Source organism: Procambarus clarkii, chromosome 77 (genome assembly GCF_040958095.1).
Source record: "Procambarus clarkii isolate CNS0578487 chromosome 77, FALCON_Pclarkii_2.0, whole genome shotgun sequence".
Taxonomy (NCBI): domain Eukaryota; kingdom Metazoa; phylum Arthropoda; class Malacostraca; order Decapoda; family Cambaridae; genus Procambarus; species Procambarus clarkii.
Window position 1 is genome coordinate 17476767 of NC_091226.1, and position 72089 is coordinate 17548855.

The 72089-nt window shown below is 42.9% G+C and overlaps 1 pseudogene; it reads right to left on the minus strand.

Moving 5' to 3' along the window:
- Positions 1–17595: 17595 nt before the first annotated feature.
- Positions 17596–58431, minus strand: LOC123747180 (zinc finger protein 271-like; annotated as a pseudogene).
- Positions 58432–72089: the final 13658 nt, after the last annotated feature.

The window sequence follows — 72089 nt, forward strand, 5'->3', positions numbered from 1 at the left end:
GCCGTTAGGAGAGCGATGGACATCCGCCTGCACCGACAGGCGGCGGGGAGAGTCAATAGATGGAAGAGAAGGATGGGAAGGAGGATCGGGGGAAGGAGGATCGGAGGAAGGCGAGGAAGAAGACACAGGAGACATGACAGACCGGGTAGAAAGAAGGGGAACCCCAGAAAGAGAACCAGGAGGGGGACCCTTCGGGACAGAACTCAAAGGAACAGAGGAGGGGGCAGTGGGCGTATCAGGGTCCAAGGCCCGGAAACGGTTGTGAGTCTGAGGAAGGTGGGAAGGACGAGGAGAGGAAGAGCGCAACATGCGAGCATAAGAGACGTTAGCATAAGGCGGGAGCCGGCAAACCTGGCGCCTCGCCTCGGGAAAAGATAAACGCTCCCGGTGCTTCAAGTTGAGGACGGCTGCCTCAAGCTTGTAATGGATACAGGCACGGGAGAAGGTAGGATGGGCCTCACTGCAGTTGAGGCAGCGAGCTTGGGAAGAAGTGCACTCCGACTTAGAGTGACCTTCACCCCCACACAAAAGACAGAGAGAGACAGTCCCAGAGCAGCGGAGGGCACCATGCCCAAACCTCCAGCACTTGTTACAAAGCCGAGGAGAAGGAATATATTCCTGGAAAGAGCACCTGGCACCAGCAAGAATGACAGAGGATGGAAGGGTCCTACCATCAAAGGTGACCTTCACAACTCGAAGGGGTTGACGGCGACGACCACAAGGAGGACGAGTAAACGAGTCTACCTGTAGGACAGAATGGCCTTGGGCATCAAGGATATGCCGAATGTCATCGTGGCAGTCCTGCAGATTCCGAACACCGGTTGCAACATGAGGCAGGAGGAGAATAGTGCCAACACTGGCATTGAACCGAGTGTTCTTTGAGACCCTAACAAGGATCTCGCCAATGCAGGATAAGGCAGCCAAGCGGTAAGCTGCATCCTGAGAAGGAGCAGCAACGACACGTGTACCAAGACGAGTGGGGTTGAAAGTAATAGACGCATCCACGGAATCAACGAGATGCCGATGGAGGGAGAAATCGTCAGGAGGCGCAGAATCAAGAGGGAGGAGATCAAAGTATTTGGCCCACGAAGCAGGACCAAATAAGGCCTGATACGCATCAGTACAGGAAGGAAATGAGCGAGTGCGGCCGTGGCGCTGACGGCATTGAGAACCCCCAGAGAGAGAGGGGTCAAAAGGCGCAGTAGTCACAATGAGAGACTTAGCCACACCAGGGGACGAAGTGTACCGAGACGAGTGGGGTTGAAAGTAATAGACGCATCCACGGAATCAACGAGATGCCGATGGAGGGAGAAATCGTCAGGAGGCGCAGAATCAAGAGGGAGGAGATCAAAGTATTTGGCCCACGAAGCAGGACCAAATAAGGCCTGATACGCATCAGTACAGGAAGGAAATGAGCGAGTGCGGCCGTGGCGCTGACGGCATTGAGAACCCCCAGAGAGAGAGGGGTCAAAAGGCGCAGTAGTCACAATGAGAGACTTAGCCACACCAGGGGACGAAGTGGTCACCACTGGGGGCTTGAGGCTCGACCCAACCACAGAGGAGGGAGGGGAGCTGGGGGAAGAATTCAGGATGGTCAAAGGAGGAGCAAGGTTGGGGCCCAATGCAGCGGGGGCTACAGAGCCCGGTCTTCCAATACAGGCCGACTCGGGGGCTTGGTCGCCCACCCCACGAGCCTGAGAGGGTACAGCAGAAACATTCAACGACATATAGACGAAGAGAAAGAAATTCATCCACGAATGTGCCCCCACACCAACCATGGAGCCACAATTAGAGGCAGGACACCCAACAGGAAGCTATTGCCGATCATGCCGGGGCCCCCCAGGGGTGCGTCGTGGGTATACGCCCCACAAACGCCACCTTAAGAACCATCAGTCTGTCGAGATCGGGTTCAGCGACGAAAGGAGGATTGACAATAAAAGGTTTCCCTCGCTCGAGTCGTCGGGTACTACAGTTCTACGGGTGCAAGAGTATGCCTCCTCAAGCACCCGGGCGTCAAAATAGAAGAAGTCCAAATGAATAACCAAAACAAGCAAACGGTTGGCAGGAAAAGACAAGCAGATAGGAGAAGAGGGGGGAGAAAAATGAAACAAAAGGAAAAGGAAAAGCGATCCAGCACAATAAGAGAAGACAGCAGCAGGAGTGAAAGGCCACAAAAGGACAGAGGACTGTCCCCCGGAGCATCACACTCCAGCAGCCGTCCACTAAGCCCCCTCAAGGCGCCAACGGGCCGGATGGGAAGGGGGGCGGGGGGTTTTAATAATAAGAGGATAGACTGGGAGAAAATAAACAGGGAACTTACAAACATTCAATGGGAAAATGTTCTAAGAAATAAAAATCCGACATAGGGAATAGAAAAACTGACTTCTGAAGCATATGAAGTCTGTCTGAAACATGTTCCTTTGAGATAAGCCAGAAAGAGGTCCAATGTAGAAAGAGAACGCAGATGACATTACAAAAGGAGGAAGAAATTAACGGAAATGCTTAAGCAGACACGACTCTCCATACAGAGTAGAAATAATTTAAACAGGGAGATTGAAGAAATCGAACAGAGACAGAAGCATTCCTATCAGACTGAAGAAAGGCAACTAGAACAGAAAGCAATTCAAGAAATAAAGAAAAACCCAAAATATTTCTTCACATATGCTAAATCAAAAGCGAAAACCACTGCCAGTATTGGACCTATTCGTATTAGTGAAGGTTCATACACTGAGGATGACAAAGAAATTAATGAAATCCTAAAAAAGCAGTATGAAGACATGTTTAGCCCTCCGATACTCAGCATGAAAGTGGAAGATTCGGACAATTTCTTTATGAATGATACTCAAACACCTGTAAATATAACTGATATCAACACGAGCGTGGCAGATTTTGAAAGAAATTGACAATATGCCCATGCACTCAGCCCCGGGTCCAGACTCATGGAATTCAATATTTATAAAGAAATGCAAAGTGCCAGTAGCACAGGCACTCAGTATAATGTGGAGGAAGAGCTTGGACACAGGGGAGATACCAGATGCGCTTAAAGCAGCAGACATTACCCCTCTACACAAGGGTGGTAGTAAAGCATTGGCAAAGAATTACAGACCAGTTGCACTAACGTCCCACATAATAAAAGTATTTGAGAGAGTGATCAGGAGTTAGGTCACTAGATTCATGGAAACCAATGACCTCCACAATCCAGGCCAACATGGATTTAGAGCAGGAAGATCATGCCTCTCTCAGCTACTTGACCACTATGACAAAATCACTGACGCATTAGAGGAAAAACATAATGCAGATGTCGTGTACACAGATTTTGCAAAGGCATTCGACAAATGTGACCATGGAGTGATTGCACACAAAATGAGGTTAATGGGTATAACTGGTAAAGTAGGACGCTGGATACTCAATTTCCTGTCGAACAGAACACAAAAAGTAACAGTCAATCGAGTAAAATCGAGTCCGAGCACAGTTAAAAGCTCTGTACCTCAAGGTACAGTCCTTGCACCACTGCTGTTCCTTATTCTCATATCAGATATAGACAAAAACACAAGTCACAGCTTCGTGTCATCCTTTGCAGATGATACAAAAATCAGCGTGAAAATTACCTCTGCTGAAGACATTGATAAACTACAAACAGATATTAACAAAGTTTTCGATTGGAGAGCAGAAAATAACATGACGTTTAACGGTGATAAATTCCAGGTACTCAGATACGGCAAAAATGAGGATCTTAAAACATAATACAGGGTACAAAACACAATCGAATCTGCCCATAGAAGGAAAACAGCATGTCAAGGATTTGGGAATAATGACGTCTGACGACCTAACGTTTAGGGAGCATAACCAAGCAAGTATTGCGTCAGCCAGAAAAATGATAGGATGGATTACAAGAACCTTCAAGTTCAGAGATCCCATCACAATGGTTGTACTCTTCAAGTCACTTGTGTTGTCCCATTTTGAGTACTGCTCAGTACTCACTTTCCCCTTCAGAGCAGGAGAGATTGCTGAAATTGAGGGAAAACAGAGAACATATACGGCACGCATAGACGAGATAAAGCACCTAAATTATTGGGATCGTCTCAAAGCTCTCCAAATGTACTCACTAGAAAGGAGACGAGAGAGATACCAAATAATATACACATGGAAAATACTGGAGGGACAGGTCCCAAATCTGCACAGTAAAATAACAACGTACTGGAGTGAACGACATGGAAGAAAATGCAGAATAGAACCAGTGAAGAGCAGAGGTGCCATGGGCACAATCAGAGAACACTGTATGAACATCAGAGGTCCACGGTTGTTCAACGTCCTACCAGAAAGCATCAGAAATATTACAGGAACAACTGAGGACATCTTCAAGAGGAAACTAGATTGTTTCCTTCAAGGAGTGCCGGACCAACCGGGCTGTGGTAGGGATGTGGGCCTGCGGCCCGCTCCAAGCAACAGCCTGGTGGACCAAACTCTCACAACTCAAGTCTGGCCCCAGGCCGGGCTTGGGGAGGTGAAGAACTCCCAGAACCCCCATCAACCAGGTATCAACCAGGTAACCCTCAGTACTCTTGCAAACGAGACTGACTACGATGTACAGTACTCAAGCAAGCAGTCCTTGACGCCTATCTACTTTCCACTGAGAGCTACCGACGACGCTTCAGGGATTATATAAAAACTCATGCTCAAACCTACGTGGAGTATGTGCAGACCAAAACCAGGTATTTTTTAAAATGGTTAGAATCAACTCAGGTGACCACATTTCAAGAACTTATTAATTTAATACTGATGGAAGAGTTTACCCGCAGAATACCAAACCCCATACGCCTATATCTTGCTGATAAGGAAGAGACGAACCTCAGTAAATGTGTACAGTTAGCTGATACTTACAGTTTCATTCATAAATCTTTTGACTCAGGTTACAGTAAACCATCTTGGTCCAGTCAAGCTTCACCTAAAGGTAGTAGTAAAGACACTAACTATGCACTTTACTGTCATTACTGCAAAACATATGGACACCTCATTGAACAGTGTCCAAATCCTAAGTGTAAAACCACCAGTACAGTTTCAACTAAGCCAAAGCATCCACCCACTAAGCCTACCAAGCCTGTACTTGGTAGGCTTAGTGGCTTTTATTTGACAGACATGTGTATCCAGGAACTGTGTCAGCCAATGGTGAAAATTTCGTGAGTAAGAGCCCAATACGCATCTTGAGGGACACAGCTTCGCTGCAGTCTATTCTACTAAAAGCTGCTGCACCTCAAGTCACCTACACTGGAGAAACTGTCCTGATCACTGACCTCACTGCAACTACACCATACCTGCTCGCCACAGTCTACCTGGAGTGTCCATTCATTCGTGGAAAGGTCCAAGTTGCTATTCGGGAAAAACCTTTCCCCATGCCAGGAATTTAACTTCTCCTGGGCAACGACTTAGCCAACCAGCAAGATTCCACCAATTTGATCATCTGCGACAAACCCCAGGTATGTGACTCAGCCACGGAAGAAGATCCCGCTATAACTTTTGCAGCAGAGGAAGAGGTAACCGCGACAGAAGAATCAACAGACATCTCCCAGCCTGTTCTAGTGACTACCCGTGCTCAAGCCGCTAAACCACAACAAGTAGCAGCAGCTGTCCCTCAAGACGTGCGAGGCCTCCCCCCTAATCTCAACCAGTTGGAGTTCCGTAAGTTACAACAAGCAGATTTGTCACAACTCCTCTTTTCTATCAAGCACAGATTAAGACCAATGCCATTCCAGGATTTTATATAGACACTAATCAATTATTGTATCGTAGATATAGACCCAGTAAGCTTAAGGCGGAGGATGATTGGGCCGACATGAATCAACTAGTGGTTCCAACATCATTAAGAAAAGATATCGTATCTTTAGCTCATGGCCCAATGTCTCATTATGGGATCCATGAAACTTATAATGCCCTTTTACAAGACTATTTTTGGCCAGGCATGGCACGAGATGTCAAGATCTATGTTACCAATTGTCATACCTGCCAAATGGCAGGAAAACCAAATGTAGGTACAGTATTCCTAAAGCACCACTTATCCCTATTTCTGTGCCTTTTTAACCTTTTACCAGGTTAGTAATCGACTGCATTGGGCCCTTACCAAAAACCCACACAGGCAACATGTACATCATCACTATAATGTGTCATACAACCAGGTTCCCAACAGCAGTTCCCGTTAAGAATATTATGGCTGCTACAGTTGTCAAGCATCTGTTGAAGATCTTCACCCAGTATGGTTTCCCAAAGGAGATACAAAGTGACTGTGGAACTAATTTCACCAGTGAGTTGTTTAAGAAAACCCTTCAGGAATTTAACATCAACCAAGTCTTGTCTAGTCCATATCATCCTGCTTCACAGGGATCTCTGGAACGTAGCCATCAAACCATTAAGTCTTTGTTAAAGAAATATTGTATTGATACTGAGAAGGATTGGGATAAGCAATTAGATCTCTTTATGTGTATTTTCAGAAGTCTTTCTAATGAGTCCCTTGGAGTATCTCCTTATGAGATGCTCTACGGTCGTAAATATCATGGTCCTCTTAAAGCTTTTAAAGCTTCCTTGACGTCAACCACATTCAGTGATTCCTTTAACCCTTTAACTGCGCAACGCACCTGCAGGCCCAGGCTTCGGGTGTGCAACGCGCCTCCAGGTGTTTTTATTTTTCAAGTTCCATTCAAAACTCCTGCGGGTACATGGGGTTCACATCAGCTTCCTCGGGGCTCTTGTAAACAGACGCCATCTTTAAAAAAAATCATGGTCCACATTGCCAGGTGTCAGAGCCTCAGTAGTGAGTGAGCAATCAAGGCTGGCGCTCGCAGCATGAGCGCACAGCTCTGCTGTTCAGCGTGTGACTACAGCATCGCCTAATAATGTCAATATATATATATATATATATATATATATATATATATATATAATATATATATATATATATATATATATATATATATATATATATATATATAACTGAAAACTCACACCCCAGAAGTGACTCGAACCCATACTCCCAGATGCCACGCAACTGGTATGTACAAGACGCCTTAATCCACTTGACCATCACGACCGGACATAATGAGGTGATAGCCGAGGCTATTTGAACCACCCCACCGCCGGCACTCGGATAGTAATCTTGGGCATAGCATTTTACCAAATCACCTCATTCTTTGGGGCACACGTGAGGAACACAAATGCGAACAAGCCTGAATGGTCCCCAGGACAATATGAGTTTTCAGTTGCATATTGTCCTGGGGACCATTCAGGCTTGTTCGCATTTGTGTTCCTCACGTGTGCCCCAAAGAATGAGGTGATTTGGTAAAATGCTATGCCCAAGATTACTATCCGAGTGCCGGCGGTGGGGTGGTTCAAATAGCCTCGGCTATCACCTCATTATGTCCGGTCGTGATGGTCAAGTGGATTAAGGCGTCTTGTACATACCAGTTGCGTGGCATCTGGGAGTATGGGTTCGAGTCACTTCTGGGGTGTGAGTTTTCAGTTGCATATTGTCCTGGGGACCATTCAGGCTTGTTCGCATTTGTGTTCCTCACGTGTGCCCCAAAGAATGAGGTGATTTGGTAAAATGCTATGCCCAAGATTACTATCCGAGTGCCGGCGGTGGGGTGGTTCAAATAGCCTCGGCTATCACCTCATTATGTCCGGTCGTGATGGTCAAGTGGATTAAGGCGTCTTGTACATACCAGTTGCGTGGCATCTGGGAGTATGGGTTCGAGTCACTTCTGGGGTGTGAGTTTTCAGTTGCATATTGTCCTGGGGACCATTCAGGCTTGTTCGCATATATATATATATATATATATATACAGTGCTTCCTCAGACTAACGAACCCCGCTCTATCGAATTCCCGGAAGAGCCGAACAAATTGAATTCGGTACCAAATGTTCAGTGGAACATACAAATGTTCGATTAAGTGAGGAATGTTCGTCCAAGCGGTCACCGAGGCCGAGCGTCAGAGCTGGCTGTCATCAACTATGATTCGCCAGAGTGTAAACAGTTATGTAGTGTTTTATTATCCCTACCCATTGTTTCTAGGGAGAAATGGTGATAAAATGGTGTCAGGGGGCATTGGTGAGAGAGTTGTTGTCAGGAGGAAACACGTGCTCCCCCGCCCCCACCCTCCTTCCTCCACCTGACCACAGAGACCACTCACTCTCCTCTCGTCGTCAGATGCCAAGAGTCAATTTAATGATAATTATCGCATTATCTACACTGAAAATAGCCTTTTTATTAGAAAAATGTCATATTGGAGCAATAATAATGGTGAAAATTGTAATATATACAGTACATATTTTAAACCGTTTGAACACATTTCCTTTTCACAGAATTTTTAATACAATTGGGGTGTAGATAACAGCCGGCATTGTGTGGCCGGCCGGTCGCTCCCTGAGCCATTGGGGGGATGGGGGGTGGAAGGGGGGGTTTGTTTCCTGGATCCCTCCCTCCCTCCCTCTAACAGCCTACGTACTCTACTAATACCTATTTAGAATAAATTTTGAGGAGGCCAATAAAACAAGCACAGGTCGTGTGAACGTTAGGCCTTGGTGAGGTGGCTGGCATCATTTGTGGTGGTGTCAGGGGAGGCAGGCGGTGTCAGGGGAGGCAGGCGGTGTCAGGGGAGGCAGGCAGTGTCAGGGGAGGCAGGCGGTGTCAGGGGAGGCAGGCAGTGTCAGGGGAGGCAGGCGGTGTCAGGGGAGGCAGGTGGTGTCAGGGGAGGCAGGCGGTGTCAGGGGAGGCAGGCAGTGTCAGGGGAGGCAGGCGGTGTCAGGGGAGGCAGGCAGTGTCAGGGGAGGCAGGCGGTGTCAGGGGAGGCAGGCGGTGTCAGGGGAGGCAGGCGGTGTCAGGGGAGGCAGGTGGTGTCAGGGGAGGCAGGTGGTGTCAGAGGAGGCAGGCGGTGTCATGGGAGGCAGGTGGTGTCAGGGGAGGCAGGCGGTGTCAGGGGAGGCAGGTGGGGTCAGGGGAGGCAAGTGGTGTCAGGGGAGGCAGGTGGGGTCAGGGGAGGCAGGTGGGGTCAGGGGAGGCAGGCGGTGTCAGGGGAGGCAGGCAGTGTCAGGGGAGGCAGGCGGTGTCAGGGGAGGCAGGCAGTGTCAGGGGAGGCAGGCGGTGTCATGGGAGGCAGGTGGGGTCAGGGGAGGCAGGCGGTGTCATGGGAGGCAGGTGGGGTCAAGGGAGGCAGGTGGGGTCAGGGGAGGCAGGCGGTGTCAGGGGAGGCAGGTGGGGTCAGGGGAGGCAGGCGGTGTCATGGGAGGCAGGTGGGGTCAAGGGAGGCAGGTGGGGTCAGGGGAGGCAGGCGGTGTCATGGGAGGCAGGTGGTGTCAGAGGAGGCAGGTGGGGTCATGGGAGGCAGGTGGTGTCATGGGAGGCAGGTGGGGTCAGGGGAGGCAGGTGGTGTCATGGGAGGCAGGTGGTGTCATGGGAGGCAGGTGGTGTCGCAGGTGGTGTCAGGGGAGGCAGGTGGGGTCAAGGGAGGCAGGTGGGGTCAGGGGAGGCAGGCAGTGTCATGGGAGGCAGGTGGGGTCAAGGGAGGCAGGTGGGGTCAGGGGAGGCAGGCGGTGTCATGGGAGGCAGGTGGTGTCAGAGGAGGCAGGCAGTGTCATGGGAGGCAGGTGGGGTCAGGGGAGGCAGGTGGTGTCAGGGGAGGCAGGTGGGGTCAAGGGAGGCAGGTGGGGTCAGGGGAGGCAGGCAGTGTCATGGGAGGCAGGTGGGGTCAGGGGAGGCAGGTGGGGTCAGGGGAGGCAGGCGGTGTCAGGGGAGGCAGGTGGGGTCAGGGGAGGCAGGTGGGGTCAGGGGAGGCAGGTGGTATCAGGGGAGGCAGGTGGGGTCAGGGGAGGCAGGCGGTGTCAGGGGAGGCAGGTGGGGTCAGGGGAGGCAGGTGGTATCAGGGGAGGCAGGTGGGGTCAGGGGAGGCAGGTGGGGTCAGGGGAGGCAGGTGGGGTCAGGGGAGGCAGGTGGTATCAGGGGAGGCAGGTGGGGTCAGAGGAGGCAGGCAGTGTCATGGGAGGCAGGTGGGGTCAGGGGAGGCAGGTGGTGTCAGGGGAGGCAGGTGGGGTCAAGGGAGGCAGGTGGGGTCAGGGGAGGCAGGTGGGGTCAGGGGAGGCAGGTGGTGTCAGGGGAGGCAGGTGGTATCAGGGGAGGCAGGTGGGGTCAGGGGAGGCAGGTGGGGTCAGGGGAGGCAGGTGGGGTCAGGGGAGGCAGGTGGTGTCAGGGGAGGCAGGTGGGGTCAGGGTAGGCAGGTGGGGTCAGGGGAGGCAGGTGGGGTCAGGGGAGGCAGGTGGGGTCAGGGGAGGCAGGTGGGGTCAGGGGAGGCAGGTGGGGTCAGGGGAGGCAGGTGGGGTCAGGGGAGGCAAGCGGTGTCAGGGGAGGCAGGTGGTGGAAAGAGGCAGGTGGGGTCAGTGGTGGAAGGTGTTGTCAGGGTAGGTGGAAGTGGAGAGAGAAGGGTGGTGACCACGCATGGCTGCCAAACCTCTCATTCATACTCTATTATAAATCTCAATCTTAGCTGTAAAATATTTATGCCAAAATATGTTAATTTTCGTGTATTAATATACATTATTAATCATTAACACGTTTTATTGTTTCCTGAAGAAATCAATAGCTGACTTGGCATTGTGGTGTGTATGGCCAGGTACCTGGGGGGTGGGGGTGGGGGGGTCCTGGAGGTGTGAGAGGAGACCTGTCAACCCATCATTTTTTTTTTGTCGGGCGAGTTGAGACGCTTCCAAGCCTGCTGCTTCAATACACGGTGTGGGTGGTGTGGTATGGTTTGGGTGGTGTGGTTTGGGTGTGGGTGGGTTGGTGTGGGTGGTGTGGTTGGGTGTGGGGGGATGATGTGGGTGGTGTGGGGTGTGTGGGGGATGATGTGGGTGGTGGTGTGGGGTGTGTGGGTGGTAGTGTGGGGTGTGTGGTTGGTGGTGTGGGGAGTGTGGGTGGTGGGGGCGAATGGTGTTAGTGGTGTTGGGGATGGTGTGGGGGTGTGGGGGATGGTGTGGGTGGTGTGGGGGAAGGTGTGGATGGTGTGGGGGATGATGTGGGTGGTGTGGGGTGTGTGGGTGGTGGTGTGGGGAGTGTGGGTGGTGGGGGCGAATGGTGTTAGTGGTGTGGGGGATGGTGTGGGTGGTGTGGGGGATGGTGTGGGTGGTGTGGAGGATGGTGTGGGTGGTGTAGAGGATGGTGTGGGTGGTGTAGAGGATGGTGTGGGTGGTGTGGGGGATGGTGTGGGTGGTGTGGGGGATGGTGTGGGTGGTGTGGGGGATGGTGTGGGTGGTGTGGGGGATGGTGTGGGTGGTGTGGGGGATGGTGTGGGTGGTGTGGGGGATGGTGTGGGTGGTGTGGGGGATGGTGTGGGTGGTGTGGGGGATGGTGTGGGTGGTGTGGGGGATGGTATGGGTGGTGTGGGGGATGGTGTGGGTGGTGTGGAGGATGGTGTGGGTGGGGTGGGGGATGGTGATTCTCGCATCTCAGATTATTATTGACACCAAAAGAGCATGAAAGATATTATAATGAAGCACCACACAACAAAGAAACAAACTAATGTGTCCTGGCATATGTTTAAAAAAAAAAAAAAAAAATAAGAAGGTTGTTGGGGCCGGACGGATGGAACGAATTCCGCACTGGAACGAATCGGCTTCGCCCCATATAGTTCGTTCAAGTGAGGACACACTGTATATATATATATATATATATATATATATATATATATATATATATATATATATATATATATATATATATATATATATATATATATATATATATATAACCTGTATTATTTAGCTATGATAGTATTATAGAAGAGCCAGAGTGGGATAATGAATGGGTACAATGTTCAAATATCAGTGATTAAATGCTGTTCACGATGTTCACAGCGCTAGCCACAGCACCACAGCATTATTTCGTCCATCGAGGAATCTTCAAACAAATTCTTAGGTTTCTTTTCAAAATAAACTTAAGAACATAAGAACAAAGGCAACTGCAGAAGGCCTATTGGCCCATACGAGGCAGCTCCTATCTGTAACCACCCAATCCCACTCATATACATGTCCAACCCGCGCTTGAAACAATCGAGGGATCCCACCTCCACCACATTACGCGGTAATTGGTTCCACAAATCAACAACCCTGTTACCGAACCAGTATTTACTCAAGTCTTTCCTAAATCTAAATTTATCCAATTTATACCCATTGTTTCGTGTTCTGTCTTGTGTAGATACTTTTAATACCCTATTAATATCCCCTTTGTTGTGTCCATTCATACACTTGTAAACCTCTATCATGTCACCCCTAACTCTTCTTTCCAGTGAATGCTACTGAAGCTTTGTTAATCTTTCTTCATATAAAAGATTTCTAATTTGGGGAATTAACTTAGTCATTCTACGCTGGACACGTTCAAGTGAATTTATATCCATTCTATAATACAGCGACCAAAACTGAACTGCATAATCTAAATGGGGCCTAACCAGAGCAAGATATAGCTTAAGAACCACACCAGGTGTCTTGTTACTAACGCTGCGATTAATAAATCCAAGTGTCCGATTTGCCTTATTACGAACATTTATGCATTGATCCTCTTTTTTAAATTCTTACTAATCATAACTCCCAGATCCCTTTCGCAATTCGACTTCGCAATCCCAACACCATCTAGCTCATATCTTGTAACTCTATCATCATTACCTAACCTCAGAACTTTACATTTATCAGCATTAAACTGCATCTGCCAATCCTTTGACCATTTCAAAACCTTATCTAGATCAACTTGAAGTGATAGCGAGTCCTCCTCCGAATTAATTTCCCTACCGATTTTCGTATCATCGAAAATTTGCAAATGTTGCTCCTCAAACCTGAATCTAAATCATTTATATATATTATAAACAACAGATGTCCCAGGACAGAGCCTTGAGGCACTCCACTTACAACATTTTCCCACTCTGACTTGACTCCATTTATACTAACTCTCTGTTTCCTTTGGTATAGCCATGCCCTAATCCAGCTTAATATAGCACCCCCAATACCATGAGACTATCTTTTTAATCAGTCTTTCATGTGGCACTGTATCAAAAGCTTTGCTAAAGTCAAGGTACACAACATCACAATCCTTACCACTATCAACTGCCTCAACTATGCTAGAATAAAAAGATAACAAATTTGTTAAACATGAACGGCCATTTATAAAACCATGTTGCGACTCAATTATTAATTTATGTTTTTCAAGATGAAGACGAATTTTATTTGCTATTATAGATTCGAGTAACTTTCCCACAATAGACGTTAGGCTAATTGGTCGATAGTTAGACGCAAGTGATCTATCTCCTTTCTTAAAAACTGGTATCACATTAGCAACTTTCCAAAACTCTGGCACTCTGCCTGACTCTATTGATTTATTAAATATGGTTGACAGTGGGTCACAAAGCTCCTCTTTGCATTCTTTAAGCACCCTGGCAAACACTTCATCCGGCCCTGGGGATTTGTTTGGTTTGAGTTTTACTATTTGTTTAAGAACATCCTCCCTGGTAACTGCTAAACTCGTCAACCTGTCCTCGTCCCCACCCACATAGACTTGTTCGGCTGAAGGCATATTGTTAAGTTCCTCTTTAGTAAATACAGATACAAAATATTTATTAAAAATACTACTCGTCTCTTCATACCCATACTCTTCATATAAAAATACTACTCATACCCATATACAGGGAGGGGTTTTTGACACTTTCAGAACTAAAAAGAATTTTTTCCCGTGAATTTATTTCTTTCGCACTGGGGGGGTGTCATATTTATAGGCCGTGCAGTTAAAGGGTTAATGTGCCTCAGTTTCTTAAAAACTTGAGACATAAACTTGAACAATTACATAAGTTTGCTAGTGCTAATTTACTGACCTCCCAACATAAGATGAAAGCACACTCTGACAAGAACACTAAGGTAAGAAAGTTTAATGTAGGAGACTTCGTTCTAGCCTATTTTCCTATCCCAACCTCTCCATTTAAAAGTAAATTTTCAGGACCTTATCGCATCAAAGAATGCAAGAACAACAACAACTACATTCTAGAGACTCTAGACCGGCGTCGCAAGACACAACTCTGCCACGTCAACCTGCTCAAGAGTTATCAAGGTAATTCGCCACCAGTGTTAGTATCTGTATTCGTTTTTACAGAGATATCTTAACAGTAATACATACTGCTATCCGATGGTAAAAATACCATCGAGACCATAAAGTCTAACAGTGAGATTTTAAAAGATCTTCCAAAATCCCTAGAAAACACTAATAATAGTGCTCCTTTAATTAAATTACTATCTATGCATAAACAACTGTTTCAAGACACTCCACAGGAATGTAATTTAGTGCAACATGATATCCAGCTGCTTCCTGATATGATGCCCATCCATCAACCTTACTACCGCATGTTCAAACCGCATACCCCTAAGAAAAAAGAGGAAGAGATGCAGATTGGAACGGGAACGTCGTTCCCTATATAGGTGAAGAAAACGAATTGCGGAACAACTTGAGAGTCGCACCCTATCTCAAGAACGGCGAAGAAGGTTAGGTAGAGAAATAGAAACAATTGAACGCAAGCTACAAGAATCATACAAAACCCAGGAGAGGCAAAGAGAGCAAAAGGCCATCAGTGAAATAGAGAGAAATCCGAAATATTTTTTCTCTTATGCAAAATCAAGATCAAAAACCACATCTAGTATCAGGCCCCTGCGAAAGGGAGATGGAACTTTCACCGATGACAACAAAGAAATGAGCGAGTTACTGAGGAAGCAGTACGACTCTGTTTTCAGCGAGTCATTAAACACACTAAAGATTGATAACCCATATGAATTTTTCATGGATATGATACCAACATCAAATCATATATCAGACATCACCCTATCACCCTTTTTGGTGTCCCCGCGGCCCGGTCCTCGACCGGGCCTCCACCCCCAGGAAGCAGCCCGTGACGGCTGACTAACGCCCGGGTGCCTGTTTTATTGCTAGGTGGCAGGGGCGTGGGGTGAAGGAAACTGCCCATTGTTTCTCGCCGGTGCCTGGGATCGAGCCCGGGACCGCGGGATCGCGGGTCCAGCGTGCTGTCTGTTCGGCCGACCGGCTCCCGTGTAGGGGTAGCCTCGGCATTTTACTCATTTCTTTACCATCTGTTAGTTACATTACCGTGACCCAATGCTACCTACCTACCTACCTTGTGTAGCTACCGGGGATCAACAGCCCCGCGACCCGGTCTCCGACTCGGCTTCCCAGTTGATCGTTAGGTCAACCAGGCTAGATGTAGTTTTTGTTCTAGATTTTGCATAAGAGGGAAAAGTATTCTGGATTCTTTTCCACTTCCATAATCTTTTGCTCGCATTGTCGCTCCTGGATTTTATTATTCTTACTGCAAGCAGCTGCATCGAAGTATCTGATTGACCCGTTCACCAACCAGGAAGCCTGGTCGGAGACTGGGCCGCGAGGACATTGATCCCCACCATCATCAGGTAGGTGGACCTATTACACCTGAGCTTTCAATGCGGCGACCTTGCTCTTCCTGCAGTGCCTCATGGCCTTATGAATTGCATTTTTGGTGCGCATTTTGCATGCAATAACTCCAGTCACATTTGTCGAAAGCTTTTCAACGTGTGTGTGTGTATTACGTCAGTGTTTTGCTTGTCTTCCATGGCACCTGTGGCCGTGTCATTGTGAGAGGCAGGTGTGCCCTGTTTTGAACCGCTGTTGTCCAGGGTTGACCAGTCCAGTCCACTCCTCGTTGTCTGGTAGAGGATCGGGCCGCAGGGATGTTGAGGCCCGAAATCATCGCAAGGTAACCGCAAGGCAAGGGTTACATAGACACTTTTCAACACTCCCGCTACACACAGTGGGGGGGGGGGGGTGAAACTGGCCGACCTGTCAGTGTTCAAAAGAACTTGAAAAATAGCTCCTAAGGATACCAGATCCATGACCAGGCCCCAGGTCAGAGGTCGGGTCACGGGATGATCGTCCTCGGTAGGTCACCACAATGGGGAGGGCCACGGTGGGAGGGAGATGGGATGGTGAGAAGGAAGGAGGTAGGGATGGTACGGCACTGAAGTAGACAGCTTAATTATTTCCGACTCCCTTTCCTCACTACGAGCAATAAATAATTTGCAATCAAGTAATAACGTGCTTGTCTTGGAAGCTAGACGTAGATATATAAGAATACTTAGCAAGAGGGTAAATATAAAAATGTTGTGGATGCCTTCTCACATTGGCATGCAGGAACATGACAAAGTTGACGCCCTTGTTAAGGCTGTAAATAAAGACAATATTGAACGGAATCTTGAGTTATCAAATAGGTCCCTTAAAAGTGTCATTAGATGGAAACTCCTGGATGGATTTGAAGAAAGTAGAACAGTGCAAACTGGAACTAACAGGTCCATTGTTCATCACAATAAAATGTGTGAAGTAAAACATGTGTATGGGGCAAGTAACAAAGTCAGTAGACTAACAGATGTTGTCACGGCTCGTATAAGACTTGGCTACAAGTATCTCTGGCAGTTCGGCTTGTATAGGGGTCTAGATGAAGTAAAGTGTAAAGTGTGTGGACAAAGACAGGGACACACACTCGAACACTATATCTTCGATTGTAGTAAAATTGAGCCATTTAGAGATAAATTTAAGCTCGCTCTGTATCATATGGCAACCTATCTTATTACCATGGATAAATTACCTGAAATCCTTGCACTGTATCCACATTTCGCTTCCAGTAGATAAACGACATATGAAATTAAGAAATAAGTAGCGTATTGCGAAGACTAATAATAAACAGAAGCTCCCCTATGACTGTAATATCTCCATTGGTCAAACTATTATGTACTAGCGATAAGACCTACCATTAATGTATAATGACTTGCTGTAAATATATAGCTCTTGTAATAGCACTTTCTCTGTAACTAGCCAACATTGTAACTATAAGGTGTGAAGGATAGATGAAATTGTAATAATCTAAGATGTCTGATAAAGACCTTTTGTGCCCTCTGTAATGCTTTTTGCGCTACCACTTCGTAGGGGCCTCGTAGCCTGGTGGAGGGCCTCGTAGCCTGGTGGATAGCGCGCAGGACTCGTAATTCTGTGGCGCGGGTTCGATTCCCGCACGAGGCAGAAACAAATGGGCAAAGTTTCTTTCACCCTGAATGCCCCTGTTACCTAGCAGTAAATAGGTACCTGGGAGTTAGTCAGCTGTCACGGGCTGCTTCCTGGGGGTGGAGGCCTGGTCGAGGACCGGGCCGCGGGGACACTAAAAAGCCCCGAAATCATCTCAAGATAACCTCAAGAAGATCCCCACTGGATTTTGAAGAAGCCATAAACAGTATGCCTATGCACTCTGCACCAGGCCCGGATTCTTGGAACTCCATATTCATCAAGAACTGTAAAAACGCGAGGTTCACCTCGCGTTGACACTGGATGAGTCATCACCGCCGGACTATATAAAGGGCGCTCTCTCCCTGGAGAGCCACTCTCTCTTTTTGTGCTCTAGGATCACTTTTGTGTGTCTCACCCGTCGCCTGCCTTCAGCCAATGTCGTGTGATTGATGCCATGGTGGTATGGTAGCTGTCTTCAGTACACCAGTATATCTTTATGCTTTTATTCATTGCTTATACTGTAGTTTATTTTTACATTTAAGGTCATACTAACTTGTTCACTTTTACATTACATGAGAGCCAAGTATTTTCAGGGGCATTTATGTTCATTAGTATTTCAGTAAATTGTTTAATTATTTGTTTGATGTTTTTTATTTGTTTCCACCTGCGACTTACACACTGCAAGGCCAATAGCAGCATTTTGTTTTATTATGTGCGGGAGAGCCATACCATCTTGGTTCAGTATAGCTGCGATACCACAACCCGTCACACCTAAACGTAAATTCTATCATGTTTCATATGTCTTACTCTATTTGATTTACATGAAAAGCATTTTAGACAAAATTCAAATGGCATTTATGCTGTATGAATCCTAATCTGCTTTAATAAATTGGATATTTGTAAAAAGTCTTTTTTGTCACTGAACAGTGATATGGTTTCTCTCCTGTATGAATCCTCATGTGTGTTATTAGATTTGACTTTTGATTAAAGTTTTTTTGACATTCTGAACAGTGATATGGCTTCTCTCCTGTATGAATCCTCATGTGTGTTATTAGATTTGACTTTTGATTAAAGTTTTTTTGACATTCTGAACAGTGATATGGTTTCTCTCCTGTATGAATCCTCATGTGTATTATTAGACCTGATTTTGCTGAAAAGCCTTTTTGACACTCTGAACAGTAATATGGTTTCTCTCCTGTATGAATCCTCATGTGTTTTATTAGAGATGATTTGACTGTAAAGTCTTTTTGACACTCTGAACAGTAATATGGTTTCTCTCCTGTATGAATCCTCATGTGTTTTATTAGAGATGATTTGACTGTAAAGTCTTTTTGACACTCTGAACAGTGATATGGTTTCTCTCCTGTATGAATCCTCATGTGTTGTATTAGATATGATTTGGTTGTAAAGTTTTTTTGACATTCTGAACAGTGATATGGTTTCTCTCCTGTATGAATCCTCATGTGTGCTCTTAGACTGGCCTTTTGTATAAAGCTTTTTTGACATTCTGAACAGTGATGTGGTTTCTCTCCTGTATGAATCCTCATGTGTGCTCTTAGACTGGCCTTTTGTATAAAGCTTTTTTGACATTCTGAACAGTGATGTGGTTTCTCTCCTGTATGAATCTTCATGTGCCTTATTATATCTGACTTTTTCATAAAGTTTTTTTGACATTCTGAGCAGTGATATGGTTTCTCTCCTGTATGAATCCTCATGTGTATTATTAGACCTGATTTTGCTGAAAAGCCTTTTTGACACTCTGAACAGTGATATGGTTTCTCTCCTGTATGAATTCTCATGTGCCTTATTATATCTGACTTTTTCATAAAGTTTTTTTGACATTCTGAACAGTGATATGGTTTCTCTCCTGTATGAATCCTCATGTGCATTATTAGATCTGATTTTGCTGAAAAGCCTTTTTGACACTCTGAACAGTGATATGGCTTTTCTCCTGTATGAATCCTCATGTGAGTTATTAAATTTGATTTGTCTGTAAAGTCTTTTAGACATTCTGAACAGTGATATGGTTTCTTTCCTGTATGAATCCTCATGTGAGTTATTAAATTTGATTTTGCTGAAAAGCCTTTTTGACATTCTGAACAGTGATATGGCTTTTCTCCTGAATGAGCGCTCATATTTAAATTTTTCTATTTTTTAAAGTAGTTTAGACTATGAATATTTAATATTGATTTACTTCTCTATAAATGTTTTTGTGTGCTATTAGGCAAGATGTTTTCATAATATAATTTTCAACATTTAACAATGATTATGTTTTGCTTTTGAATAAAAATATTTGTACAGTTTACTTTAATGTATAGACCTTTAAAGTTATTTGATCCAAAAAGCCTAAGTATTATCTAATGAAATATCCAACATTTCATTAGTTAAGTCTTATAGACAATTATTATTAGTATTTCTCTCCTAAATAGATTCTTGTATTCTATATATTAGAGAAAAATCTTAGTAACATATTCGTGATATGTGACCAGATTCCTACTAAAATGCATGAGCTTTTGTTTATTACTAAAGCAAATATTCTTAAAAGATGCCAAAAATACTTGGACTGTCAGATGCATAAATAATTCAAGTTACTACATGGCAATCAGTAAAGAGCAACCATAATAGAGCACCCAGGTTATAGTGTTACCTCTGTAGTCAACAGATGGTACTCAATATTAAATAAGTAGAATAATCTAATTCTCTCTTGTAGAAATATAAAACAATTTGATTAATTGTCAAAAGCACAATAGAATGGAAAAACATTACAATATGTAAACCACTGGTATTATTCATAAATAGTAAGATAATAGAAAATATGCTAGACATAAAATATACTCTACAATATTTCCCTTAAATCAGCAAGTATAAAAGCAAACATCCAAATGTACTTTTCCACATGCGTTCACTAGCAGGAAAGTTGGCATCTGTGTACAACTTTGTAAACATCCCAAACAAATCCCGTGGTAAGTTTTTTTTAAAGATATAACTAAATGTCTGTCAAAAAAATATATTATATATATATATGTTATATATAAATATATTATGTCTTATTATATATATATAGCTCCTGCTTGATGGGGTTCTGGGAGTTCTTCTACTCCCCAACCCCTGAGTGTTTAGTCCACTAGGATGTTGTTTGGAGCGGCCCGGAGGCCCACATACCCACCACAGCCTGGTTGGTCCGGCACGATTTTTAGAAAACAGTCTAGTTTTCTCTTGAAGATGTCTACGGTTGTTTCGGCAATATTTCTTATAGTTGCTGGGAGGACGTTGAACAACCGCGGACCTCTGATGTTTATACAGTGTTCTCTGTGCCTACGGCACAATCTTTGTACTGTGATAAATGTACACTGAAGGACGTATCATTATACATATAGGAACAGCACTGAGGGATGTCTTATTATAAATACAGCCACAGTACTGAGATGTCTCATTATAAGCTAACTACAGAACCAAGAAATGCCTTATTATAAATACAACCAAAGAATTTGGGATGTCTTATTACAAGTACTGAATAACTACAGAACTGACGGATGTCTTATTATAAATATAGCCACAGCACAAGGGTCAGGTACAATGGGCCCCTCATGTGATCTGTCATTTGTGTAAATGTGTACAATATACAATTTTTACAAGAAATTACCAATCCAGTGTACCATGCGCATGTTGATAATATTTTTAAATCCCCTATACTTTCATGAAAATTTGTGAATAAATAAATAAGTTCTGAGCATTAAGATCACCGACATATTATCTTACTTGGAGAGCCTTTTGAGATTAGAGAGTATATTACCTAAGAATAAAATTCATAATTATATAGAATAATATTTTTTTTTTTTAATGCTCTCTCAACATTTACAATAGCTTACATTAGGAGAAAAAGTGTGTAATGTTTAAAATGGAAAATATATATTACACTTTTTTCCATTAGGACCTGAGGATAAACCTACCCTGTAAAAATAATTAATTTAAAAATCTTAAAATGTTTTCTTGCCAAACAAAAATATTACTAACATATATAGCACATAACCATAAATTAATAAATACTTAGATTTTAAAATTAATGATACATCAATTTATATTTAAATGCGCATTTCCTTTGTTACCATAGTGCATGAGATGTTCATAATACATGCATAATAACATGAGTGTTCAAGATGTGGGGAATCTACCGGTGATATATTTGAGTATTAATTCAAGAGATTGTATTTAATGTCACCAATAAATTTTCTTTCACACATTTTGGGGAAATTTCATATTTTAATCTTACTGTAATTATACAGTAGATTTAAGCCAATATGCTATATTACACTACTACTGTTTAGTTAGGAATTTATATAGCCTCAGCTGTTGTTTAGTGTGCGAGCTGGGTGGGCCCTCCAACATCAGACTTTGGTCTGCCACATGTAGTCTGTTCTGGACGTGTATTAATGGCGAACATTGGTCGTGGGATGGCACAACTCTACTGATTTCTGGTGTGCTCACAATATACCTGGGAAAATGATACAAAGTAACATCTATCAAGAACAAATAATAATATAATATTTATAATGTAGCACTTAAATGTGGTTAGCTAGACACACTTACCATTGTGGATGGTGTTGTCCTATGCCCTAACGATTAATCCTAGAAACAGAAAATAATTGGCCAATATAATCTGAGCTAATAGACTAACCAAACTGGCACTTTCCTTAGTTCTTGCAACAATTAGTGACTAATGTGAGTCATGTTGTGCTTTGGGATTTGCTGGTAGAGTTAGTGGTCACGTAGTAGGCTTAATATTGGCTCAACAAACTCATGACGTGTCAACTCCCTAATTTAGTGCACTCTCACCACACAATCATGGCTGTCTCTGTACACAAAGGCTTCCTCTCCCTCCTCCTCCCAAGGTTGTAATATTCAAGATTTGGGAGGAAGAATGGGTTTGAGGTCAAATCTAACTATTTACTATATAAGTAGATTCCTACTTACTATTAGCAGATTTACTATTTAGTAGATTCATTTTATTGTGTAACCATTCCTAAGACAGGTTCATTTTATAGTGTAACATTAGTCTGATTAATTTTGTGATGAAAGCTGATCGTAGCGGCCTTTCCCATTCTCTGTAATCCTTTTATGACTAACTAATGTAAATCAACATCATCTTATGGCCATTTTAATTTAGAGTTTGTATATTTAATGTGGAAATTTCCCACAAAAGACAGTCTTACCCATCTACATGAAATATTTCTTATACCGTAATGAGTTTCATGTCAGCACTGTCAGTATATGCTGTACATGTATGCAGTATATCTGACATTGTGCTTCATGACAGTGTTGATATATAATGTAAGCAGTATACGTGACACTTACATGAGCTCTATTGCCACTGGGTGCTGGCACTGCAGGTATTATTCATTTGGTGACAGTAGGAGCTGTGAAAGAAAAGATTGAGATATTATATTCTTAAAGTCACGAATACCAAATACAGTATCTTTGAAATCTAGTAAAGAGTTCCCAAATTGGATTTTTTTTAAGTATTCCAATACTGTAAAGTTTCTACTGCAATAAAGCCAGCGTTGAATGTAATAAAATGCCTTTTTCTGGGTGTGGCCCCGGAGACTCCCTGAAGCTACCATAACTGATATGTGCTTTATTAGTTTGGTGCCATCAGTCACTTAAGTCCTTAGGCCAACCAGAGACCACGAACCAGATCCTGGTCCCCTCAGAGAGGCGCAGGGAGCAATGGCATATAAACATTTTACATTTAAAGTACAAATGTCATATTCTGCCATCGACCAGGTCATATACCCAGAAAATAGGTGAACAAAAACAATTAACTGGCTGACAAAATGCGACCTACAGCCCGAATGAGCCAAGAAACTCGTGGCTCATGAGATGGACAAGATACCAAGAGCTGTAAGCTTGGGAGCTGGATGAGCATAAAGGACAAGTGCACCAGGCACAAAACCAGTGCTCAAAATAAAACAAAGAAAACAATCTGTGAACACAAGATCGACAGAATACAGCACAAAAGTGCGACACCTACGTACACAGGACAAGACAACTCAGTAACACAAAACTGAGACAGTCTACTCAGACACTTCCCATAAGCCCCCCAAGGAAACTGACAGGGTAGGATGCAGTAAAGATAAAGAAACAAAACACAGAATGTCATTCTTCTGGGTTAACTTGTCCTGGTTAGGACCCATATAAAGTAGGCACTGCAATTGTGGTGCCCGTAATGAAGGTATGACCTAAAGCAGACTACGCATACCAAGAGGGAGTACAAAGAGAATCCAAAGAATTCAAAAACTTTCTGAGGAAGAAAGATAAGAAAGTTTCACTTGCAAATGCAGACAAGACAGGTTAGGAAAAGGAATGCAGGAGAGAGTGATGAGGCAAAGGCAGCAACTGGAGAACCACAGGAGCTAAAGAAGCAGAGGAATGTGCGCTCCAGGAAAAAGTCAGGGATAAAAAGGGTTCCAAAGAGCTGAAGCACAATCCCCTCCAGCACAACAAGAAAAGGGCAATGAGATGAGTACAAACTTACCACAACCGACGACGCCTCAGCAGGGATGTGGGAACACATACACAATTCACAGATCTCCCCACCCATCACAGCAGACATAACCCTCACAGGAGATATGTCACACAAAGGGAACAACGAAGTCATCAGTAAGAACCTGAACACATAAACGAATTAAGAAATACCCCAAAAAAGGCCATATTTAACACGGGGAACAACAAACATAGCTGAGAAGAGGCAGGACGACAAGTAATGCCGCCCTGGCAGCCAGAAGCATCAACACACAGCAGCTTGGGTGGGCAAGCTGGTGGGTGTGGTTGGGTGGGTGGATGGCACATGGGCTTAATGGGTGAGCAGGCAGGTTAGGTGGGTGGGCAGGCAGGTTAGGTGGGTGGGCAGGCAGGTGGGTGGGTGGGTGGGTGGGCAGGCAGGTGGGTGGGTGGGTGGTTGGTTGGTTGGTTGGGTAGATGGCAGGCACAGGGACTTGGTGGGTGGGCAAGCAGGTTTTGGCGGGCAGGTAGGTCAGGTGGGTGGGTGGGCAGGCAGGCAGGTGAGGTGGGTTCATGCAGGTGAGGTGGGTGCATGGGCAGGCAGGTGAGGTGGGTGCATGGGCAGGCAGGTGAGGTGGGTGCATGGGCAGGCAGGTGAGGTGGGTGCGTGGGCAAGCAGATTTGGATGGGCGAGGGAGCAGTCAGGGCTGTGGCTACACATAGGCAGGAGGGTGTGGTGACTCTCCCTACGCATACATCCCTCCCTTCTAACCCTTGCCACAAATGATCACAACTCACTCTCTTACTGTACGATGTACGTTGACACCATAATATGCACATTGTGTTAACCCTTAAATGGCGCATAGCTATATACCATTTGACACCCACAGGCGCATACCAAAAAAAAAAAAAAAATTTTTTTTTTCTTCCTAACCTGTTAATTTGTGTTCACTGATCACGGGAAAAATAATAAAAAAATCCTAAGTGGCATATATTGCCCACTATAGGGCGGGGAAGTGTGACAAAAATCAGGCGCTGACTGAGCGCGCGTCCCAGGCGGTCTGTTGATCGCCAGCTGTCAGGCCAGAGTTTCCACAAAGAGATAATTACCTAATTATTTCAATGTCTCTGATTAATTTTTCGTGTTTTTTTTTGCTGTAATATTATTCAATAGTGTGTAGTGTGATATATTTATATAATAAAATGAGTGAATCATCGCTGTACTAAAAAATATGGTGTGCGTATTGTTGATTCAATTATGTTCATCAAACAGTGAACAAATACTTTGTCGGTTATTACACTATATACACAGGTTATATATAAGTATCTGCATGTTTTGTTCACCATGACAAACCACTAAGTTGGTATGCTGAGTGGCAGTGGCAGGCAGTGGCAGCCCGCCACTGGCTGCCACTCCCTCCCTCACCTCACCTGCCTTGCCACCATTCTCCACCCACCATACTGTTTTTGCTTTTATATACAGACGTTATAAATAAGTATTTACATGTTTTGTTCACCATAACTGTACATCTAAGCTTGTATGGTGAGTAAAGGCAGAGACGTAGCTACTCACACAGTCAGCTGGTGGCGGCCGCCCTCAAGGCCAGACGCACTAATATTTCTCCTACAACAATACTGTTTGTGGTGTTATTACGCTATATACACACACATTATATATAAATATCTACCTGTTTTATTCACCATACTTTTACAAGTAAACTGGTATGGTGCCCAAAGACCATAGTGGTCATCAGTAAACAACATGATAAGTCCTGCAGACGACGCTCCTCCCTCACCAAAATGGCGGCTCCCAACCTCCTACTCTCGCTGTTATCTCACACTATACACACGTTATATATAAGTATCTACATTTGTGTTCACCATAGCGAACCACTAAGCTGGTATGGTGAGTGCAGTCAATAAAAGGTGGCCACACACACTCAAAAGACAACGCCACCATCCTCCCTCCCACAGCATTACTCCTCCCTCCATGGCGCACAGCGCCAAATATCACCACAATCCTGCTATTATCAGAACCCTGGTCAGTTTTATCACAGTCAAGGGTCTTCTGTAATAATATCATCGCTACATAATAGCATGAACAAGTATATTATGGCATTTTTAGGCGATGCTGTGGTCACAAGCTGAACAGCAGTGCTGTGAGCTCATGCTGCGTGCTTGGTAGCTCACTCAATACTGAGGCCCCTAACACCCTGGAGTTTGGCCCACGATTTTTTAAAAAATGCCGTCTGTTTACAAGAGCCCTGATGAAGGTGTGGTGAACCCCGTGTATCCGCGGGCCGTTTAAATCTTGCGTAGTACTCCAAAGCATCATATGATGCGATGCGCAATTTACTGCAAGTCGGTCAAAGCATCATATGATGCGATGCGCAATTGAAGGGTTAAACCCCATTTTATTTTCTTGTAAATATTTAAATGAATAGTCAACCAATTACATTTAAAATAGTATGGTTTCGCTTTTAATATTAGTAACTAGCTCTCCACGGCAAAAAAAAAATATAATGATTAAACTCTCTCATGACCCAGAGAGGTCAGAGAGAGACCTGACCACCAAACTAGTAGGCTTGTACACAATTCACTTCTCCACACACCCAACAACCCCCAGGTAGGGTTGTTGGGGTGTGGGGAGGTGTGGGGTGGCAGCCTGCCTGCCTGCCCACCCACCAAGCCCATGTGCTTTCCACCCACCCACCTACTTGCCTATCCACTCCACCTGACTGGCCTGCCCACCCATGTGGACAGCCACATGGGCTGCCACACCCACCACACCACAGGCCACCCAGCCTGCCTGCCCACCCACACCCACTCCTGCTTCCCTGCTTGCCTGAAACCTCCCAGCTTGCCTGAACCCTGCCTGGCTCCCTCTTTTTTCTGGTGGTGATGTGCAATGAGTTTTAGGCCCAGCATTTCACTTGTTTATCTCTCAGTGGTAAAGGTTCGCATGTTATACTTTGCGGCAAGTCGACCCTTGGTTTTGGAGAGATTTTGTATTCAAACCATCAGTATGTATATGCTGATCCAGCCAAATATCTGCTAATCCGGCTTCTATGGACATTTTGGCCGGATGGGGAGATAACTTTATCCGGCCACGATTTTTACCAGATTACGGCGTTTTCCGGAATGGTGGATCCCGGATTAGCGAGCTTCTACAGTACTAAAAATGTAAAGTGTTTATACGCCATTGTTCCCTGCACCTCTCTGAGGGAACCAAGTTCTGGCTTGTGGTCCCCAATGGGCCCAAAGACTCCAGTAACTGATGACCCCAATCTAATAAAGCACATATCAGTTCGGCTAGCTTCAAGGAGCTGACAAGGCTCCCCCCAGTCCCTAGAAAACAAAGATATATAGGTAAAGTAAGGCAGCCATTAGAGTGCATAACAGTCACACAATGCAGTGCCAGGAGGCAGGAGTTACACTGCAACAGGCTTCAGGAACATCTCACTACTTAAGAATTGGGAACCGGTTGAGGGCAGTAAGTGGTGTCCCAGGTTACATAAAGGTATAGGGAAGTTGAAAAGTAAGACACAAAAAGTACATGAAAGTATTGAAAATTCTATGTTAAAAATGTTTATACTCCAAAACAAAATTTCGTCAATAACAAAAAAGTCACTACCAAGGCAGGGCTAAGCACACAAGCAGATAAATGTTTTGAAAGATTCTCAGCACATGTTACAAGGAAAGGAGGTTTTCTTGGAAGGTTAGAGATTATTGAGGACAGGCTTAAGGAGTATAAAGAAAAGGTCCTTAAATTAGATAAAGAAAATGAAGCATTCAGGAATGAGTTTCGCACTTTCACCCTTAAAGTGCGCACCACAGGTATAGCTGGGGTGAGTAACTGTCGCAGAATTGTGCACCACAGCTATAGCTATGTTGGGGTACCACTCAAGATTTAAAAGTCCCGTGACTACACAGGGTTTACATCAGCTTCCTCGGAACTCTTGTAAACATACGCCATTTAAACAAAATCGTGGGCAACATTCCCAGGTGCGAGAGCCTCGGTACTGAGTGGGCCACCAAGGCTGGTGCACGCAGCATGAGCATGACCACAGCATTACCTAAAAATGTCAAAATATGCATGTATCTGGTATTATTTAGCAATGATAGTATTACAGAAGACCCATGACTGTGATAAAAATGACCAGAATTCTGATAATAGCAGGATTGTTGTGATAATTAGCGCTGTGCGTACTATGGTGGGAGGAGTAATGCTGAGGGAGGTAGCATCTGCTGACTCTTTGTGGCCACCTGTTATTGTCTGAACTCACCATACCAGCTTAGTGGTTTGCTATGGTGAACACAAATATAGATACTTATATGTAATGTGTGTATATAGTGAAATAACAGCAAAAGGAGTATGTTGGAAGAAGCCATTTTGTTGACGGCGGTGGCCTCGTCTCCTCGCTGTTGTGTCTCTTGTCATGCAATTTTGTTGTGACCACTACGTTGTTTGGACACCATACCAGCTTAGTTGTAGAGTTATGGTGAATAAAATGAGTAGATACTTGTATATAATGTGTGTATGTAGTGTAAAAACAGCACAAACAATATAGTGGGAGGAGGAATATTGGCGAGTGAGGGAGGAAGCATCAGCTGACTGTGTGGCGACCTCACTTATTGTCTTGACTCATCATACCAACATAGTTGTACAGTTTGTTCACACATTTTATTACATAAATATATCACACTACACACTATTGAATAATATTAATTAAAAAAAACTAAACAAATCTGAGACACTGAAATAATTAGGTAATATCTTTGTGGCAACTCCCACCTGACAGCTCGGGCAGAGCAGACTTCCTCCGACGCTTGCTCTGTCAACGCTTCTTTTTTGCCAAACTTCCCCGCCCAATTGTGAACCAAAAAATGCCACAAACGATTTGTTTTTATTATTTTTCCCGTGATCAAGGAATACAAATGAACACTTTCATAAGACGAAAAAATGAATTATTTCTTGTGCCTGGGCGTGTTGCAGTGTTATGACCCCAGGTAGCCTGAAGAACGAGTCTACCCCAATGAGAATTATTCGGCAATCTGGACCTGATTGAGAAGTCAGAGGAAAGGTGTATATGTATGTATATTATATATCTATATAAATATAAATGGAAATGTTCGTTTGTTCAAAATCGCTAATCTCCGAAAGTTCTTCATCAATTGTTTTGAAATTTTCACACAACGTTCCATTCGCATCCGAGCGGGTTTTTATATACTGTCTCCACTCGGCTATCCGGACTATATGGGAAGGACCCCCAGCCGGATTATCACATGTTCCGGATAATAGTACTTTTTCACCTCCAAGTCCAAAAGGGACCATTTCCGACAATTTTTATACCACACGCATGATTTGAATTGACACACTAATTAGTGTGTGGGGCTGGTGTATGGGTGGTTAGCTGCCTAGCTGGTAGGTGGGCAGGGAAAGTGGGTGGGCAGGCAGGTGGGTGGGTGGGCAGGCAGGTGGGTTTTGGATGAGTGGATGGCAGGTAGATGGGCTTGGTGGGTGAACAGGTTCAAGCAGGCAGGTGGGTGAGTGGGTAAGCAGGCAGGTGGGTGAACAGGTGGGTGGATGGATTGACAGGTGGGTAAGTGGGCATGCAGGCAGGTGGGTAAACAGGTGGGTGGGCAGGAAAGTGGGTAAATAGGTGGGCGGGCAGGGAAGTGGGTGAACAGGTGGGTAAACAGGTGGGTGGGCAGGGAAGTGGGTGAACAGGTGGGTGGGCAGGGAAGTGGGTGAACAGGTGGGTAAACAGGTGGGTGGGCAGGGAAGTGGGTGAACAGGTACTCACCTAGTACTCACCTAGTTGTGTTTGCGGGGGTTGAGCTCTGGCTCTTTGGTCCCGCCTCTCAACCGTCAATCAACAGGTGTACAGATTCCTGAGCCTATCGGGCTCTATCATATCTACATTTGAAACTGTGTATGGAGTCAGCCTCCACCACATCACCCCCTAATGCATTCCATTTGTCAACCACTCTGACACTAAAAAAGTTCTTTCTAATATCTCTGTGGCTCATTTGGGCACTCAGTTTCCACCTGTGTCCCCTTGTGCGTGTTTCCATTGTGTTAAATAGACTGTCTTTATTTACCCTATCAATTCCCTTCAGAATCTTGAATGTGGTGATCATGTCCCCCCTAACTCTTCTGTCTTCCAGCGAAGTGAGGTTTAATTCCCGTAGTCTCTCCTCGTAGCTCATACCTCTCAGCTCGGGTACTAGTCTGGTGGCAAACCTTTGAACCTTTTCCAGTTTAGTCTTATCCTTGACTAGATATGGACTCCATGCTGGGGCTGCATACTCCAGGATTGGCCTGACATATGTGGTATACAAAGTTCTGAATGAGTCTTTACACAAGTTTCTGAATGCCGTTCGTATGTTGGCCAGCCTGGCATATGCCGCTGATGTTATCCGCTTGATATGTGCTGCAGGAGACAGATCTGGCGTAATATCAACCCCCAAGTCTTTTTCCTTCTCTGACTCCTGAAGAATTTCCTCTCCCAGATGATACCTTGTATCTGGCCTCCTGCTCCCTACACCTATCTTCATTACATTACATTTGGTTGGGTTAAACTAACAACCATTTGTTCGCCCATTCCTTCAGCTTGTCTAGGTTTTCTTGAAGCCTCAAACAGTCCTCTTCTGTTTTAATCCTTCTCATAATTTTAGCATCGTCCGCAAACATTGAGAGAAATGAATCGATACCCTCCGGGAGATGATTTACATATATCAGAAACAAGATAGGACCGAGTACAGAGCCCTGTGGGACTCCACTGGTGACTTCACGCCAATCGGAAGTCTCACCCCTCACCGTAACTCTCTGCTTCCTATTGCTTAGATACTCCCTTATCCACTGGAGCTACACCTGCCTGTCTCTCCAGCTTATGTACCAGCCTCTTATGCGGTACTGTGTCAAAGGCTTTCCGACAATCCAAGAAAATGCAGTCCGCCCAGCCCTCTCTTTCTTGCTTAATCTTTGTCACCTGATCATAGAATTCTATCAAGCCTGTAAGGCAAGATTTACCCTCCCTGAACCCATGTTGGCGATTTGTCACGAAGTCCCTTCTCTCCAGATGTGTTACCAGGTTTTTTCTCACGATCTTCTCCATCACCTTGCATGGTATACAAGTCAAGGACACTGGCCTGTAGTTCAGTGCCTCTTGCCTGTCGCCCTTTTTGTATATTGGGACCACATTCGCCGTCTTCCATATTTCTGGTAGGTCTCCTGTTTCCAGTGACTTACTATACACTATGGAGAGTGGCAAGCAAAGTGCCTCTGCACACTCTTTCAGTACCCATGGTGAGATCCCATCTGGACCAGGTAGGTAAGTGGGTGTGCAGGCAGGTGGGTGGGCAGGGAAGTGGGTGAACAAGGTGGGTAAGTGGGCATGCAGGCAGGTGGGTAAACAGGTAGGTGGGCAGGGAAGTGGGTGAACAGGTGGGTAAGTGGCGAGACTGGAACAGAGACAGATGACACGTGTGATCTCCTGCCTGGTCAACCCCCCCTCCCCCACCTCACGCCAGCCTTCCCATCTCCCCTCCACATGTGTCGACAGACACGTGGGTGTTGACACGCTGTACGATGCGCCTTAAGTTCTGTTAAATCCCATTTTATTTTATTGTAAATATTTAAATGAATAAATAGCAAACCAAATACTGTACTGTACTGTTCATCTATTATAGTGTTATTTAATTAATATTCATAACTAGCTCTCCACAGCAATAAGAAAACAATATAATTCTTGCAACACCGCTAACGCCACCTTTGTTAGGCTTAAGCGAGTCCCATACACACCACAATAGTTTTTCCTCCTTCCGTGACCAACTCCCTTCCTCCCTTCCTGACCAACTCCCTCCCTCCCTTCCTGACCAACTCCCTCCCTCCCTCCCTGACCAACTCCCTCCCTCCCTCCCTGACCAACTCCCTCCCTCCCTTCCTGACCAACTCCCTCCCTTCCTGACCAACTCCCTCCCTCCCTTCCTGACCAACTCCCTCCCTCCCTTCCTGACCAACTCCCTCCCTCCCTTCCTGACCAACTCCCTCCCTCCCTTCCTGACCAACTCCCTTCCTCCCTGACCAACTCCCTCCCTCCCTTCCTGACCAACTCCCTCCCTGACCATCTCCCTTCCTCCCTTCCTGACCAACTCCCTTCCCTCCTTCCTGACCAAACTCCCTCCCTTCCTGACCAACTCCCTTCCTCCCTCCCTTCCTGACCAACTCCCTCCCTCTCTTCCTGACCGTAATCCCCCAGGTGGTCCCTCCCAACGCTCCCCTCTCTCCCGACACCACCCACCTACCCTACCCCCTCCAACACCATGGCCTTGAGCCACAGATGTACGGGATTAATACGGTACAGCCCACCGGCTCAGATTTTTAACCGGCCAAACCGGCTTTTATCTGGCTCCCATGGCCATTTTGGCCGGATATTGAGATAACTTTATCCGTTCACGATTTTGGCCGTATAAGGGCGTTTTCCGGATGTTTGAATCCCGGATAATCGCGGGGTTACAGTACATACTATATAGATGTCACGTCTGTGACGGGAAAAACATGCTTTTTTTGAAAAGCTGTGTTTTTTGTGCGTGTTTCAAGTGAGGAAAATCTTTGAAATCTCTATACCGATTGCTATGAAATCTTGACACACTGCATTCGAATAGGTGAGTGGTTTTTATATACCTACTATACACATGCCTCACCTGTGACAGGAAAAAAAATATGCTTTTTTTGAAATGCAGCGCCATCTGTGGGACGTATGAGCAACACATGCTGTAATCTCCAAAAGTTCTTCATCGGCTGCTTTTAAATTTTGACACAACGTTCCTTTCGAATACGTGCGTGTTTTGATATACCTACTATTTAGATGCGACACCTGTGACAAGTAAAATCATGCATTTTTTGAAAAACAGCGCCATCTGTTGCACATAAGAGCAACATACGATATACAGTGGTACCTCGGAATGCGATTGTCCCTGTATGCGAGGTTTTCGGAAGGCGAGGTGTATTTACTCCAAAAATTTGTCTCGGAAGGCGATGGTTACTTCGGGAGGCGAGTTTGGACGCGAGTTTGTTGATACGCGTACAGCCGACCTAGCGCGTGGTGGTTCGGCGATCGTCGCCCCTCCGCCCCGCCGCCCCTCAGTTTACCATTGTCTCGCGCTCAGTGACTACCCCCACATCAATTCTTGTCGCGGATTTTCAGTGTTTTGTTGGATTTTTGGTGATTTGTCTATACAATGTGTTATTATATATCTCACCATGAGTCCCAAGAAAGCCAGTGGTAAGGATAAAGGCCAGAAAGCTCATGTGAGGATGACAATAGAGGAGAAACAAGAGATCATTCGGAAGCATGAGAACGGTACACGTGTTGTTGAACTTTGTAGGCAGTACAACAAAGCCACATCAACAATATGCACTATACTTAAGAAGAAAAATAAAATTATGAGTGCTAATGTGGCAAAAGGAGTAAGAACATTAACGGCACAAAGACCACAAATACTTGAAGAAGTGGAAAAGTTGTTATTAATTTGGATACACGACAAGGAGTTGAGGGGTGATAGTGTTTCGGAGGCCATTATTTGTGAGAAAGCCAGGGTGTTGCACGAAGACCTTCTAAAGAAGACCCCTGCAACGAGTGATGCAGATAAGAAAGAGTTTAAGGCAAGCAGGGGCTGGTTTGAAAAATTTAGAAAGAGAAGTGGTATCCATAGTGTTACAAGGCATGGGGTTATGTGATGTGATTATGGAAGGGGACTCCCCTTCCAAACAGTAACTCCTCTCCTCCTCCCCCCTCCTCACCATCTTCCATACGCCTACAGCACTCGACAGCAAGGTAAGTAATAACTGGAACATAGTTTTGTAGGTTTATTTAGATGAATTAGGTATAAAAATTTAGTTTGATGTGGGGTTTTTGGGGTAGTCAGGAACGGATTAATTCGTTTCCCTTTATTTCTTATGGGGAAATTAACTTCGGAATGCGAGTTTTCGGAAGGCGAGGCGTCTCCAGGAACGGATTAAACTCGCATTCTGAGGTATGCCTGTACAAGATATGTTACGATTCAATTTCAATGTTTTGGATTGCATTGATACAGTGGTACCTCGGAATACGAGTGTCCCTGTATGCGAGTTTTTCAGAATACGAGCTGGATTTCCTCGGAAAATGTGTCTCAGAAGGCGAGGGTTACCTTGGAACGCGAGTTTGTTGATACGCGTTCAGGCCGACCAAGTGCGTGGTGGTATGGCGATCGTCGCCCCTCCGCCCCTCAGTTTACCATTGTCTCCTGCCCAGTGACTATCCCACATCAATTCTTCACCCAGATTTTCAGTGTTTTGTTGGTTTTTGGTCATTTGACTATACAATTTGTTATTATATATCTCACCATGGGTCCCAAAAAAGCCAGTGGTAAGGATCAAGGCAAGAAAGCCCATGTGAGGATGACAATAGAGGAGAAACAAGAGATCATTCGGAAGCATGAGAACTGTACACGTGTTATTGAACTTTGTCTTACTACAGAGACAGCTTGCGAAGAAGGGAAAAGCAAGCTTCCATGGACAGATTTGTGGTGAGAAAATCAAGCAGTGAGCCACAACCAGGACCTAGTGGCACTCAGATAAAACGTGCCAGGGAGTGCACACCAGCAAGGTCCTCACTGCCTGATGTGATAATGGAAGGGGACTCCCCTTCCAAACAGTAACTCCTCCTCTCCTCCCCCTGCCTCACCATTTTCCATACGCCTACAGCATTCAACAGCAAGGTAAGTAATAACTTGAACATAGTTTTGTAGGTCTATTTAGATGAATCAGACAGCACTGACAGCTCGAGAGGTACAGACACTACGACGGTTCCTGATAGAGCAATTCAGAACAGGAGGACAGACTTATGCAAATTTTATGCAAAGGGCATATGCAGACATAGATATGCTGGTAATAAGAAAGGATTAGAATGCAGTTACCAACATCCCAAAAAATGTTTAAATATGCTTAGGAAAGGTGAGTGTCGATTTGGATCAATATGTAGGTTTTTCCATCCTGACATGTGCCAAACCTCACTTGGCGCAAGCCAAGCGCCCTCGACAAGCGAGGCGCAAGCCAAGCGCCCTCGACAAGCGAGGTGCAAGCCAAGCGCCCTCGACAAGCGAGACGCAAGCCAAGCGCCCTCGACAAGTGAGGCGCAAGCCAAGCGCCCTCGACAAGCGAGGCGCAAGCCAAGCGCCCTCGACAAGCGAGGCGCATAAACTTAGCTCTTGCATCGTCCGGAATAGCTGTGACATTACTACCAGGTGAAAGAACTGCTACTTTGGCTTTGAAATTGACATTGAACATACAATTAATTGAAACTCCCACGTGCAACATTTCGAAAGTATCCGGCATGGGAAAAGTATTGCAGAAATGATATCTTATTGTTTGGGATGAATGCACAATGCCCCACAAAAAATCGCTCGAGGCTCTTGATCGACCATTGCAAGATTTGCGTGGAAACATCAGACCATTTGGGAACGCATTAATATTGCTTGCAGGAGATTTCATGCAAACATTACCTGTAATTCCTCGATCGACACCAGCGGACGGAAAAAATGCTTGCTTGAAATACTCCACTTTGTGGTGCTACATAAAGATGTTAAAATTAATTACAAATATGCATGTCCAACTGCAAAACGACTCATCTGCTGAGATATTTTCACATCAATTTCTAGAAATTGGGAACGGAAACATGCCGGTTGATCTGACCTCAGGACAAATTTCATTGCCCCATAACTTCTACAATTTAGTGACGTCAAAAGAAGAATTGGTTGAAAAAGTATTTCCCAATATTCAAACCAATTATAAGAATCACGATTGGCTGAGTGAACGAGCTGTTCCTGCGGCCAAGAACAAAGACGTCTAAGAACTTATCAACATTATTAAGTCTAACATACAAAGAGAGGCAGTCACATACAAGTCCGTCGACACTGTTGAGGAAGCAGATGAAGCGGTTAATTATCCAACAGAATTTTTTAATTCACTCGATCTGCCAGGGATACCACCGCACGTACTGCAATTTATATATTAATGACTAGTGTCATTTCTGTTTAAGTGCCAGCATTCTGGTCCATGTAATTTGATGGTTATGTTTGTATGTAATTATATGTCAGCAGTTTAGGTGTATGTGCATTATTGGAGATGGGAGAAAATATTACAGACTATTTTACCTATGTTATGATGTGAATATAATGTATATGTTGTAGAAGGGGAAATTTTTAATTTAGTTCATCGTGTGCATGATGAACTTATTGGATGAATTTTTAGTTGTACATATATGGTGGGTGTATCCTCCAGGTCCTTGCACCAATGGAACCATTGCAATGATGCATATGGGGACATATGCGTGTTTAAGGAGGGGAGTGGTGTTGTAATCCACAAGTTAGTAGGGATTATTAGCTAGAGGATCATTACTACAACACTTAATGAATGATGATTGGAAGAACATGTTAAGTAGACAGACTATGGATCACATATCCAAGAAAGGTCAAAGGGATTAAGACCGCAGCTGTTAGCCAAACTAATAATTCCTGGAAAGAGGACTCAGGCTTCTAGAAACAAGGTTACCGCTTCTAGGGATAAGGTTAATCGGATTATACCTTCCTTGAGAGGCATGGTGAAATGTTTGAGGCCATGGCTGACTGGAGGCAATCTTGTTGTGGGAGTGGAACTGGCAAGTCCTCCAAGGTCTCCGTTTGTGGCAGCAGCGAAGTGTAGCAGACAGCTATGCGAGAGCCTGATGTGATCTTAGTGACCAAGTTAAGTCTGCAGTATGTGAGTATTGAATGAAAGACTAACCGGGTGTGGAGCGTTGTAGTAATCATTCCGTATTAGGGACTTAGGCGGATGTTACGAGTGCAAGTGGTGATTGCGGAGGTCAAGTGGTCTATGGGTATTGGAAGTGTATTTACCTAATAGAGTATGTTAATATGTTATTATTTGTCAGAATCTATTCTTTGTAATTAAATGACAAAAATAAGTGATGTGTAATCTCTGTGTTCGGAATGAGTAGAGTTCCGTTAGAGATAGTAGAGTTCCGACTATCAACACGACTGTTGATAGTCGGCGACTTCAACTTGAAATCCATAGACTGGGAAACATGTGAAGCTAAAACAGAAGATTTCTGGACCTGTAAATTTGTAGACCTCATCCTGGAAACATTCTTGTATCAACATGTTAAACAAGCTACGAGGATGAGGGAAGGGGACGTTCCCTCCATGCTAGATTTGATATTTACCAGGAAGGAGGAAGAAATATTTGACATTCAGTACCTTCCTCCCTTGGGTAAAAGTGACCATGTCTTTTTTGGAATAAAGTATGCAATGCGTTATAATCTGGAAGAAAATATGACAGTCGATGCAATTGAAAAACCTGACTGTAGGAGAGGACATTATGGCAACCTTAGAAAATTTTTTAGTGAGTATAATTGGACAGACTTGTTGCTAGGCAAGGAAGTGAATGAGATGTATGTCAGGTTTTGTGAAATATATGATAAAGGCACAAACAAATTTATACCAAAACAGAGGAGCAGAACTAGGAAACAGGATTGGTTCAACAGAAAGTGCGAGAGGGCCAGAGACCAAAAGACACAAAAATGGAATCAATACAGGAAGAGGCTGAACCCCCCAAACATACCAGCGATACAAAGATGCGAGACACAACTACACGGCAGTGAGGAGAGAGGCAGAAAGAAATTTTGAAAAAGGGATTGCAGACAAATGTAAAACAGAACCAGGTCTATTCTATAAATTCATAAACAACAAATTGCAGGTAAAGGATAATATTCAGAGGTTGAAAATGGGAAATAGATTCGCGGAAAAGGAAAAGGAAATGTGTGAAACATTAAACGAAAAGTTCCAAAGTGTGTTTGTACAAAATGAAATCTTCAGGGAAACAGATACAATAAGAATTCCAGAGAACAACATAGAGTACATAGAGGTGTCTAGAGACGAAGTGGAAAAAATGCTCAAGGAGCTAAATAAGAACAAAGCAGCTGGCCCAGATGGCGTTTCACCATTGGTTCTGAGAGAATGTGCATCTGAGCTCAGCATTCCACTTCACCTGATCTTTCAGGCATCCCTGTGTACAGGAATCGTAGCAGACGTGTGGAAACAGGCTAACATAGTTCCAATCTACAAAAGTGGAAGCAAGAAAGACCCCCTTAATTATAGACCGGTATCATTGACTAGTGTAATAGTCAAAATATTGGAAAAAATAATTAAATCTAAATGGGTAGAACACCTGGAGAGAAATGATATAATATCAGACAGACAGTATGGTTTTCGATCTGGAAGATCCTGTGTATCGAATTTACTCAGTTTCTATGATCGAGCCACAGAGATATTACAGGAAAGAGATGGTTGGGTTGACTGCATCTATCTGGACCTAAAACAGGCTTTCGGCAGAGTTCCACATAAGAGGTTGTTCTGGAAACTGGATAATATTGGAGGGGTGACAGGTAAGCTATCATGGATGAAAAATTTTCTGACTGATAGAAAAATGAGGGCAGTAATCAGAGGCAATGTATCGGAATGGAGAAATGTCACAAGTGGAGTACCACAGGGTTTAGTTCTTGCACCAGTGATGTTTATTGTGTACATAAATGATCTACCAGTTGGTATAGAGAATTATATGAACATGTTTGCTGATGATGCTAAGATAATAGGAAGGATAAGAAATTTAGATGATTATCATGCCCTTCAAGAAGACCTGGACAAAATAAGTAGATGGAGCACCACTTGGCAAATGGAATTTAATGTTAATAAATGTCATGTTATGGAATGTGGAATAGGAGAACATAGACCCCACACAACCTATATATTATGTGAGAAATCTCTAAAGAATTCTGATAAAGAAAGAGATCTAGGGGTGGTTCTAGATAGAAAACTATCACCCGAGGACCACATAAAGAATATTGTGCAAGGAGCCTATGCTATGCTTTCTAACTTCAGAATTGCATTTAAATACATGGATGGCGATATACTAAAGAAATTGTTCATGACTTTTGTTAGGCCAAAGCTAGAATATGCAGCTGTTGTGTGGTGCCCATATCTTAAGAAGCACATCAACAAACTGGAAAAGGTGCAAAGACATGCTACTAAGTGGCTCCCAGAACTGAAGGGTAAGAGCTACGATGAAAGGTTAGAAGCATTAAACATGCCAAAACTAGAAGACAGAAGAAAAAGAGGTGATATGATCACTACATACAAAATAGTAACAGGAATTGATAAAATCGACAGGGAAGATTTCCTGAGACCTGGCACTTCAAGAACAAGAGGTCATAGATTTAAACTAGCTAAACACAGATGCCGAAGAAATATAAGAAAATTCACCTTCGCAAATAGAGTGGTAGACAGTTGGAACAAGTTAAGTGAGAAGGTGGTGGAGGCCAAGACCGTCAGTAGTTTCAAAGCGTTATATGACAAAGAGTGCTGGGAAGACGGGACACCACGAGCGTAGCTCTCATCCTGTAACTACACTTAGGTAATTACATGGACAAGTATATGTTGCGAGTTCTAGAGTCAGCAATCAGACAATTTCTACATCTCCACAGGCATTGGAACAAGAAAAAATATTGTATACCCACAAGCATTGTGAAATTAAATATGTTAGAAACGTGCATTTTCTCTTTCCTTTCTTTTCCATTTAACCAGGCTGAGCCACAGCAACACGTGGCAGTGTAGTATATACCATATACTATACTTGAAACCAGCCATATACTGCAGGTATGTTGACGACATTTTTACACAGGTACCTGATGTCAGACATCTGCAGGAGCTGAAGGAGGCATTTGAGCCAAATTCTGTGTTGCGTTTCACTTACGAGATGGAGAAGGATGGGAAGCTGCCCTTTCTAGATGTAACAGTCATGGAAAGGAGCGGAGGTTCCCATACTGCAGTCTACACTAAGGAAACAAACATAGGAATGTGCCTCAATGCCAACAGTGACTGCCCAGACAGGTACAAGAGGAGTGTTGTTAACGCTTATGTCGACTGTGCTCTCAGCCACAGCTCAGGATGGAAGCAAGTCGATGAAGAACTCTGTAGGGTAAGGCAGCTCCTAGTCAACAATGGCTTCTCCAATGGTTTCGTTGAAGACATCATAAGAAGGAAAGTGAAACGCCATGCAACCTCTGAAGAGATGACTAACACAACAACTGTACCCCCTCCGCCCAGTAAAGTAGTGCCTTCTCAGCTGGAGATCATCAGAAATAATGTGAACTTGAAAAGCCTATGTAAGGGAAAAATGAACTCTATAAAATAGTATGCATGGGGGAATATAGCAAATAAAATCATTAATGTGTTTGATAGCATATGTAAAGAGTAGAGTATTAAAGGGCGATGATGCAAGACAGGTGGACGCCATCTTGACTGAAGGGGGAGGTGTAGCGCTGCCGACCGTTCCTGCTATTTGAGGGGGTTTTCTCTGGCCGTTCAGTCAGATAAGCCTATCCTTGTCTATATCCAGGGTTGCAAGATTGGGTAGAGTAATATTACAGAAGTTGGAGAGGTTTTATAAGAGTCCAGGTTTCCTAGAGGCAAAAATATATGTGTCGTTGGATGATAGCAGTTTGTGGCTGGGTGCATGACACCAGGAATGGGACAGTGAGCCGTGGGGTGGTCAGAGCCACTTGAGTTTATAATACATAGTGATCTTATGTTGTAAGGAAAACGCCTTGTTAAATGTAATCCTGTGTGACTTGTACATATAAATTTGTGACTTGTGTACTAGGCTGTTTCTCTTTCTCCTCATACTCCCTAGACAACATTGTAAGGACCACCACCACCAAATTCTCACTAGCTCTCTATGACAACAAAAACGTATCGCTGCTGATAACATCAGTAAGACCAGGCCCCGTGATATAATTGGGTAGCTTGTCCGAGAGCACCTTACATATTGGATAAGCCTGATCGAAAGCCTAATAAAAGTGGATAGCCTGTAGGTGTAACCTGATATAAAAATTGTGTAGCTTATTTTCTTCACTTTAACTTGTGTAGAAATTTAGGATATTTTTAATAATGGTATAATATGAATATGAACTTTATTACTTATTTATGTACATATTATTAAACTTTATGAAAAGTGTTTTAAGAAATTTTTGTGTCTGGTCCCGAGTCCAAAAAATTTACCAGTTGACAGGGCAGTCAAGTAAACTAAGCACTGTCCTTATCAGTTTTCTAAACAAATTCTCAGCCTAAAAAGAGAAAGGTGGTGCAGAATTATAAATTTGTGTTGGAGTCTGCTTTATCTTAGCACACTAAAAATGGATTTGGTAGCACAACAAATTGTCGACAATCCTAGTGTTAAGGGTTTGAAAGCGGCAAAAAAGTCTATCCTAGTGGCTGTTGGCAAGCACTATGGACTATTATTGCACATGGGAATGGTGAAGACGGAACTGCTAAGAGAAATAATGATACACTGGGTAGATGAGCAAATTCTTCCACAGGAAATATTAGAGCAGTCCCCGTCCACCAGTGGTGCAAATGTTGTAACTACAGGAAAGGTAGAGACTCAGTTGCAGTGGCAGGCAGAATTGGAACTAAAGAAGTTGCAATTTGAGTTGGAGCAAGCTCAGATGAGGCTAGAGGCAGAGCAAGCTCAGAAGAGGCTAGAGGCAGAGCAAGCTCAGAAGAGGATAGAGGCAGAGCAAGCTCAGAAGAGGATAGAGGCAGAGCAAGCTCAAGAACTAGCTATGAAGAGGTTAGAAGTGGACAAGCTCAGAAATACATAAGAGTTACAGATTAGGCTAGCAGATTTGGGAATTAGATCAGAAAATACCGGTGTTGACGATTTAGGAACACCTAGGCAGTTAAAGATTAACAAAAATGTCAAGTTTCCTCTATTCTGAGAGTCTGACCCAGACCAATTCTTCATACATTTTGAAAAGTTAGCCCGGAGTATGGAATGGCCTGAAACACAATGGGTATCTCTTCTTCAAGATCAGTTGGTGGGAAAGGCACAGAAGATATTTGCAGCTATGCCTTTGAGTAACAGTTCTGACTATGATAAGGTAAAAGCAGCCATCCTTACTGCTTATCAACTTGTTCCTGAGGCTTATAGGCAGAAGTTTAGACAACTGAGACGAGACCCAAGTCAAACCTTGGTAGAATTTGCACAAGAGAAATATCACATGTTTAATAAATGGTTAGATGCAGAAAAAATTAGGGAACTGGACTCTCTTAAAAATTTACTCCTAGTAGAAGAATTTTTATCTTGCATACCTTCTAATGTGGCTTTGTATTTGGCAGAGAAATTACCCAGAGATATCTATGAGTTGGCTAAATTAGCAGATGAATATGAGTTGATGCATAAAGTAACTTTTAAAAATAAAATTCAATCAAATGGACAAGGATCTGGTCGAACAGTAAACTCCTCAGTCAGATTTGGGTCCACATGTACCCAACAGCAGGTCAAGGAAACACTTTTTCAAAGGTGCCAGGTGCTAAGAGAGTAATGTGAAACCCAAAGAGGATCTCACTAGTAATAAGCCTCACCCAGAGTTGAAACAGTGTTCCTACTGCCATAGGAAGGGTCATGTTGTTAAGAGTTGTTGGTTTCTTCACCCAGAAAAGAGGCCTATGGCACTCACAATGTGTGATGGGAGGAAAACCAAAGGTGTAACAAAAATAATGGGGAAAAAAGCACTTGCTATAAATCATTTTGGAGCGTTTATATCAAATGGAAAATGGTTTGTGGCATGATGTTAAAATTTTGAGGGATACAGGAGAATCCCAATCTTTATTATTAGAGTGTGTGTTACAATATACAGTACAACCTCGATTCAACGTACTATATGGGACCACCCCCAGTTCGTTGGAGCGTTGGATTCGTTGCAAGAGGTGACCTTCAAGAGGCGTTTGCGTCAGTGTCTTTTTTTTTTCTTTTACACAATAAAAATGCATTGTATCATATTACTTACTGTACCTATATTTAACTATACGAAAAATACTGTAATTCATGTATTTACCTTATTGTTAGAGTTATGTCCATCTTGAAGTTTTGTGAAGTTGTGAATGCTCTACAGTAAATAGGTACTGCAGTGCATTAAGCCGTTAGCACTGTATTATTAAAAGTGGTTTTGCTGTATGTTGAGTACTACAATACAGTTCTTGAAAACTATTGTACATTAGAATTATTGCAACTTTAATTTTAACACTATGTACACACTTAAATTTAACACTTATTCTAATTGTTCACTTCACACACGATGTTTTTAGATGTTTGCATCAGCTTTGCTGGTGCTCGCTGCTGCTGTGTTGGCTTCAGCTGCTTTTGTGCTGGTGCTGGGTACAGCTGTGCTGGTGCTGGGTACGGCTGTGCTGGTGCTGGGTACGGCTGTGCTGGTGCTGGGTACGGCTGTGCTGGTGCTGGGTACAGCTGTGCTGGTGCTGGGTACGGCTGTGCTGGGTACGGCTGTGCTGGTGCTGGGTACGGCTGTGCTGGTGCTGGGTACGGCTGTGCTGGTGCTGGGAACGGCTGTGCTGGTGCTGGGTACGGCTGTGCTGGTGCTGGGTACGGCTGTGCTGGTGCTGGGTACGGCTGTGCTGGTGCTGGGTACGGCTGTGCTGGTGCTGGGTACGGCTGTGCTGGTGCTGGGTACGGCTGTGCTGGTGCTGGGAACGGCTGTGCTGGTGCTGGGTACGGCTGTGCTGGTGCTGGGAACGGCTGTGCTGGTGCTGGGTACGGCTGTGCTGGTGCTGGGTACGGCTGTGCTGGTGCTGGGTACGGCTGTGCTGGTGCTGGGTACGGCTGTGCTGGTGCTGGGTACGGCTGTGCTGGTGCTGGGAACGGCTGTGCTGGTGCTGGGTACGGCTGTGCTGGTGCTGGGTACGGCTGTGCTGGTGCTGGGTACGGCTGTGCTGGTGCTGGGTACGGCTGTGCTGGTGCTGGGAACGGCTGTGCTGGTGCTGGGTACGGCTGTGCTGGTTGATTTGCTGCTAGTTCGTGAAAAATATTGACTCATTTTCATTTGTTTCCTTCTTTGTGTCATGTCCTTGAGACAAATATCTTTCATCGTCCTTAGGTGTTCATAAAAGCCTGGTAGCTCTGGATTGTCAGTTTGTGAAACAATATCAAGGAGTTTTTCAACATAGAACAATGCATCAGCACACGAAGCAGATTGTAAACTGCTATCATTCTCATCCTCATCTTCCCTTCCGTCGTCGTCAACAGTGCCAGTAACATTTTGTATAATCTCATCATCTGTTAAATGACCATTGATTAAATGATTTATTAATTTTATTATTTCGAAGCCGTAGTCACTGAACTGTGGCGACGAATTGAAACGAGAAACGCATGGTGTGTGTACAGGGATTAGACCCGTCCACTCACGCTAGAGTTGTTCCAATAACATACAGTAATTTCTCAAAGAGCAGATGTCTATCATGTTACAGCATATTTTCGGTTTTATTTAGTTTAGTTTAATTAGGATAATAAAAAGCTATTAAAACACTGGTTTTAGAAATTATTTATTAATATGAAACTTTCAAAAGTCATGGGTCACTGAACTATGACGACACACAGACGAAAGTGAGTGAAACCTCACTGTAAAGTGAGGTTTACAGTATAGTATTCTCTTATCTGTCCACCCTCACTCATCTTGTTTCATCACAGAAAATGTCTATAAGGAGATTTTACCACATGTAGCTAGGTAATCACGCTTCATCCTTTAAATTAATGTACAAAGATACGTGTGACCCAAATCAGTGAACGAAAATCATGGAAACTCAGTTGTTCACTTGTGTGGATCACTGGCTCGTGTTTGTGTGGACCATTTTGGCTGGTGTTTGGTTCATATGGTTCACTTGTGTGATCCAACTTCTTATGAAGGAATTATTAATTGTAATCTCTGATAGAATGAGAAAGTTTTCCACCACTCTGTGAACTCTGTCCCAAAATCGTAAGCTTGTGGACCACTTGTGGTCCACATGTGTGGTCCATTTGTGTGGTCCACTTTTGTGATCCAACTTGTCATATGAGAGAATTATTAATTGTTATCTGTTATAGAATGGGAAAGTTTTCCACCAGTCTGTGAACTCTGTCTGGACATCGTAAGCAAATCCGAACATCCCTCGCTTCGGCGAACCATTGTTCGTCGAACCGGGTGAGTAAATTCGGCCTGAAAAGTGTGCGAACTAGCCGGAGATTCGTTGAATCGGGGTACGTTGAATCGAGGTTGTACTGTATACAGTCTACAGAGACTGGGGAGGTAATGATTATACAGGGAATCACAGGAGATTTCCAGGTTGTACACTTGAGAGAAGTAAACCTAGAGTGTGATTTTATTAACCCTTAAAGTGCGCATCATGTCATATGACGTGTTAGACGTTGTACCAGTCAACTGCGCTTCACGTCATATGACGTATATGGGTGCCGCGCACGATTTGAATGTCCCGCGATGTAGCTGGGGTTCCCATACGCTGCCCCAGGGGCTATAGTAAACAGCGGCCATTTTGAAAAAAATTCCCGCTCACGAACCGAAGGCGTGGGAGGCCTCAGTTTAGCGAGAGTCACCATGGCAAGCGCATGGTCAAACGCCTCTCGGGCACGCACCACTCAATCCCTCACCCCAGAGCAAATAGCCCACGAATTATTCTCTGAAGGTGAAGAAAGTGTGTTTGATGATTCAGACAATGATGAGGATTATACACAGTTGTTGGGTGATAGTAGCAGCAGCAGTGAGAGTGACAATGACCGCCATGTCATCGCAAGGCCTCTACGCTCACCCATGCCTCCTCGGCCAGTTTCTACCCAAATTCTACCACGACCTCACAGTTCCTGTGGATATTTACTGTTTGAGGGTGACGAGTCAGAGGGAGGTGACTCCTTTTCTGGGTTTAGTGACTCAGATCATAGTTTTACTGAGCCTGTGGCTGGTACCAGTAGTGTAACTGGGCGAGAAATTGTCGCGTCAGAAGCATCTCGCCCAGCCAAGCGCCACCGCATGGCACCACATGAGGGACCAAGACCCTCGTGTTCACGTGCATCCACCTCACGTGCACCCACCTCACGTGCATCCAGCTCATGTGCACCCACCTCACGTGCATCCACCTCACGAGCACCCACCTCACCTGCACCCACCTCACGTGCACTCACCTCACGTGCACGTACCTCACGTGCACGTACCTCACGTGCACGTACCTCACGTGCACGTAGCCGCCGTGCTTCTCGCAGACGGTATTCAGCTCCTGGTCGCCGGTATGCATCGCTTCCTCGCCGTCTTTCCTCCGCATCTCGCAGGATGCCTGGTGTACTTGTGTGGAGTGATGGTGACGATTTTATTCCTAATATTCCTCACTTTGACGATAAAGATGTAGGGATTACAAACCTTTTCCCTAATCAAGGTGAGGACATGGCTGAGATGGAATATTTTACAGCATTCTATGATGAACCACTCATGGAATACATTGTACACCAAACGAACCTGCATGCTGCTTACCTGATTGAAAGGCAAATCACAGAATCTTCACGACTGCAGCATTGGAAAAATACCACAGTTGTGGAAACGTATGTGTTTTTGGCACTCTGTTTGTTGATGAAGCACTGTCACAAACATGCAATAAGTGACTATTGGAGCAAGGAACATACAATAACAACATCTTTATTCGGGAAATATATGTCACGAGACAGGTTTCAGATACTCCTCAGGTGTCTACATTTTGGAAGTGTTCAGGACCGAACAGATGATGATAGACTGTGGCGAGTGAGGCACTACATGAACGATGTTATTGGAAAATTCAGAGATTTTTACGTACCAGCACAGAAGCTGGTGGTTGATGAATCTCTCGTACTTTTCAAGGGACGTGTTCCATTCAAGCAGTACATTCCCTCAAAACGAAACCGATTTGGCCTGAAATTTTTTGTTCTTTGTGATTGTGAGACAGGATACGTGTTACACATGATTCTGTACTCGGCTAGTGATGTAGACATTCCCGGTAACGACGAACATGGATTCTCAGGGAGTGTAGTGAAGTCCATCATGGCTCCGTGGATGAACAAGGGACACATTTTATACACGGATAATTACTATACAAGTCCCTTGCTAGCTCGGTTCTTGCTAGAAAATAGAACCGGATTGGTTGGTACAGTAAAGCCACAACGAAGGGAAATGCCTGTGTTTGACAACGACACTGCAGTTGGCGAGTGTCAGAGAAGGAAAAGTGATAACATTCTGTCAGTTCGGTGGAAAGACAAAAGAGAGGTGAACTTGTTGACAACAATTCATGATGGAACAATGGTGAACAGTGGGAAAGTGAGCCATAAAACAAACGCACCACTGTATAAGCCAGACTGTGTTTTAGACTATAATATCAACATGCGGTTGATTGATAAATCAGACATGATGATTGGCACTGCAGAGTGTGTGCGGAAAACATGTAGGTGGACGAAAAAAGTGTTCTTCCATCTTGTGGACATGAGCATGCTGAACTGTTTCAACATGTACCTTGTGCGAACTGGACGTAAGCCCACTTTCCGTGACTTTGTATTTGATACTGCAATACAGTTATTAGGAAAGTTTGCAAAAGATGTCCCAGGGATTCAGCGGCCCATCATAAACCCACTGTTGCAGCATGCTGGTACTCCATGCCTCGCTCACACTGAAGGCTTCCTAGCACACAGACTCAAGTATTTGCCACCAGCTGGGAAGCGTGCAATAGCCCAACGTGATTGCTTGGTGTGTAAAACAATGACACGTAGAGACCAGAAACGGAAGCTTGTGCAAACATGGTGTGAAACGTGTGGTATCCCATTATGTGCTGTTGACTGCTTCAATGACTACCACAGTCTAGAAAACTTCTAAGTGTGCTTCAAAGTGTGTATAGCGTGTGCGTGTGTGTAAATATCTAAACATATAAGCAGATAGCGTGTGCATGTGTGTAAATATCTAAAAATATAAGCAGAACATACAATATAATAGACTGTAATGACATATTATATTGCCGTAATTGAAAACATTTGTGTACGCCTGTGTATACTCAAATATGCAACAATTATTGATATAAAATATGTTCAAACATTATATGAAACACAATTAGTGAAAAAAATTGGATAAAATGCGCCTAGACATTGTAAATAAATAGCGCGAAAATATATTTGTGGCAACTCTGGCTGCTTGAGGACCGAAAGGCAAAAGTTTAGTAGGTGTTAATCCTAAATTACCAGTTGCTGGCATTGATCTAATTGTGGGGAATGATCTTGCTGGTAATAGAGTTAAAAAGAGATGACCACCCAATAATGCTAACTAAGCCAGAGGTGATTAGGGCATGGACAGATCCTGAGGACAAGATAATGTACCCAGCATGTGCCGTGACCCAGTCAAAATCAGAGTCTCAAATATCACAAACTCCCAATAATGTAAGTCAGGAGGCAAAATTAGAGGTTAACAAATCAAATGGTGAAGTGGATCTTTGCGACACTTTTATGGCCAAATTGGAAGAAGCAGATGGGAACAGGATGGGGAGCACCTCCACCAAACCACCTAGGAAAAGGGGAAGGGAAGAGAGTAGTCCAGTTACCACTTCTGGCTCTTCAGACTTGAGATCAAAATCAAATTTTATTCATCAGCAAAGAAATGATCCTACGTTGACTGACTTGCATAATAAGGCAGTTACTGAACTAGAAGCAGAATCGGAGGCTATGACTTATTACTGCACTAAAGAGGTGTTGATGCGGAAGTGGAGACCTAGGAGCTCACCTGTGTCACACACTTGGGAGGTAGTTAATCAAGTAGTCCTTCCGAGGGGTTATAGAGAAAAAGTGCTAAGGGTAGCCCATGATTCACCAATAGGTGGTCATCAGGGTATTGCAAAAACATAATAAAATAGGCAAGTACTTTACCTGGCCTGGATTAAAGAAAGATGTCATCCAGTATTGTAATGAATGTCCAGTATGTATAAAAACTGGCAAACCAAACCAGGTAATACCAAAAGCCCCTTTACAGCCAATTGTGGTAGCCGAGGAACCCTTTACCCATATTATTGTTGATGTAGTAGGCCCATTGCCTAGAACCAAGAGTGGTAATATGTATATCATCACCATGATGTGTCAGACTACACGTTTTCCTGAGGCATTCCCTGTGAGAAATGCTACAACGAAAGTGGTAGTAAGGCGCATAATGAAATTTTGTACTATTTTTGGTTTACCAAAAGTAATACAGACAGATAATGGGGCTAATTTCACTTCCAAAGGTTTTCAGCAGTTTTGTGAGGAGTTTGGCATCCTCCGTAAGACATCCACTACTTACCTTCCTGAGAGCCAAGGTGCTTTGGAAAGGATGCACCAAACCCTTAAGCAAATGCTGAGAACCAGTTGCATGGAAACTGGCAGAGACTGGGATGATGGTCTTCCACTGCTGCTCATGGCACTGAGGAATACTTATCAAGAGTCCCTGGGGTGTTCACCCAACTCATTAGTTTTTGGCCATGAGGTGAGAAGTCTACTAACCATCTTAAGAGATAAGTTGGTCGGAAATCCAAAAAGTGTTGTGCGGGTAAACTATATTCATGACTTACAAGATAAGTTAAATAAAAACAGGGCTAAAGCCTTAATTCATCTTAAAGAAGCTCAAGGAAAAATGAAGGCACAGTACGATAAAAAGACAAAGCAACGACATTTTGAGGCAGGTGATAAAGCGGTGGTACTAATGGCCTGACAGGGACCAACATTGTTGCATAGGTTCCAAGGTCCTTATACAGTGATAAAGAAACTCAGTCCCACCCATTATGTAATCCAAACACCTGATCTCAGGAGAAAGGAAATAATAGTGCATGTGAATAGGATGAAACTAACACAGAAGGGAACTACCAATACCAACCAGGTGTTTAGTGTAGCCCATGTAGATGAGAATAATGGGGAATGTGATTTTAATAGTGTACCTAATGCTCATGTACATTATTTTAGCAATGGGGAGTGGTTGGATAATGTCCAGAAAATGGTGGAACATTTGTCATCAGAGCAGAAGCAGGACTTGGAGCAGTTGCTGACTTCTCATGCAGACATCTCTGGCGATATTCCCACCCAGACTTCAGTTATTCACCACGACATCGAGGTGACCGACAACCAACCAGTCAAGTCACACCCATATAGAGTCAACCCTACCAAGTTGAATCTCATCCGGAAAGAAGTCGACTACATGCTTCAACATGGATTGGTGAGAACTAGAAGCAGCAGTTGGAGTAGTCCTTGTATTTTGGTTCCAAAGAAGGATGGAACTCAGAGGTTGGTCATTGACTACCGTAAGCTAAATGTAATGACTGTTGATGATAACTTTCCAATACCTAGATTAGATGATTGTATTGACAGTGTTGGTAAAGCCAAGTTTGTAACCAAACTAGATTTGTCAAAAGGGTACTGGCAAATTCCTTTAACACCAAGAGCTCGGGAGATGAGTGCATTTATAACTGCAGATGGGTTGTATGAATTCACTGTAATGCCTTTAGGGCTGAAAAATGCCCCAGCAACTTTCCAGCGTCTTATGAACTTAGTGTTAAAAGACATACCACAATGTAGAGCTTACTTTGATGATATTGTAATTTTTCACAATAATTGGGAGGACCATATGAAAGGTTTGGTTAACTATTAAAATGCTTAAAGGAGGCTATTTAACTGTAAACTTACATAAATGTACTTTTGCTAGAGCTAATATTTCTTACTTAAGATATGAAGTGGGAAATGGGAAGGTGTTACCACTCAAAAATAAAGTAAATGATATATTAGAGTATCCAGTGCTGACTAGCAAGAACGAGGTGCAAAGATATCTAGGAATGTGTGCTTATTATAGGAAGTTCTATAAAAATTTTGCAGCAATTGCAGCTCCTTTGACAAACTTGCTATGTAAAAATGTAAAGTTTAGATGGTCTCAGGAATGTCAGGATGCATTTACTAAATTAAAAGGAATGTTGTCATCTGGTCCAGTGTTAGCTACTCCTGACTTCATTACTTCTGACTACTCATTCAAACTATATATAGATGCTTTGGACTGGGGTGCTGGTTCTGTGCTAATGCAAGATGATGATGAGGGAATTAATCATCCAATACATTACTATTCTAAAAAATTTACTAAATGCCAACAGAATTACTCCACAGTGGAGAAGGAGGCTTTATCATTACAGTACAACCTCGATTCAACATACTATATGGGACCAACCCCTGTTTGTTGGAGCGTTGGATTCGTTGCAAGAGGTGACCTTCAGAAGGCGTTTGTGTCAGTGTCTTTTTTTTTCTTGTACACAATAAAAATGCATTATCATATTACATACTCTACCTATATATTACTTCTCTACTAAAAAATACTGTAATTCATAAATTTACCTTATTGTTGAAGTTATGTCCATCTTGAAGTTTCGTGAAGTTGTGAATGCTCTACATTAAATACGTACTGAAGTGCATTATACCGTTAGCACTGTGTTGATTAAAAGTAGTTCTGCTGTATGTTGAGTACTACAATACAGTTTATGAAAACTATTGTACACTAAAATTACTGCAACTTTAATTTTAACACTGTGTACACACTTCAATTTAACACTTGTTCTAACTGTTCACGCTGCACACAATGTTTTTAGATGTTTGCATCAGCTTTGCTGGTGCTCGCTGCTGCTGTGGGTTCAGCTGCTTCTGAGCTGGTGCTGGCTGCTGTTGTACCAGTGCTGGGTACAACTGTGTTCGTGCTGGGTACGGCTGTTGTACCAGTGCTGGGTACAACTGTGCTCGTGCTGGGTACGGCTGTTCTCGTGCTTGGTACGGCTGTTCTCGTGCTGGGTTCGGCTGTTCTCGTGCTGGGTATGGCTGTTCTCTTGCTGGGTACGGCTGTTCTCTTGCTGGGTACGGCTGTTCTCGTGCTGGGTATGGCTGTTCTCCTGCTGGGTACGGCTGTTCTCCTGCTGGGTACGGCTGTTCTCCTGTTGGGTACGGCTGTTCTCGTGCTGGGTACGGCTGTTCTTGTGCTGGGTACGGCTGTTCTTGTGCTGGGTACGGCTGTTCTTGTGCTGGGTACGGCTGTTCTTGTGCTGGGTACGGCTGTTCTTGTGCTGGTTACGGCTGTTCTCTTGTTTGGTACGGCTGTTCTCATGCTGGTTGATTTTCTGCTACTAGTTCTTGCAAAATATTGCTTCATTTTTGGCATTAATAAGGCACTATTAGTAAGCCCCTGAGACATTTTGTTTTATAAACAAAGAGCTGTAGTAAAAAAATGGTCAATTCCACGATTATTCTTCCACCGGCGGATAAATACTGTACGTCAATCGCAGACAAAGCTAAGGGCACTGGGTGCATACTGTATGAACGCAGACTAAGTCTATACGTACACCCTTCAGTAGGCTGGTGTTTAGGCCTGATCCAGTAACATAAATTTCTCTTAAATATTCGATTTACATCAAATTATATATTTTTGGGTTATATATTTAGTTTAGCAACATTATTACGATAATAAAAGCTATAAAAAATACTTATTTTGGAACTGATTTATTAATTTTATTATTTTGAAGTCGTAGGTCACTGAACTGTGGCGACGAAATCGAACAAAGCACTGCCTGGTGTTGTGTTCGATTTCCAGTAACATATATTTCTCTCAAATATTCAATTTACATCAAATTATATACAGTACAACCTCGATTCAATGTACCCCGATTCAACGAATATCCGGCTAGTTCGCACACTTTTCAGGCCGGATTTACTCACCCGGTTCGACGAACAATGGTTCGCCGAAGCGGGGGATGTTCGGATTTGCTTACGACGTCGAGACAGAGTTCACAGACTGGTGGAAAACTTTCACATTCTATCACAGATTACAATTATTAATTCCTTCATATGACAAGTTCGATCACACAAGTGGACCACACAAGTGGACCGCACATGTGGTCCACAAGTGGTCCACAAGTGGTCCACAAGTGGTCCACAAGCTTACGATTTTGGGACAGAGTTCACAGTGGTAGAAAACTTTACCATACCATCACAGATTACAATTAATAATTCCTTCATATGACAAGTTGGATCACACAAATGGACCACACAACTGGACCACACAAGTGGACCACAATTGGTCCACAAGCTTATGATGTTGGGACAGAGTTCACAGAGTGGTGGAAAACTGTTTCATTATATCACAGATTACAATTAATAATTCCTTCATAAGACAAGTTGGATCACACAAGTGGACCACACAACAAGTGAATCATATGAACCAAACACCAGCCAGAATGGTCCACAAGAAGTGATGCATATTAACCAAACACCAGCCAGAGTTGTCCACACAAGTGAACGACTGAGTTTCAATGATTTTCGTTGACCGATTTGTGGCACACGTATCTTTGTAAATTAATTTAAAGGCTGAAGCGTGAATAGCTAGCTAATATGTTGAAATCTTCTTATATACATTTTCTGTGATGAAACAAAACAAGTGAGGGTGGACAGATAAGGGAATACTGTACAGTAAACCTCACTTTACAGTGAGGTTTCACTCACTTTCGTCTGTGTTGTCATAGTTCAGTGACCCATGGCTTTGAACGTTTCACATTAATAAATCATTTCTAAAACTGGTGTTTTAATAACTCTTTGTTATCCTAATTAAACTAAACTAAATAAAACGAAAAATATACTGTAATAAGATAGATATCTCCTATTTGAGAAATTATTCATGTTATTGGCAGCACAACTATAGCACGAGTGGACAGGTCTAATCCCTGTCCATACAACACCATGCTTCTTGTGTTCGATTTCGTCGCCACAGTTCAGCGATCTACGGCTTCGAAATAATAAAATTAATATATCCGTTCCAAAGTAAGTATTTTTTATAGCTCTTATTATCGTAATAATGTTGCTAAACTAAATATGTAACCCAAAAATATATAATTTGATGTAAATTGAATATTTGAGAGAAATATGTTACTGGAAATCGAACACAATACCAGGCAGTGTTTTGTTCAATTTTGACGCCACAGTTCAGTGACCTATGGCTTCGAAATAATAAAATTAATAAATCAGTTCCAAAATAAGTATTTTTTATAGCTCTTATTATCGTAAAAATGTTGCTAAACTAAATATATAACCCAAAAATATATAATTTGATGTAAATCAAATATTTAAGAGAAATTTATGTTATTGGATCAGGCTTAAACACCAGCCTACTGAAGGGTGTACGTATAGACTTAGTCTGCGTTCGTACAGTATGCACCCAGTGCCCTTAGCTTTGTCTGCGATTGATGTACAGTATTTATCCACTGGTGGAAGAATAATCGTGGAATTGACCATTTTTTTAGTACAGCTCTTTGGTTATAAAACAAAATGTCTCAGGGGCTTACTAATAGTGCCTTATTAATGCCAAAAATGAAGCAATATTTTGCAAGAACTAGTAGCAGAAAATCAACCAGCACGAGAACAGCCATACCCAACACGAGAACAGCCGTACCCAACACGAGAACAGCCGTACCCAGCAGGAGAACAGCTGTACCAAGCACGAGAACAGCCGTACCCAGCAAGAGAACAGCCGTACCAAGCACGAGAACAGCCGAACCCAGCACGAGAACAGCCGTACCCAGCACGAGCACAGTTGTACCCAGCACTGGTACAACAGCCGTACCCAGCACAAGCACAGTTGTACCCAGCACTGGTACAACAGCAGCCAGCACCAGCGAGCACCAGCAAAGCTGATGCAAACATCTAAAAACATCATGTGCAGCGTGAACAGTTAGAACAAGTGTTAAATTTAAGTGTGTACACAGTGTTAAAATTAAAGTTGCAGTAATTTTAGTGTACAATAGTTTTCATAAACTGTATTGTAGTACTCAACATACAGCAGAACTACTTTTAATCAACACAGTGCTAACGGCATAATGCACTGCAGTACGTATTTACTGTAGAGCATTCACAACTTCACGAAACTTCAAGATGGACATAACTTCAACAATAAGGTAAATTTATGAATTACAGTATTTTTTAGTAGAGAAGTAATATATAGGTAGAGTATGTAATATGATAATGCATTTTTATTGTGTACAAGAAAAAAAAAGACACTGACACAAACGCCTCCTGAAGGTCACCTCTTGCAACGAATCCAACACTCCAACGAACTGGGGTTGGTCCCATATAGTACGTTGAATTGAGGTTGTACTGTAGTCACTAAGTGGGAGGCAGTGGTAAACTGAAGCGCAGGTGACTGTGCCACCAGGAACCACGTGCTAGGTCGCCTACACGTGTATCAACAAACTATGTTTCTCGAGGCAAAGCTCGTAACCCAATTCAAATTTTACGAAGAAATTGGGCTCATAACCCGAAAAGTCCAAAGTACTGTAGGGACATTCGTAAGCCTAGGTGTCACTGTATTTGCCTGCACCCGGATTATCTTGAGATGATTTCGGGGCTTTTAGTGTCCCCACGGCCCGGTCCTCGACCAGGCCTCCACCCCCAGCAAGCAGCCCGTGACAGCTGACTAACACCCAGGTATCTATTTTACTGCTAGGTAACAGGGGCATAGGGTGAAAGAAACTCTGCCCATTGTTTCTCGCCGGCGCCTGGGATCGAACCCAGGATCACAAGTTCAGCATGCTGTCCCCTCAGCCGACCGGCTCCCTCAACCGACCGACCCCGGGTGCTTCGGGGTTGTATGTAAAACTTGGCCTGCCTCCACTCTTCGTGTGATTTCAGTAGAAATCCAGTTGTATGACTTTTCCAAGTCAGCGGTGGTAGAGTATTCACCTAGTTGTATTCACCTAGTTGTGTTTGCGGGGGTTGAGCTTTGCTCTTTTGGCTCGCCTCTCAACTGTCAATCAACTGTTTACTAACTACTTATTTTTTTTTTTTTTCACACCACACACACACACACACACCCTAGGAAGCAGCCCATGACAGCTGACTAACTCCCAGGTACCTATTTACTGCTAGGTAACAGGGGCATTCAGGGTGAAAGAAACTTTGCCCATTTGTTTCTGCCTCGTGCGGGAATCGAACACGCGCCACAGAATTACGAGTCCTGCGCGCTATCCACCAGGCTACGAGGCCCCTAGAGTATGAGGTTGGCAATGCCTTGGTCATGGATAAGTAGGGTCTATCGACATACGATTGACCCTACTTACGATAATTTCGAGTTACGATATAAATTTCAGTGAAAAATGCAACTCGACATCTGATATTTGTTGGTACACGTTCAGGTCGGCCGAGCGCGTGGTTCCCAGTCAAGCGGTCCGACCTGCCTCAGTTTACTACAGCTACCTGCTTAGTGACGATCGCGCCTATAAGAAATTCCGCTTTTGTGGTGATTTTTTGCATTTTGAACATTAAAGTAATTATTATATAATATGCCATGAGTCCCAGGAAAGTCAGTGGTAAGGCTCAACATATGAGATCCCATGTAAGAATGACCATAGAGCAGAAACAAGATCATTCGTAAATATGAAGATGGTGTGCGGGTAGGTGAACTGGCTAGGCAGTACAACAAATCTCAGTCAATGATATCCACCATACAAGCTAAGAAAAAGGACATTATGGGTGCTAAAGTGATGCAACATTACAGACAAATGTTAAAACGAATGGAAAAACAAATGTCTCTAGACATTTGTACTGAGACAAACAAGCACTGAACCACAACCAGGTCCTAGTGGTATTCAGGCAAAAGTTAAGAGAGTGTACCCCAGAGAAAACATCACTGCCTGATGTGATAATAGAAGGGGACTCCCCTTCCAAACAGTAGCAACTCTCCTCCTTCCCCCTCATCACCATCTTCCATACGCCATCAAGAGCCCTCCATAAAGGTAAGAGTAACTTTGGTACTGTATTGTAGTTAGAAAAGAACATTGTATTCAGTATAAAATGTATTTTTATGTTAATATTTTGGAGGGTGGGGAACGGATTAATTCAAATCCCTTTATTTCTTATGGGAAAAATAGCTTCGACTTCCGATATTTCGACTTACGATCTGTCTCTGGGAACGGATTAGCATCGTAAGTCGAGGCCCCATTGTAAGTGCAAAGATACATATGATTTATTAATGGTTTCCTATAGTCTAGTTAGTTTATAACAAATGGATATTAGAGTTTAACTCAAGCAAAAGTAAAGGAATGAAGATAGATATAGGAAGCAGAAAGCCAGATACAGTACACAGTATTATTTGGGAGATGAAATCCTTCAAGAAGCCAACCCGTCCTCTTACAAATTACATCGCTCTTCGCTCATATGCCCTATGGCCAAATATCGACATAATTCAATATGGATTTTTTTTTTTACAATTAAATTTTTGAATTTTGTTTTCCAACACAGCAAGTTTAAGGGTCCTCTGGTATGTTAGAAGGGCAGGAAGTTCTCCTAAAATTTCAAAACATCATGAAAACTGTTAATTGAAAGTTTCCTCTCCTAACCTAACACCCTAAGCCAAAAAACCCAAAACAGAAAACGAAACCGTAAGTCACTTTCGTGGGCCGATTTCAATTTAAATTACGTTGATTTTTAGCCCGAGTGCGTGAAAAATGACGTAATTTGCAAGAGGACGGGTTGAAGAAAAAGGGGAGGGAGAATGATCTGGGGGTTGATACCAGGCCAGACTTGCCCCCTGAAGCCCACATTAAGAGGATATCATAAGCGGTTTGGTTAGTCAACATAAGAACTGCTTTTAGAAACTTGTGTATGAAATCATATTGAAAATTGTATACCAAATATGTCAGGCCAGTCCTGGAGTATGCACTCCAGTGTGAAGTCCGTATCTAGTCAAGCACATGACTAAATTTAAAATGATCCAAGAAATGCCACTAAACTAGTACCCAAGCTGAAGAGTATGAGCTACAAGGTGAGATTATGGGAACTAAACCTCAAACCACTGGAAAAAATACGAGTTAGGCGAGATAAAATCACAGAGATTCTCGGAGGAATTCGTAGGGCAGATAAAACCAGTTCATTTAACAAAGGTGGTACACACACAAAGGGACACAGGTGGAAACTAAGTGCCCAAATGAGCTATAGAGACATTAGAAGGAAGTATTTTTTGAGTCAGTAGCTAACAATGGAATGCACTAGGCAGTGATGTGGTGAAGACAGATGTCATACACAGTTTCAAATGCAGATATGAGAAAAGCCAATAGGCTCAGGAATCTGTACAACAGTTGATTGACAGTTGAGAGGCTGTCAATCAACGGCCTAAAGAGCCTAAGCTCAACCCCAGCAAGCACAATTAAGGAATACAACCAAGCTGCCATAAGAAAAAAAAAGTAAACATACCTCATAGAATAGATGGCTTCATTCTTGACTCACAGTCGGCAATCCTGGGTTCAGTTCCCTGGCAGACCAAAAATGGCTGGATAAGTTTCCTTTCACCTAATGGTGCTGTTCATGAAAAAGTAAATAAGGTCCCAGGAGTCATGTAAATGTGAGGTTGCAATCTATATGAATGTAAACACTTAATTCATTCTATTCAAACAATTAAATCTATACATTAAATGTTATTGCTCAAGACCACTTACGACAGATTTCAAGTTTGTTCACTTACCATTTTTTGTCTTTTACTGTCCACAAGCGTCGGAGACCAACTTCACTGTTGTTGTTGCTGTTGACTTAAGGGCGACGACGAAACTAGACATATGCACACTGCTGAACTGGAATTCCAGTATGAAAACAAAGTCACACGGCAAATGAAAACCGTCAAGTGGCGCTGCTCACCGGAATACCCTTTGCAGTGCAGGTGTACCAGGCGTCGCAATCATTCCGTCAGTTGAATATTACTGCCTTAAGGAAAAACGTAACCCAGTGGACAAGAAAAGCAAAACATTACTTGGCGACCTCTGAGCAGCCGCACAGCGAAATGCATAAACTTCCCTGTGACGAATATAAACAAAGATTCTGACGAGGAAACGAACCTAAACCTAAGTTTAGCTTATATAAATTTATTTATTTACAAGTACAATGGGTATGTGAGATTACATTATTTATTAATTAATTTATATATACAAGAGTTAGTTTAGTTCATTTAGTATGTACCCCATAAGCATCCTGTGACGCTCTTTTACTCCCTTATCTATCCTTATCTCAACTATAAGGAAGTGGGAAGTTTTCAACTATTATCTCAACAACTCAACAGCGAGCGCTATGTCATGGGTTCGTAACCTGGCCGGGGAGGATTTACTGGGCGCAATACCTTAACTGTAGCCTCTGTTTAACGCAACAGTAAAATGTGTACTTGGATGAAAAAACGATTCTTCGCGGCAGGGGATCGTATTCCAGGGACCTGCCCAAAACGCTACGCGTACTAGTGGCTGTACAAGAATGTAACAACTCTTGTATATATCTAAAAAAAAAAAAAACTATGGTATTTGTGCTTGGGGTTCTACTACCCAAAATCATTTACGTCCTCTAATTACTCAACACAAAGCTACTATTAGGACAATATCCAACTCTGGCCCCAGACATCACGCCCAACCTCCCTCACTAGTTGTCTCTATAAGTGTCTTGAGAGGATGGTTCTCAACCGCCTCCTTTACAGAATTAGTAACATGTTGTCTCCCCAGATATATGGCTTTACGCATGGAAAGAGTGCACATCACTGTATTACCACATTCCTCACTCTGCATACTGATAGGTCATATACCACTTTCCTAGATCTTAAGTCAGCCTTTGACATTGCTAACCCACACGTCATTCTGAGCGAACTTGCTAAAATGAATGTTGGAGGATGGCTTTTACGGTGGATAAGAAGCTATCTATCCAACAGGAAGTCATCTGTACTGTTCCAAGGGCATAGGAGTGTAACGAGAGATTTTGAACTTGGCACTCCACAGGGAGGTGTCCTCAGCCCTACTCTGTTCAATGTGTTAATCAATGCATTTTTAAACTCAAATCAAAATCAAATCAAATGCTTATTTAGGTAAGGTACATACATACAAGAGATTTTACAAAGACTGATGGATTTATAGATAGGGCTAGTACATACAATGCCTAAAGCCATTATTACGCAAAGCGTTTCGGGCATGAAAAACTTAAATGACTAAAGCTTAATACTAATTGAGCATAAAGAAAAAAAAAAATAAAATAAAATAAAATGTTTATTTAGGTAAGGTACATACATACAATAAATTTTTACAAAGATTGGTTGACTTATAGGTAGAGCTAGTACATATATACAATGCCTAAAGCCACTATTACGCAAAGCGTTTCGGGCATGATAAACTTAAATGACAAGCTTAATACTAATTGAGCATAATGAGTCGATGAATTTTACACACATTTACCTCACATTTATATGACTCCTGGGACCTTATTTACTTTTTCATGAACAGCACCATTAGGTGAAAGGAAACTTATCCAGCCATTTTTGGTCTGCCAGGGAACTGAACCCAGGATTGCCGACTGTGAGTCAAGAATGAAGCCATCTATTCTATGAGGTATGTCTACTTTTTTTTTCTTATGGCAGCTTGGTTGTATTCCTTAATTGTGCTTGCTGGGGTTGAGCTTAGGCTCTTTAGGCCGTTGATTGACAGCCTCTCAACTGTCAATCAACTGTTGTACAGATTCCTGAGCCTATTGGCTTTTCTCATATCTGCATTTGAAACTGTGTATGACATCTGTCTTCACCACATCACTGCCTAGTGCATTCCATTGTTAGCTACTGACTCAAAAAATACTTCCTTCTAATGTCTCTATAGCTCATTTGGGCACTTAGTTTCCACCTGTGTCCCTTTGTGTGTGTACCACCTTTGTTAAATGAACTGGTTTTATCTGCCCTACGAATTCCTCCGAGAATCTCTGTGATTTTATCTCGCCTAACTCGTATTTTTTCCAGTGGTTTGAGGTTAAGTTCCCATAGTCTCACCTTGTAGCTCATACTCTTCAGCTTGGGTACTAGTTTAGTGGCATTTCTTGGATCATTTTAAATTTAGTCATGTGCTTGACTAGATACGGACTTCACACTGGAGTGCATACTCCAGGACTGGCCTGACATATTTGGTATACAATTTTCAATATGATTTCATACACAAGTTTCTAAAAGCAGTTCTGATGTTGACTAACCAAACCGCTTATGATATCCTCTTAATGTGGGCTTCAGGGGGCAAGTCTGGCCTGGTATCAACCCCCAGATCATTCTCCCTCCCCTTTTTCTTCAACCCGTCCTCTTGCAAATTACGTCATTTTTCACGCACTCGGGCTAAAAATCAACGTAATTTAAATTGAAATCGGCCCACGAAAGTGACGTACGGTTTCGTTTTCTGTTTTGGGTTCTTTGGCTTAGGGTGTTAGGTTAGGAGAGGAAACTTTCAATTAACAGTTTTCATGACGTTTTGAAATTTTAGGAGAACTTCCTGCCCTTCTAACATACCAGAGGACCCTTAAACTTGCTGTGTTGGAAAACAAAATTCAAAAATTTAATTGTAAAAAAAAATCCATATTGAATTATGTCGATATTTGGCCATAGGGCATATGAGCGAAGAGCGATGTAATTTGTAAAACACGGGTTGGCTTCTTGAAGGATTTCATCTCCCAAATAATACTGTGTACTGTATCTGGCTTTCTGCTTCCTATATCTATCTTCATTCCTTTACATTTGCTTGAGTTAAACTCTAATATCCATTTGTTATAAACTAACTAGACTATAGGAAACCATTAATAAATCATATGTATCTTTGAACTTACAATGGGGCCTCGACTTACGATGCTAATCCGTTCCCAGAGACGGATCGTAAGTCGAAATATCGGAAGTCGAAGCTATTTTTCCCATAAGAAATAAAGGGATTTGAATTAATCCATTCCCCACCCTCCAAAATATTAACATAAAAATACATTTTATACTGAATACAATGTTCTTTTCTAACTACAATACAGTACCAAAGTTACTCTTACCTTTATGGAGGGCTCTTGATGGCGTATGGAAGATGGTGATGAGGGGGGAGGAGGAGAGTTGCTACTGTTTGGAAGGGGAGTCCCCTTCCATTATCACATCAGGCAGTGATGTTTTCTCTGGGGTACACTCTCTTAAGTTTTACCTGAATACCACTAGGACCTGGTTGTGGTTCAGTGCGTGTTTGTCTCACTACAAATGTCTAGAGACATTTGTTTTTCCATTCGTTTTAACATTTGTCTGTAATGTTGCATCACTTTAGCACCCATAATGTCCTTTTTCTTAGCTAGTGGAGCAGCTTGCTTGGGTGCCACAGATTTCAGTCAATTGTACAACTGTTCTGTGTTACAAATAGGATAGGCTTCTAGAAGGCGTATATATGAATTGTGCTCACTCTACTGTTCCTACCTATAGGCTCACAGCTGCTTAAGAATGCTGGCTCTGAGACGCTAACTAAGCCTATTTAAGAGTTTTGCCACCCCCTCACACACAGGCTCCCCATTTCTCTAAGAAACCCTATTACGGCATTGCCGGCAAGGTTCACTTTGTTGTTGTGTGAGTGGTGCTATGGCGGGGCACAGTGAGTGAGCATTATTGATAAGAGATCCTATTCAATGTCTGACAGACATTGAATATCAGTCGTTAATGTTCAATATTAATATTATTGATAGCCATACGAGCCAGGGCAATACGTCCTGGATGCTATGGCGAGGAGCGCCTGACCCTCACGTCTGCTCTGCCCAGAGGCTGGGAACAGACATGTCAGGGGCATTGACAGGGTAGACAAAGATGAAGCATTTAACATGGGTGGTACGTACTCGAACAAGGGAACACAGGTGGAAACTGGTACCCAAATGAGCCACGGAGACATTAGACAGAACGTTTTCAGTGTCAGAGTAATTAACAGACGGAATGCATTAGGAAGTGATGTGGTGACCATATAGCGATGTGGTGGAGGCTGACTCCATACACAGTTTCAAGTGTAGATATGATAGAGCCCAGTAGGCTCAGGAATCTGTACACCAGTTGATTGACAGTTGAGAAGCGGGACCATAGAGCCAGAGCTCAACCTCTGCAAGTATAACTAGGTGAGTACATGTATACAGCAGCCCACACCTAAACACACAGGTGCCAACACCTATGAATACAGCAGCCCACACCCACATATACAAGCACCAGCACAATTACATACAGGCACGTGCTTGCATACTTAAACCACCAACAACGATATGAATAACTCCATAAGAGCCGTGATGGGGTTCGAACTTACGTCCAGGATGATCCCAGATGCACCTTAATGGACTGCGTCACGACTTGATATGAGAATTACAACCGGGATTGCTACTACTATCACACGGATCCTGCAGTCCCTCAGAGACACAAACTGGGGTTTTACACGTCGTGGCGCAGTCGATTAAGGCGAGTCTTGGATCATCCGGGACGTAAGTTCGAACCCTCATCACGGCCGTTGTGGATTTATTCATTTGATATGTCACGCTATTGTGATTTCTGTGTGTACCAACCACCATGTTGTTAGCGACCGTGACTTCCCAAGTCAGCAAACTATTGATCACAGTAAATCGCAAGAAGATCCACGCTCACAAACAGTAATTACTATAATTACCGCACATCCTGGTGATAGATACCCACACATGTACGCCAGAATACATTTGTTTAATGTTTTACAGTTTTTTCTCCACAAATAAGTACATGAGCAGCTGGCTTCTGACTCCTTCCAGCTGGCTCAGAGACCTCCCTCCCCCATGGCTCGTGGCAAGCCTTACCCATTAAATTTCCCTGGAACAAGACAGGCAATTGGTTAGCAACCAGGTACCCAATTACTGCTGGGTGAACAAAGGCGAACAGATAAGGATTGGCTGGGCCCTGGCCGGGACCAAACACTGACGCTACACGTCATCATCGAATCAAGCTGTGCATGTCGCTGTGATTGGGAACAAGGGAACATTAAGTCTCTGTATGAAGCCCAATATGCTTGGTGCTCAGGTCTGGTGTTACTAGGGAGCCCGACCTCGGGGAGCCCGTCCTCAGGGAGCCCGTCCTCAGGGAGCCCGTCCTCAGGGAGCCCGTCTTCAGGGAGCCCATCCTCAGGGAGCCCGTCCTCAGGGAGCCCGTCCTCAGGGAGCCCGTCCTCAGGGAGCCCGTCCTCAGGGAGCCCATCCTCAGGGAGCCCGTCCTCAGGGAGCCCGTCCTCGGGGAGCCCGACCTCAGGGAGCCCGTCCTCAAGCAGCCCGTCCTCAGGCAGCCCGTCCACAGGCAGCCCGTCCACAGGGAGCCCGTCCACAGGGAGCCCGTCCACAGGGAGCCCGTCCACAGGCAGCCCGTCCACAGGCAGCCCGTCCATAGGCAGCCCGTCCTCAGGGAGCCCGTCCTCAGGGAGCCCGTCCTCAGGGAGCCCGTCCTCAGGGAGCCCGTCCTCAGGCAGCCCGTCCTCAGGGAGCCCGTCCTCAGGGAGCCCGTCCTCAGGCAGCCCGTCCTCAGGGAGCCCGTCCTCAGGCAGCCCGTCCTCAGGCAGCCCGTCCTCAGGGAGCCCGTCCTCAGGGAGCCCGTCCTCAGGCAGCCCGTCCTCAGGGAGCCCGTCCTCAGGCAGCCCGTCCACAGGGAGCCCGTCCTCAGGCAGCCCGTCCTCAGGCAACATGTCCTTATGAAAATATACCATAAATGAAAACTGGTTCGATTTCAATCAAACTTTGTTGACAAGTTGTATATAAAATTGGGTTCAACTGGTCCAAGTCTCAGTATCGTAGCATAAATAGGAAGGAAGAAAAAAATTGAATTGTGTCAAAAATTTTCCAAAATGGTCAAAAATTAACATCAAACAAAAGTGTCAACTGAAATCATGTCTATGATTCTAAGCTATCACAATAGCATATAATAAAGTATTTTAATATTTAGTTTTATACAAAAAAAAAATTCAATAAAAAAAATTGTTTTCTGTTTAGTTTTTTCTCGATTTTTTCCTCATATTTTTTATCAGCCGATTTGCATATATTTTTGGGGAACTTTGAATACTTGTATTAGTAAAACTAAACATATTTTGGATAATCCTTTTCATAAAAATCCTTTATTATATGCTAATGTGATATATGAGTGTCATAGAAATGATTTCATTTGAAACTTGTGGTTGTAGTAGATTATTGAAAATGTGTGAAATTCGTTGGAAAAAAAATGCCTTCCTTTCTATTTAAGGTGCGATACTGAAACGTAGAACTGTTGCAGCCCTTCTTATATACAACTAGTAAAAAGCTTTGGTTGACATTAAACAACATTTAAAACCGCGTAATATGCCCTCTTAGGGAGCCTGTCATCAGGCAGCTCGTTCTCAGACCAAGTCCATTCCATCCAGCGGTCGACCCCAAAGACGCATTAATCAATTTTAATTAACATTCTGGTTATTCAAAATAGGAATTTTTGTCAAATATATAAATTGATACTGCTATATATTAGCATATTGTGCATATTTAGGCATTGGTTAGGTTAGGCTAGGTGTTAAGGTTCTGTTGGCAGTTATTTGTATTTGTAGCACGTGGGTGAAGCCTTTACAGTGCTGTAATTCGAACAAAAGTCGTCAGCGAAGTAATGTTGGAGAAGTGTTCGGATATCATCAGCTATGAGTCCTGTGTAAACCTTTTCCTTTCATAAACAGGGGTAAAGCAGGTTCAAGGAAACACTTTTGGCCTTTGTTTATCAGGATGGACTACCTCATGCAACCCATCCTCAGGCAACCCGTCCTCAGGATATGTTTGCTGTAACCTGTCCTTAGACCAGGCTCGTTAGAGCGGCGGCCGTCCCCCCAACGTATTTATAAATATTATCCTCTGTGTATTAAAAATTAGTTTCATCTCATATATATATATATATATATATATATATATATATATATATATATATATATATATATATATATGTATATATATATGTATATATATATATATATATATATATATATATATATATATATATATATATATATATATATATATATATATATATATATATTGGACATTGTCTTCTGTGTTGGCAACACAGAAGACAATGTCCAACACAGAAGACATTGTCCAACATAACAGGCCAAAATATATATATATATATATATATATATATATATATATATATATATATATATATATATATATATATATATATATATACATATATATATATATATATATATATATATATATGTATATATATATATATATATATATATATATATATATATATGTATATATATATATATATATATATATATATATATATATATATATATATATATGTATATACATATATATATATATATATATATATATATATATATATATATGTATATACACACATATATATATATATATATATATATATATATATATATATATATATATGTCAATATTATATATTAAAGTTCTATGTAAAGCTAGCTGAAGGTTAGGTTGGGATAGGTGTTTAGATTTTATTGGTTATTATTTGTATTTGAAGTACGTGGGTGGTGCATTTACGGAGTTCCGATTCCTACAGAGGTCATCAGCGTAACACTGTTTGAGAAATGTTCAAACGCTATTAGTTGTGAATCGTGTGTAAACCGTTTTTCATTTTATAAACAGGGAGCTTGGCGGGTGGATGGAATCACATGGAAGAAAATGCAGAATAGAACCAGTGAAGAGCAGGGGTGCCATAGGCACAATCAGAGAACACTGTATAAACATCAGAGGTGCACGGTTGTTCAATACCCTCCCAGCAAGCATAAGAAATATTGCCGGAACAACCGTGGACATCTTCAAGAGGAAACTAGATTTATTCCTCCAAGGTGTGCCAGACCAACCGGGCTGTGCTGGGTATGTGGGCCTGAGGGCTGCTCCAAGCAACAGCCTGGTGGACCAAACTCTCACAAGTCAAGCCTGGCCTCGGGCCGGGCTTGGGGAGTGGAAGAACTCCCAGAACCCCATTAACCAGGTATCAACCAGGTACGTCTCAGCCCGTACTCCAAACAAAGACCCAAAAGTGATTCCATGCACCCACCAAACCCCCTGTTTATGAATGAAAAACGGTTTACACACGACTCACAACTGATTTCGTTCGAACACATGCGGACTAAGTGCTTCACTGACGAATTTTGTTCGAACCACAACGCTGTAAATGCTGCACCCACGTACTACAGATACAAATAATTACCAACAGAACCTAAACACCTAATCTAACGTAATCTATGCTTATATATGCACAATATGCTAATATGCAGACGAGGAGTCACAATAACGTGGCTGAACTATGTTGACCAAACCACACACTGGAATATGAAGGACGACGACGTTTCGGTCCGTCTTGGACCATTCTCAAGTCGATTGTGATGAGGGAAAGAGGCGAAGGCAATAAATAGGCAAGAGAGAGGTGAGAAGGAAATCTTAGAGCAAGGCAAAAGGTACGAAAAGTAAGGTGTAATAAAGGGGATAGTAATAGGAATAAGAAAGGGATCATAAGAGAAAACAAGGGAAAGAAAAAGAGAGAGAGAAAGAAAGAAAGAAAGATAAATGGAAGTGTAAGCTTATGTTAGATCACGTTTGTTAGAAAGTTTAGAGCATTTTAGTATATACTGTGAAAGGGAAGAGTCAACAGCAACAAAGCCAGGACTCAAGTTCATGTTGAGTATATTGTGAATCAGAGCCGATTCAACAAGACGGCATCAGTGTAGAGTATAGGCAGGAAAGATTATTTTAGAGGAAGACCAATCAAAATGATGATTAGAATCCCTAACATGACAGAAGAAAGCATTGTTTGTGTTTGCAGACTTAACACTTCTTTTGTGTTCTTAAGTCTGTCATTAAGTGCTTTAATATACTTACTTATCTCTCTCATCTCATTTTTCTCTTGTAATGTATCTTTATCATTTATCAATTCTGATTGAAATTACCTACTTAAAATTATCTGCTAGATTAAGGACCTGCCCGAAACGCTGCGCGTACTAGTGGCTTTACAAGAATGTAAATACTGCACTATCCAATGTATTCTCACAAACCCAATGTACCTTCTTGTATATATATAAATAAATAAATAAATAAATAAATAAATAAATAAATAAATAAATAAATAAATAAATAAGTGTACAGCCAGTTTCACCAAAGTAATGGAGAGGACAAGACGAACAGGAAATAGAGTAGACACAGCAGCATTAGAAGCAGGTGGAGCAGTGTGAATTAGATTGCTATGAAGTGTGTTAGTTTGTCGAAAGGTGAGCTTTATGTGAAGAGGACGAAAGATATTAGTGAAAGCTTTGAGTTCAGATATGAAGGGAAGGCAGAGCACAGTGCTACTAGTGTTGGAAGCAGGTTCAGGATGAAAGAAATTTCGTTTAGCTTGAGAGTAGGCACAGTTGATAAAATGCAGAGGGTAACCAAGGCGAGAGAATGATTTGTAAATAAATTTCAGTATCAAGAAACTGAGGGTCGCTGATGCGTAGAGCGCGGAGGAAGAGAGACGAGGACACTTTTCTTAACAGTGTCGTCGTCGAAACGTCGTCGTCCCTTCACTTTCTAGTGTGTGATTTGGTCAACAATATGCTAATATATTATAATATTAATTTATATTTAAAAAAATCCCGTTTTAATTGAACAACATGTAAAAATTTATGAATTCGTCTGTGGGGTTGACCGCCAGATGTAATGGACTTGAGTCAAGGACGGGCCTTTTAGGTCTTTATTTGCAGGACGGGCTGCACAACTCAACCCGTCCTCGACTCAAGTCCATTACATTCAGCGGTCAACCCCACAAACGCATTCATAAATTTTAACATGCTGTTCATTCAAAACGGGAATTTTCTCAAGTATAAATTAATATTATAATATATTAGCATATTGTGTATATATAGGCATAGGTTAGGTTAGGCTAGGTGTTTAGGTTCTGTTGGCGATTATTTGTATTTGTAGTACGTGGGTGAAGCATTTGCTGCAACCCGTTCTCGACTCAAGTCCATTACATTCAGCGGTCATCCCCCACAGACGCATTCATAAATTTTTACATGCTGTTCATTCAAAACGAGAATTTTCTCAAGTATAAATTAGTATTATAATATATTAGCATGTTGTGCATATATAGGCATAAGATAGGTTAGGTTAGATGTTTAGGTTCTGTTGACGATTATTTGTATTTTTAGTACGTGGGTGAAGCATTTATAGCGTTGTGGTTCGAACAAAATTCGTCAGTGAAGCACTTATTCCGGATATGTTCGAACGTCAGCAGTTGTGAGTCGTGCGTAACCCGTTTTTCATTCACAAACAGGGGGGTTTGGCGGGTGCATGGAATCACTTTTGGATCTTTGTTTGGAGGACGGGCTGGTTTATCAACCCGTCCTCGACTCAAGTCCATTACATCCAGCGGTCGACCCCACAGACGCATTCATAAATTTTAACATGCTGTTCATTCAAAACGGGAATTTTCTCATATAAATTAATATTATAATATATTGGCATATTGTGTATATATAGGTATAGGATAGGTTAGGTTAGGTGTTTAGGTTCTGTTGGCGATTATTTGTATTTGTAGTACGTGGGTGAAGCATTTACAGCGTTGTGATTCGAACAAAATTCGTCAGAGAAGCACTTGTTCCGGATATGTTCGAACGTCAGCAGTTGTGAGTCGTGTGTAAACCGCTTTTCATTCATAAACAGGGGGTTTGGCGGGTGCATGGAATCACTTTTGGATCTTTGTTTGGAGGACAGGCTGCACAACTGATGACGTTCAACACTTCTCGAACAAGTGGTTCACTGACGACTTTTGTTCGAACCACAACGCTGTAAATGCTTCACCCACGTACTACAAATACAAATAATCGCCAACAGAACCTAAACACCTAACCTAACTTAACCTATGCCTATATATGGACAATATGCTTATATATAACAGTATAAATTTAAATATGACAAAAATTCCTATTTTGAATGAGCATGTTAAAATTGATGAATGCGTATTTGGGGTCGACCGCTGAATAGTATGGACTTGGTCTGAGGACGGTCAACAAAATGCTTATTTTGTTGTAAATAAGAATAATTGCCAACAGAATTTTAACACCTAACTTAACTATGAACAAAATTATAATATATAATGACAAGTACTTTATATTTAGTAAAACATAATTAAGTTGTGTGAAGCACTAAACGTAATATATACTTTTTAACTGTTTCTTCTTTGTATTTCGCATTTATTGCTCCTTAATTTGTATTGCTGCTAATTATCCATCCAGGTATGGTTGTTTGTGCTATGTTGTTACATATTCAATAGAGGTACATGTATGGTAATCACCAGAACTGTCAGAAGGGCTTCCGGTCTGCTGAGCTTAATAAGACACCCAAACTGAAAGTTGAAGCAGAGTGTGTTAATCCTTTTCTAATCTACACAGTGAGGAGCACATTCATTGCTCGAGTCTCTTCATCGACCGAGAATTTGGGAGAGTGCGGCTTGAGGAGCTCCGTGAGTGACGCCACTCCTCATGCAGTGTGTGTATACTCGGTCACTTGGGTGGTCGTGCTCTCTCCAGTTGCTGGCGTGGCTCGCGTCATCCTGGACTGACTATTCTGTAATGTTTTTCCTTCGCGGTATAAACTGTGATTGTTAAGCATCTAGAGGTCTTGTTAAGAAGAGGCACATGAAACTATTCTTCGGTTCTGTAGAATGTAAGTCATAAATATTGGATAACTTTATCGAGTCAGACGACCATGTTAAGTTTGCCGTCCCAGTGTCTAGTTTTCTGGTTAGATAGAAATTACAGAAAATTCTTTTCTGCTGCAGTTGTGCCTTTGCTGTAGATAAGTCTGAAGTTTGCATATTTCGTCTCGAGGAACTTCTATTTGGTAAGTACAAAATAAATTTTTTTTTTAACATTGAATTTTTCCAAATACCTGAATTATAAATCAAGTTAAACAGCATAAAAACACTTGCCTTTCAACACTTTTCGTATTTGAAACATTCAATGATGTGTTATTCTATTTGAGGCTTATATTTTGAGCACTTTTGTTAGTCTTTCATTCACTTGTAAGCTTTTAATGTTCTATTGTACTCTGCGCATTTCTTGAGTTGAAATAGAGGTTTTTTAGACTGTCGTCATATGGAAGGCTTCTTATTCTCTGGATTAACTTAGCCATCCTACTTGGTTTACTTCAAAAGAACTTTTATACCTTTCATGATACGATGACCGAAACTATATGGCTAGATAAAGCCTAACATTAAAGTCATAGGTATATTACAATTTCTTATTTGTTCCTTCCAGTTATTGTTTTCAGCTATTTGTTATTGAGTAGATCTTTACCTTTTAGGTATCTTTAATTTTTTGACATAAAAAATGCTTGTTAAGTATAGGAATTCAAAAGGGTGATTTGATGTGCTTAAAAAAATTGCTTTTCAAATTTTTGGCGAGGTTTTCTTCACAAACGTCGCATATTTGTCTTTTTTCTCCATTAAGTGTCCAATAGTTTTTCTTGGGAAGCCTAGTCTCAGTCTGGCCAGCACACCATTGTATGGTGTATCGGTAACTTTATATTTCCATACAAGTTTATTCCATTTATCTTGCCATTTTTTTAATATTATATCGACAAGAGGATAATAATGTATGATAGTTAAAGAATCGTAATTTACCGGATTTTATATTTATTAATTTTTATTCACAGTCAGCTTTTTGATAATAAGTTAATATTATGAGGCTTTATACCAAGCAGAAGTGCACCTATTTATGTCTGCTGGAGATCCTGTACTCACCTAGTTATGCTTGCAGGAGTTGAGCTCTGGCTCTTTGGGCCCGCCTCTCAACTGTCAATCAACAGATTTTTTATTTGTATTTTCCACACACACACACACACACACACACACACACACACACACACACACACACACACACACACACACACACACACACACACACACACGCACACACACAGTGTTGCAAAGGAGCTGAACAAAAGGGCATGGAGGAACTTCCGTAATAGCAGAACACCAGAAAATAGAGAGAGATACCAGAGAACCAGGAACGAGTATGTTAGTGTGAGAAGAGCAGCTGAGAAAAGGTATGAAAATGATATAGCTAATAAAGCCAAGACCGAACCAAAGCTACTACACAGTCACATCAGGAGGAAGACAACAGTGAAGGATTAGGTGATGAAATTTAGGATGGGCGAGGACAGGTACACAGAGAATGACAAAGAGGTGTGTGAAGAACTCAACAAAAGGTTCCAGGAAGTCTTTACAATAGAACAGGGAGAAGTCACGGCGCTAGGAGAGGTGGCAGCAAACCAAGTGACCTTGGAAAGGTTCGAAATTACAATAGATGAGGTCAAGAAGCACCTATTGGAGCTGGATGTGAGAAAAGCTGTTGGGCCAGACGGAATCTCACCATGGGTATTGAAAGAGTGTGCAGGAGCACTTTGCTTGCCACTCTCCATAGTGTATAGTAGGTCACTGGAAACGGGAGACCTACCAGAAATATGGAAGACTGCTAATGTAGTACCAATATACAAAAAGGGTGACAGACAAGAGGCACTGAACTACAGACCAGTGTCCTTAACTTGTATACCATGCAAGGCGATGGAGAAGATTGTGAGAAAAAACCTAGTAACACATCTGGAGAGAAGAGACTTCATGACAACCCATCAACATGGGTTC